This window comes from Heptranchias perlo, unplaced genomic scaffold, assembly GCF_035084215.1.
Source record: "Heptranchias perlo isolate sHepPer1 unplaced genomic scaffold, sHepPer1.hap1 HAP1_SCAFFOLD_56, whole genome shotgun sequence".
NCBI lineage: Eukaryota > Metazoa > Chordata > Chondrichthyes > Hexanchiformes > Hexanchidae > Heptranchias > Heptranchias perlo.
In genome coordinates this window covers 6,614,498-6,686,586 of record NW_027139581.1, presented here as the reverse complement: position 1 = coordinate 6,686,586, position 72,089 = coordinate 6,614,498, and the positions used below count along the sequence as shown (strand labels likewise).

At 47.0% G+C, this 72,089-nt stretch overlaps 1 protein-coding gene and 2 non-coding genes across 3 annotated transcripts; all 3 read right to left on the bottom strand.

The window, feature by feature from the left end:
• Window positions 1-14,067: 14,067 nt before the first annotated feature.
• Window positions 14,068-14,150, bottom strand: trnal-uaa (transfer RNA leucine (anticodon UAA)). Its single transcript has one exon. It is a non-coding gene; the product is annotated as a tRNA-Leu (tRNA).
• Window positions 14,151-15,400: 1,250 nt separating this feature from the next.
• trnal-uaa (transfer RNA leucine (anticodon UAA)) lies at window positions 15,401-15,483 on the bottom strand. The gene has a single exon. It is a non-coding gene; the product is annotated as a tRNA-Leu (tRNA).
• A 9,570-nt stretch (window positions 15,484-25,053) lies between these two features.
• Window positions 25,054-28,466, bottom strand: LOC137315805 (probable G-protein coupled receptor 139). The gene is made up of 2 exons (XM_067980286.1): window positions 28,397-28,466; window positions 25,054-25,958 (listed from the first exon to the last, which is right to left on the bottom strand). Exons 1-2 carry the CDS (start codon window positions 28,464-28,466, stop codon window positions 25,054-25,056), a joined length of 975 nt encoding a protein of 324 aa, XP_067836387.1.
• Window positions 28,467-72,089: the final 43,623 nt, after the last annotated feature.

The window sequence follows — 72,089 nt, the reverse complement described above, 5'->3', positions numbered from 1 at the left end:
TCCATCTCTGGGTCACTGGGACTCTCCCCACTGCTGTGGGCTCGGAGTCTCCTGCGGACTCTGCTCGACACTAAAATGTGTCTGACGGTTAAAACATTGAGGAGCAGAATCAGAACAAATGGAACAAATGGGGTTACAATATAATGAAGGAATTCAATTACTGTCCACACCTGTGAATCATGAACATCCCATGATACAAAACAAAACCAGGGATTATTACTAATCCAATATACACCTCCATACATAAAGAACCAGAAAGTGTTCTTCACACAGAACAGCACACTCACTGTTGCCAGAACCACAGCCGCCGTTTTCTCGGTGCAATATTTTGTTTTCAGCTTCTGGCAACAAATGGCCACAAATCGATCAAAGGTGAAAGTGACCGTGAACCAGACAGAACAGTCTGTGGCTGCGTAAAGCAGGACGGCGTGGATATTACACACTTTAAAGTCCCACATGAACTGAAACTGAGTCCAATAAAGAATAGGAATTTGCCTGAATATCAGATCAGTGATAACGACCAGTAGATCCGCCGCTGCCATGGACACCAGGTAACGGGTGACACATTTGGAGAGACCGCATCTTCCTCCAGACAGGATCACAATCGTCACTAAGTTCACTGTAAGGAAGAGAAAAACAGGGAATTCTACTTCAGACTGGGAGTAAAAGCAGCAGCCTGGTCGCTCATCCCTGGGAACATTCTACTAAATCTACCCTGCACCCTCTCCAAGGCCTTGAAATCCTTCCTAAAGTGTGATGCCCAGAATTGGAGACAATTGGACAGCTGAGGCCTGACCAGTGATTTATAACCAGTGGTTAGTCCACTCTTGGAGTATTGTGCACAGTTGTGATCTCCATTAATAACAAGGGTTTAAAGGCACTGGACTGAGTTCAAAACAGATTTACAATGATGATACCAGAACTGAGAGGATATACTTATCAGGAGAGGCTGAACAGGCTGGGACTCTTTTCTCTCCTTTTTTTCACTTGTGGTGTAGTGGGGGGACAAATCTCGTGGTCATAAATATAAGATAATGACCAACAAATCCAATAAGCAGTTCAGGAGAAACTGAGTTACCCAGGGACTGGTTAGAATGTAGAGCTCGCAAACACAAGGAATAGTTGAGGCGAATAGAATAGATGCATTTAAGGGGAAGTTAACTAAGTACAAGAGGGAGAAAGGAATTGAAGAATATGCTGATCGGGTGAGATGAAGTAGAATGGGAGGAGGCTCGTGTGGAGCATAAACACCGGCATAGACCAGATGGGCCGAATGGCCTGTTTGTGAGCTGTAAATTCTATGTATTTCTATGTAACCCGAGTTTAGGAATTTTTAAATTGAGGCTTCGCTCGACCGGGGGCCAATGTCGGTCAGCAAGCAGAGGGGTGATGGGTGAACGGGACTCGGTGCGAGTTTGGATGCGGGCAGCTGAGTTTTGGATGAGCTCAAGTTTATGGAGGGTGGTGGGTGGGAGACCAGCCAGAAGAGCATTGGAATAGTCGAGGCTGGAGGGAACAAAAACACGGATCAGGATTTCAGCAGAAGATGGGCTGAGGCTGGGGCAGAGACGGGAGGTGGAAGTAGGCGGTCTTGGTGATGGAGAGGATATGGGGTCAGAAGCTCAGCTCAGGGTCAAATAGAACGCCTACTGGTCCGGTTCAGCCTCAGACTGTGACCAGGGAGGGGGATGGAATCAGTAGCGAATGAACGGAATTTGTGATAGGGACCGAAGACAATGGCTTCAGTCTTTCTAATGTTTAAATGGACGAAACTTCTGCTCATCCAGGACTGGACGTTGGATTCGCAGTGAAGGGGTCGAGAGAGGCGGTGGTGAGAAACAGCTGGGTGTCAGTTCCATGTGGAATCTGACTTTGTGTTTTCGATGTTGTCACCGAGGGGAAGCTTGAATATGTGAAATGGGAGGAGGTCAAGGATTGTTCCTTGTGGGACACCAGAGATAACGGTGTGTGGGCGGGAAGATGAATCATTGCAGGAGATTCCCTGGCTAATCCTGAATTGATAGGAATGGAAGCAGGCGAGGGCAGTCCCACCCAGTTGGACAACGGACGAGAGGCGTTGGAGGTGGCTGGTGCGGACACCCGTGTCAAAGGCTGCAGACAGGCCAAGAAGGAAGAGGAGGGATAGTTTTCCACGGTCAATCACATGGGATGTCTTTTGTGACTTTGATTCGGGCCGTTTCAGTGCTGTGCCAGCGGTGGAAACCTGATTGGAGAGGTTGCTGATGCATTTGCAGGAAAGATGGGCACAGATTTTGGAAACGACAACACGTTGAAGGAGAGGAAAGGGAGGTTGGAGATGGGGGCGGTAATTTACAAGGACCGAGGGGTCATGGATTTATTTTTGAGGATGGGGTGATGACGGCAGATTTGAAGAGGAGACGAGAGAGAACCGTGAATGAAAGGGTTAACTTTCCCCCTTTGGATATTACATTTGGACATTGTAAGTTTAAACTGCAAAGACAGCAATGTGCAGAAACTTTGAGAAGCTTCGGTTTTCAACAACAACTGATCTGAATGAAAGCAACGATGAGTAGAAGCTTCGAAAAGCTTCGAACTGGCTTTTGGTTCTCAAAACAACTGATAAGAACCTGAACAGATAACAACTTGGAAAAAACAATGCTGAAACAGTTAGAAACCCATGGGAAAGACAATTCCAGTTACTTGTTCACAGGTAACAGGAGTTTTAAGGTCTGCTGGTTATAGTTAATGACACTGATCTGTGGAAACCAGCGCTAACAGTCAGATCACCAATACACTCTGAAATATTGGACAATATCCAATAATGATTCAGCTCCAGGCAGCTGTCTTACTCTATGAACAAATATTTCTGATCCGATACTAGGGTTCAGTGCAGAGAGCAGACGGCAAACTGTTCAATAAAGAGAATCGTCCACCAACATTCCTTGTGTACGAGACTCAAATAACAGTCAAATCCTAAAAAATGACCATCAGTTGAAGAAAGTTATGAAAAGGAAATGGTGTTCATCGAACTGGGGCAGTGAATCGGCAACTGTTCACATGTTACATGAAGGAAACAAGGTGCATTACCAGACACTGAACAAGAGGATTACACTGAATACAATTAATAACCGGGTCAAAAGGACAAGGACAGTAAATACAGTTAAACATGGTTTACAGAATTAATTGCTGAAATAATGACTTACCAGGAACACCAACAGCAGCGAGGAGCGGATAGTAAATCTTTTGTACATCATGAAATGCCCACAGAATCCGAAGCTCAGTTGGAATATACCAGAACATGATATCATTATCTGTGCGATCCAATGATCACTGTTTGTACTGGAGGCCAAGCTGCATCAAACACTCTGCTGTGACGCCTTGAAAACAGTCCCTATTTATGGCCTGAGGGAACTCTCCAGTGAGACAATTAAACGACACATTGACATTAATTAAGGTCAGTAAACAAACAAGTCGGGTTAATCCCTTAACACCATCACTCCATATTGAAAATAACAGGTAAACAAGCATTTTACTGATGTGAAGTGAAGCTACCAAAAGGTCTGAATATTAGTTAAAGAAAATGATGTAAAAAAAGAAAATATGAATCCCGCAGTCTTACAGTGCTGATGTGAAGAGAGAGCAGCTTCAGATTATTTCTGTGAATTCAGCCGGCAATTTCAGAATTTTTCAAATACGTTTTCTGGGGTGGAGTTCACAAAAGTGCAAAAGACAACAAGGATAGATTAAAGCAGATAAAGTAATGGTCAGTGAGGATACATGGGGGCTGATAATATGGTGGTCAGTAAGGATACATTGGGACTGTTAATACAATGGTCAGTAAGGATACATGGGGGCTGATAATACAATGGTCAGTAAGGATACATGGGGACTGATAATACAATGGTCAGTAAGGATACATGGGGGCTGATAATACAATGGTCAGTAAGGATACATGGGGGCTGATAATACAATGGTCAGTAAGGATACATGGGGGCTGATAATTCAATGGTCAGTAAGGATACACGGGGTCTGATAATACAATGGTCAGTAAGAACACATTTGGTGTGATAATGCAATGTCCTTTACGGATACATGTGGGTGACAACTGAATGTTTTGTAAGGATTCTTGAATGCAGATAATGCAATGATCATTAAGGAAACACGGAGTTTGCTCATGCAACGGTCAGAAAGAACATATTTGTGTGATAATGTAATGGTCAGTAAGAACATAGCGGAATGATAATGCAGTAGTCAGTAAGAATACCTGGGGTTTATCCGACAATGGTCAGTAAGGATACGTGGGGTATGATACTGCCATGGTCAGCAACTGGAAATGGGGCAGATAATATACTGGTCACTAATAATGTGTAGGGGTGATAATACAATGGTGAGTACGGATACTTGAGATGTGATAATGCAATGGTCGATAAGGATACTTGGATGCAGATGGTGCAATGGTCAATTATGATACATGGGGGTTATAATACAATGGGCAGTAAGGATACATGGGGGCTGATAATGTAATGGTCAGTAAGGAGAGATGGGATTGATAATACAATGGTCAGTAATTATACACGGGGTGTGATAATGCAATGGCAGCATAGGTACATCGGTGGTAATAATGCAATGATCAGTAAAAATACACGGGGCTGATAATACAATATTCATTAAGGATACATGGGGCCGTTAATTCAATGGTCAGTAAGAATACATAGGATCTGCTATTTACATGCTCATTTAGGATATTTTACGCAAATAATGCAATGGTCAGTAAGGATACATGGGGGCTGATAATAGATTGTTCTGTAAGAACACATGGTGGTGGTAACACAATGTCCAGTAAAGATACTTGGACACAGATATTACAATTGACAGTGCGAATACATGTGAGTGATAATGCAATGGTCAGTAAGAATACATGACTGTTCATTATACGATGGTCAGTCAGGATACATGGGATTGATAATACAATGGTCAGTAAGTATAAATGGGGGTGATCAGAGAATGGTCAGCAAGGACACATATTGTGTGATAATGCAATGGTCAGTAGGAATACTTATGGTCGGATAATACAATGGTCAGTAAGAGTACCTGGGATGTGTCAGTGCAATGGTCAGTAAAGATACTTGCCTGCAGATAATACAGTTGTCAGTGAGAATATATGTGGGAGAAAATAAAATGGTCAGTAAGAATATAAACAATTGTCAGTAAGGATACATGTGGTGTGCTGATACAATGCTGAGTAAGGATACATGGGGAAGATAATGTAATGGTCAGTAAGAAGATATGACGGTGGTAATACAACAGTCAGTCAGAATACATGGGAGTGGTAATAGAATGGTCAGTAAGTAAAGATGGGGGCTGGTAATACAATGGCCAGTAAGTATAAATGGGTGCCGATAATATAGTGGTCAGTGAGTATACATGGGGGCTGATAATACAATGGTCAGCAATTATACATGGGGGCTGATAATACAATGGTCGGGAAGGAGACATGGGGGCTGATAATGCAATGGTCAGGAAGGAGACATGGGGGCTGATAATACAATGGCCAGTAAGTATAAATGGGTGCCGATAATATAGTGGTCAGTGAGTATACATGGGGGCTGATAATACAATGGTCAGCAATTATACATGGGGGCTGATAATACAATGGTCGGGAAGGAGACATGGGGGCTGATAATGCAATGGTCAGGAAGGAGACATGGGGGCTGATAATACAATGGCCAGGAAGGAGACATGGGGGCTGATGATACAATGATCAGTAAGGATACATGGGGAGTGATAATAGAATGGTCAGCAATATACATGGGGGCTGATAATGCAATGGCCAGTAAGTATACATGGGGGCTGATAATAGAATCGTCAGTAAGCAGACACGGAGGCTGTTAATACAATGGTCAGTAAGTATACACGGCGGCTGATAATAGAATGGTCACTAATATACATGGGGGCTGATAATATAATGGCCAGTAAGTATACACGGGGGCTTATAATACAATGGCCAGTAAATATATAGGGGGTATGATAATACAATGGCCAGTAAGTATACAGGGGCTGATAAGACAATGGACAGTAAGTATACAGGGGGTATGATAATACAATGGCCAGTAAGTATACAGGGGCTGATAAGACAATGGTCAGTAAGTATACACGGGGGCTGATAATACAATGGCCAGTAAGTATACAGGGGGTATGATAATACAATGGCCAGTAAGTATACAGGGGCTGATAATACAATGGACAGTAAGTATACAGGGGCTGATAATACAATGGTTAGTAAGTGTACATGGTGGTTGATAATACAATGGTCCGTAAGTATAAACGGTGCCTGATAATACAATGGTCAGTAAGGATAAATGGGGGCTGACAATACAATGGTCATTAAGCACACATGGGAGTGATAATATAATGGTCAGTAAGGATACATGACGGTTCATAATACAATCGTCAGTAAGTATACATGTGAGTGATAATAGAATGGTCAGTAAGTATACACGGCGGCGGATAATACAATGGTCTGTAAGTGTACATGTGGACTGATAATACAATGATCAGTAAGGACACATGGGCACTGATAATACAATGGTCAGTAAGGATACATGTGGACTGATAATATAATGGTCAGTAAGGATACATGGATGCTGATAATACAATGGTCAGTAAGGATACATGGGGGCTGATAATACAATGGTCAGTAAGGATACATGGGGGCTGATAATACAATGGTCAGTAAGGATACATGAGGGCTGATAATACAATGGTCAGTAAGTATAAATGGGGACTAATAATACAATGGTCAGTAAGGACACACGGCGGCTGATAATACAATGGTCAGTAAGGATACATGGGGGCTGATAATACAATGGTCAGTAAGGATACATGAGGGCTGATAATACAATGGTCAGTAAGTATAAATGGGGACTAATAATACAATGGTCAGTAAGGACACACGGCGGCTGATAATACAATGGTCAGTAAGGATACATGGGGACTGATAATACAATGGTCAGTCAGGATACATGGGGGCTGATAATACAATGGTCAGTAAGGACAGATGGGGGCTGATAATACAATGGTCAGTAAGGATACATGGGGACTGATAATACAATGGTCAGTAAGGACACATGGGGTCTGATATTACAATGGTCAGTAAGGACACACGGGGACTGATAATACAATGGTCAGTAAGTGTACATGGGGTCTGATATTACAATTGTCAGGAAGGATACATGAGGCAGATCTTGCCAGAAATCGCTCGGAGCGTCGAATCAACGGTCACCGCCGCTCCTTCGATTTAAATTAACGAAATTCCTTCCGGCGGGCTCTTCGGCGTCGAATTGTTTGAATTGGACCATGAATCCAATCCTGCTCAGTCCCCCGAGCCTCTGAGCAGCGTTGGTTGCCGCGGCTGGAAATGTCTGTGAGAGGAGAAGACACGCCCACAAAATCTGTCAGGAAGTGAAGTCACGCCCACAGCTCCAGCCTTCATTGCTCAAAGAGGTGAGCAGACTTCTCATTGAAAGTTAGTGTTCTTCATGCAATTGTGAATAAAAAAAATAATCTTTTTATAAAAAGCCGAATTTAAATGAACCGTTTATAAAAAGCAGTGGAATCTTAAATAAACAGTCTTTAAAAAGGAGTGTAAAATAAAATGAACTGTTTTTGAAAAGGCTGTTTTTACACTGAGAAAAATGATGGAACAGCAAAAGATGAATGAGAAGAGGTGAAACAAATGTTGTGATGAAGACCTCTCCACACTCCTCAATGAGGTTGAGGTGAGGCTTCGGCGGCTTCTGGGGAACGGAAGTCTCGGGCGGCACAGAAAGTTAGCGTGTTGGTGTGGAAGGAGGTGGCACAGGTTCTGAGCACTAACAGCACCGTGTCACGGAGAGCGGAACAGGGCCGCAAAAAATCAATGATTTAATGCAGTCGGCCAGGATGTGTGGAGAGTTTTTGAAATTCAAAAGTTCAGATTTAAATGAGCTGAGTTTTCCGAATGCATAAACTCAGGTTGTTTCTGGGTGGTGTGGTCAAGGTTCAATCTCATGGCAACTGGTCGGAAAACTCAGTTGCCATTGTGGACGGGCCTCACTAAATGCTTTTGGAGATCTATTATCCCAACTCCAGAGATTTGAGGTGTTAAATTACAATTAGTGAATTAGACCCTGTCTCCAAACCCCCAACTTATCTCTCTCACAAACAAGCACAATCAGATTTTTATTGTTAAATATCCTGTAGTGTAAAATGGCTATTAACAACCGTGAGAGGTCGAAGACCGGCGGCGGTTCAGCCTTTATGAGGGAGATGACCGAGCATGAAGAAAGGGCCACTCAGCTGCAGGGCAACACTTCCAGTTTAGTGCCTGGTGACCGATCAGACACTGGAGCGAGGAAAGGTGAGTTTCACATTCCTCTATTGGCCAGCTGCATGTTTAAAACCTGCGTGTTGTCTGAAGGATGGGAAAAGGAGATTCGAGTCTGACCATGGTCGTGCAGCGTGTGGGCGTCTGTGATGTGACCGATGAACATGCTTCACCAGTGGAACATTTTGTTCTTCCTTCCCACAGGTGCACAGCCGTCTGAGGACACTCGGGCTGCAGCAGGTGGTGAGTCGGCGGCTGCAGAGGGTGATGGTGTTTGTGCTGCAGAGGGTCATGGTGTTTGTGCTGCAGAGGGTGATGGTGTTTGTGCTGCAGAGAGTGATGGTGTTTGTGCTGCAGAGGGTCATGGTGATTGTGCTGCAGAGGGTGATGGTGTTTGGGCTGCAGAGAGTGATGGTGTTTGGGCTGCAGAGAGTGATGGTGTTTGGGCTGCAGAGGGTGATGGTGTTTGTGCTGCAGAAGATGATGGTGTTTGGGCTGCAGAGGGTAATGGTGTTGTTGCTGCAGAGGGTGAAGGTGTTTGTGCTGCAGAGAGTGATGGTGTTTGGGCTGCAGAGGGTGATGGTGTTTGTGCTGCAGAGGGTGATGGTTTTTGTGCTGCAGAGAGTGATGGTGTTTGTGCTGCAGAGAGTGATGGTGTTTGTGCTGCAGAGAGTGATGGTGTTGTTGCTGCAGAGGGTGAAGGTGTTTGTGCTGCAGAGGGTGGTGGTGTTTGGGCTGCAGAAGGTGATGGTGTTTGGGCTGCAGAGGGTGATGGTGTTTGGGCTGCAGAAGGTGATGGTGTTTGAGTTGCAGAGGGTGGTGGTGATGGTGCTGCAGAGGGTGTTGGTGTTTGTGCTGCAGAGAGTGATGGTGTTTGGGCTGCAGAGAGTGATGGTGTTTGGGCTGCAGAGAGTGATGGTGTTTGGGCTGCAGAGAGTGATGGTGTTTGGGCTGCAGAGAGTGATGGTGTTTGGGCTGCAGAGAGTGATGGTGTTTGGGCTGCAGAGAGTGATGGTGTTTGTGCTGCAGAGGGTGATGGTGTTTGGGCTGCAGAGAGTGATGGTGTTTGAGTTGCAGAGGGTGGTGGTGATGGTGCTGCAGAGGGTGTTGGTGTTTGTGCTGCAGAGAGTGATGGTGTTTGGGCTGCAGAGAGTGATGGTGTTTGGGCTGCAGAGAGTGATGGTGTTTGGGCTGCAGAGAGTGATGGTGTTTGTGCTGCAGAGAGTGATGGTGTTTGGGCTGCAGAGGGTGATGGTGTTTGGGCTGCAGAGGGTGATGGTGTTTGTGCTGCAGAGGGTGATGGTGTTTGGGCTGCAGAGGGTGATGGTGTTTGTGCTGCAGAGAGTGATGGTGTTTGAGCTGCAGAGGGTGATGGTGTTTGTGCTGCAGAGAGTGATGGTGTTTGAGCTGCAGAGGGTGATGGTGTTTGGGCTGCAGAGAGTGATGGTGTTTGGGCTGCAGAGAGTGATGGTGTTTGGGCTGCAGAGAGTGATGGTGTTTGTGCTGCAGAGAGTGATGGTGTTTGGGCTGCAGAGGGTGATGGTGTTTGGGCTGCAGAGGGTGATGGTGTTTGTGCTGCAGAGGGTGATGGTGTTTGGGCTGCAGAGGGTGATGGTGTTTGTGCTGCAGAGAGTGATGGTGTTTGAGCTGCAGAGGGTGATGGTGTTTGTGCTGCAGAGCGTGATGGTGTTTGATCTGCAGAGAGTTGTGACGTTTCGTGAGCGGGAGGAGGAAGAATGTTGACGGTTTCTGAAGGATGCGGACGGTGCGGACCCAGTGGGGGAGGGGAAGGTGAAGTGGCGTCGTCACTCTTGACCCCACCTGCCACTCTCAGGGTATTGATATGGCGGGAGCTCTTGACCATGAGGAGCCTCACCTCACCGCCTCTCCAACTCCCGGCCCCTCTGGCTCGGTGTGAGACACACACAATCCCCCTCCCAAGCTGAGTCAGACTTGTCGGTGGTTGAGGGACCTGTGCGAGTTGGGGTAGATGCGTCCCAGTCCCCCGTGAGACGGTGGACACGTCAGCCCCCTACCCCCCCACCACCCCCACCCCCCACCCCATGTGGATGATGACTTGTGAGAGGACATCAACGGTCAACAGGTGAGACGATTGATGGCTGACGAGTGCAAAAATACCGTGACTGTTTCACCTCCATGAGACAGGAGATCAAGGTCGCTGGACAGAGCATTCGTTCTCAGCTGGCCCATACTGGACAGAACATTGTCGAGCTGGCCCATACTGGACAGAACATTGTCGAGCTGGCCCATACTGGACAGAACATTATCGAGCTGGCCCATACTGGACAGAACATTGTCGAGCTGGCCCATACTGGACAGAACATTGTCGAGCTGGCCCATACTGGACAGAACATTATCGAGCTGGCCCATACTGGACAGAACATTGTCGAGCTGGCCCATACTGGACAGAACATTATCGAGCTGGCCCATACTGGACAGAACATTGTCGAGCTGGCCCATACTGGACAGAACATTGTCGAGCTGGCCCATACTGGACAGAACATTGCCCAGCTGCCCCATACTGGACAAAGGGAGGGATGTGGGCCAGGAGGAAATAGGATGCTCCTCTCGGACAGAGTTCACCTTCTCTTGTTCAGAGTGTCACAGCGACCCTCGAGCATGCCGCAAGGGGGCGTCTGTAAATCTTATTGGTGTTTGTTCGGTTGGTGTTTTGGTTGTTTGTTTTTATTCGCTTGTTGATATTTTATTATGCAATGAATCTCTCCTGTCTGTTTGTGTGATAATTTTTGTTGCTGCTGCTGCTGCCCTTCAAACTTAATCAGAAATCATTTGTAATTCTTCGAAGATTTTCTGAATATAAACCACGTTAACATCACAACTGCTTTCAAACAAGAAAATTAATAAGTGAACGTAATTTTTATTTGAAGTTTTTCACTACACACCTCAATGTTCACAATAAAGTTTTGCAATCACTAACTGTCTCAAAATGTTAATGTAAAGTTTTGCACTAATTTTTTGATGCTGCAATTAAAGCTCACTGTTTCACTTTCAATCTTGCTTGTCCTGTTATCTGCTTTCCTGGGAGGGGGCGAGGAGGCAATTACCCATTTTCATCGATGTCTTAAAGCATCAGACACTGGGTGCTCTCCCGCTGCCCTGTCCCCTGCAGCCACGGCTTCCTCGGGGGTGGGGGTGGGGGGACCAACAATGGCCCCAGCAACATCCGGATTGTCATTCTTCATCTCATCCATTCCCAGAGGCATCTCGTCTTCCTGGTCAAAGGTCAGTCCTTCCCGCAGGGTAAAGTTGTGCAATGCGCATCAGACAACCACAACCCTGGACACCTTGACAGGTGAGTACGGCAAAGATCCCCCGACCTGTCCAAGTATCGAAAGCGTGATTTCAGCTCCCCGATTCTCCTCTCCACAACTTGGCGTGAGCACACGTGGGCACGGTTGCTCCTCTCCTGAGCTGGACTATTGGTCCTGTGGTAGGTTGTCATCAGCCACGGCTTCAGCGGGTCGCCCTTGTCACCTGATATCCATCCAGATCCTTGCTGCTCTCCGGTGAAGGTATCATTGCAAGTCTGAGTGGCGAAGGACGAAGGCATCATGGGCACTTCCCTTGTGATCTGTATTTACACTCATGATCCACAGGTCGGCATCGCAAAGGATCCTCACATTTAACCAATTAAACCTCTTCCTGTTGTTGGTAGTGAAAGGTGCCTCATTGGGTGCCTTGAACGTCACATGGAATCCGTCGACAGCCCCCTGTAATCTGGGAATCCAGCGATCCTGCGGAACACGGTAGATCTCTCCCTTTAGGGAATCCAGCGATCCTGTAGAACGCCGTAGACCTCTCCCTTTGGGGAAATCAGCGATCCTGTGGAACACGGTAGATCTCTCCCTTTGGGGAATCCAGCGATCCTGTGGATCACGGTAGATCTCTCCCTTTGGGGAATCCAGCGATCCTGTGGATCACGGTAGATCTCTCCCTTTGGGGAATCCAGCGATCGTGTGGAACGCGGTAGACATCTCCCATTGGGGAATCCAGCGATCCTGTGGAACACGGTCGACCTCTCCCTTTACCGCGCTGGGGACATGTCAAGTTTGATCAACTGGGAAACCGCGCGGAATATCGCGCCCGTGACCTCATGAATCCACTCTCGCAGGGCTCTGGGTGATTGTGTATCTGTGACCTGATGAATACAGACTCCCGCAGGGCTCTGGCTAATGGTGTATCTGTGACCTGATGAATACAGACTCCCGCAGGGCTCTGGCTAATGGTGTATCTGTGACCTGATGAATTCAGACTCTCACATGGCTCTGGGTGATGTTGCACATGTCACCAGGGCGTGACTGAATTGACCCACATGCCACTGACGAGGCCCTGCAGGAAGTAGAAGGTGGCTGAAGCTCCTCTTGTAACATCTCACAGAGGCGGCCGATTGCCTCCTTGCAAAAACGAAGTCTCCACACAGATATCTCTTCCCATACCAATGCAGTTGGTGTGGTGTGTAGGGACTTTCAAAAGGCTTTTGATAAATTGCCGGTAGGCTTATCATCAAGATTGCGGCCCCTGGAATGAAGAGGGCAGTAGCAACATGGATACAGAATTGACGAAGGGACAGCAAAGAGAGATAACTGGTGAACGGTTGTTTTTCACACTGGAAGGAGGTGTACAGTGGTGTTCCCCAGGGGTCGGTGCTGGGACCACTGCTTTTCTTGATATATATTAATGACTTGGACTTGGATTTCCAGGGCACAATTTCTAAATTAGCAGATAACACAAAACTTGAAGGAGTCGTAAAGAGTGAGGAGGATAGTGATAGACTTCAAGGGAATATGGACTGGCTGGTGGAATGGGCGGATACATGGCAGGTGAAATTTAACGCAAAATAATACGAAGTCATACATTTTGGGAGGAAGAATGAGATGAGGCAATATAAACTAGAGGGCAAAAGTCTAAAGGGGTGCAGGAGCAGAGAGATCTGGGGGTGTATGCGCACAAATCGTTGAAGGTGGCAGGGCAGGTTGAGAAAGTGGTTAGAAAAGCATCCTGGGTCTTTGGCTTTAAAATAGAGGCATGGAGAACAAAAGTATGGAAGTCATGATAAAGCTTTTTTAAACACTGGTTCGGCCTCAACTGGAGTAATGTTTCCAGTTCTGGGCACCGCACTTTAGGAAAGATGTGAAGGCCTTAGAGAGGGTGCAGAAGAGATTTATTGGAATGATTCCAGGGATCAGGGACTTTAGTTATATGGATAGACTGGGGGAGTTGGGATTGCTCTCCTTGGAACAGAGACGGTTGAGAGGAGATTCGATAGAGGAATTCAAAATAATGAAGGGTCCAGTCAGAGTCGATAGAGAGAAAGTGTTCCCATTGGCGAAGGGTCAAGAATCTGAGGACATAGATTTAAGGTGATTGGCAAAATAACCAAAGGTGACACGAGGAAAAACTTTTTTGCACAGAGTGGTTGTGATCTGGAGTGCACTGCCCGAGGGGGTGGTGGAGGCAGATTCAATCATGGCTTTCAAAAGGGAACTGGATAAGTACTTGAAAGGAAAAAGATTGGAGGGCTGCAGGGATAGGACGGGGGAGTGGGAATAACTGGAATGCTCTTGCATGGAGCCGGCACGGACCGAATGGCCGAATCGCCTCCTTCCGTGCTGTCACCTTTCCATGTTTCTCTCATTCAAATGGAAGAGTGAAAATGAGCAGTATCAAAATGGAACAACTACCAGGAGTGGGGTTCGAACCCACGCGGGTATAAACCCATTGGAGCTTAAGTCCAACGCCTTAACCACTCGGCCATCCTGGTCTTTTTGCGTTTTGGTTTGGTGTGTAATGTACTTGAGTCTCACTGCTTCATTTTCATTGTCAGTCAAAGTCCAGGATGAAATGATGTGTGGAGCGGGGAAAGTGTGACAGAGAGAAACTCTGAGAAGCGTTGAAGAAGTGACACACACGCTCAGACACATGACACACACACACACACACACAGCCACGGACACCTCTATGTGTGAGTGTGTGATGTGTCTGTCCGTGCGATCCCCGTCCGTGCCGGCTTCAATTTTTCATGAAATGACCTATTTGACAACAGTTTGTTGAACTTTCCACGGGCCACTGTTGAAAGACGACTCACTGTTCACATTTCCATCTCTCTGTTCGTTAAGATCCAGAATAAAGTGAAGTGGGGTGCGAGGAAAAGAGTGATAAAGAGAGACACTCAGAAAGAGAGAGAGACACTGGGACAGAAAGAGACTCTCTCGGTCTGTCTGAGTCTGTGTCAGTCTCTCTCCCTCCATCTGTCCAATACCCGCAGATTTGAGACTCACAGGGTCAAAGAAGGAAACAGATTGGAACAAATTGAGCCTGTGTCCTGTTTCAAAACCGACTCCCAGGAAAACGGCTCCGGTAGAATCGTTAAATGGTCAAAGTTTTTCCGGTGATTTTGACCTCCTCCCTGAGATGGCGAGACACGGGGACGTGGGGCGATTGAAAAGGCTTCGGAAAAATCATTTCCAATTGGATATTCTCCATCGTGGTGAGATATCCCCCCTCAGCCAGGGATTTAATTCCCCGACGGGGAGGAAGCATTTTTAAGACGTCAACTACAAATTTTACTTCTTTGCCTCGCTTCTTCTTCAAAAACGAGAGAGAAAAATAGAACAGAAAAAGAATGAAACAGGTGATTGTCACTTTCAGAATATTATTGAGCGGAGACTGTTTGGGGACTGAATTCTTGGGGCCCGTCTGTTGCAGAGCACAAATGTGTTCCGATCTGTTTCCTTCTTTGACCCTGAGATTCTCAGCTCTGCGGGTATTAGAGAGAGGGAGGGGGAGAGACAAACAGACAGAGAGAGAGAGAGAGAGAGACAGAGGTTGAGACGGAGAGAGAGGCAGAGGGAGGGAGAGAGGGAGAGACAGAGGGAGAGAGAGGCAAAGACTGATCCTGAGAGACTCGATGTGCCGCAAGGCCTCCTTCCGGGCTGCAACCTTTCCATGATTCTGTGATGCAAATGGAAGGAGAGTCAACGAGCAGCAAAAAAATGTCACGGGAAAAACAGCTACCAGGAGTGGTGTTTGAACCCACGCGGGTATAAACCCATTGGATTTTAAATCCAACGCCTTAACCAATCGGCCATCCTGGTCCCTCCAGACGTGCGTCTTATGTGTAATGTACTTGAGTGTCACTTCTACTACGCTTTTCTTTGTCATCAAATAAATGCTGAAAACAGATTCACTGAAATTCGAAGAATGTCCAACGCCACCTGTGGAGTGTGTTCATCACCAGACGACACCAGCTCCTCGTTTGTATCGTGGTGAGTCTCCTCGCCTGTTATTCGGACACCCGTCGTGTAGTGTTGAGGGACAGAGAGAGTCAGGCATCGGAAAGGGCGCAGAGGAGGTTTATCAGAAAGATCTCACATGCAGCAATGAAAAGGATGACCAGTTCATCTGCTTTTTGGTGGTGTTGATTATCGTCCAGGTTTCGAAATTTGAGGAAAGCAAGTTCACACAAACAGCAATGACAGAGTGACAGGTGCATGAGGCAGATGGAACAAGAGTGTCAATGAGCTGTATCAAAATGTGACGAAAATAACATTTACCAGAAATGGGATTTGAAACCTTCCCGTTACAGAACCAGATGGATTTTGAATCCAATGCCTTGACCACGCGGCCATTCTATCCGTTGAGTTGACGGAATCGTGAGTGTCCCCGAGTGGTTCAGGCGATGGACTAAAAATCTATTGGGATCTCTCCGCGCAGGTTCGGAACCTGCCGACTGCGGATCCCATTATCTGCGTTTCAACATGCAGCAAACTTCTTGTAGAATTACTCATTCTTTCGTGAATTAAAAATGCCCGGCTTTTAACACCTCGAGATTTATACTCATTGGAATTGATCTGCAAGATTTCACGCAATCTACGATAGAAATAGAAAAAAAAGTGCCAAATGATCGATCGTCTGTCTCTCTCTGTCTGTTTGAGTCACTCGATGTGTGTCTGTCCGTGTGTGTGTGGGCCTCACATTTTCTCCGTTTTTCTGAATGGGTTTCTGTCTCTTTCTTTCTCTCCCTCACTCTCTCCCGCGTTCCTCACATAATTTTACTCTGGACATGATCCAACAAAGAGATGGAAAAGTGGTCGCTCAGTTTTCTTTCACCAGTGGCCCGTGGAAAGTTTAATAAAATGTCATGAAACACCAGATCGAGTGGTTAAGGACTTCAGATCCAATTGGTTCACAGCAGGGTGAACCCCACCCCCGGTAGCTCTTTAATTTAATCCCGATACACGTTCATACTGCTCAGTTCCACTCGTTTTCCATTTGCATTCTGTACCTGTTATTTTGTCATTGTTGTTTGTGGGATCTTGCTGTGCGCATATTTGGAAACCTGGACGATAATCCTCCCTCAATCAACACCAGCAAAAAACAGATTAACTTGCCATCCTTTTCATTGCTGTATGCGGTATCTTTGTTCTCAGAACGACAATAATAAGCAAGAAATTAAACTCTTTAATTTAATCCCGTTACACTTTCATACTGCTCAGTTCCACGCGTTTACCATCTGCATTATGTATCTGTTACTTTGTCATTGCGGTTTGTGGGACCTTGCTGTGCGCATGCTTGGAAACCTGGACGATAATCTTTCCTCAAACAATACCACCAAAAAACAGATTAACTGTTGGTTCTGATATCGAGGTGAAGGGTGAGGCAGAGAGCAGCTTTTAAAATCGCTGGAATATCAGTGAAATTAAATTGTGGAAAGTGGGATGGTCCGAGTTTGTCTTTCAGTGTATTTTCCGCATCCAATATTGCAGATAAATTGCAAGAGAAATGAAAGTGAAACTTTTAAAGGCAGCAAAAGCGTAACCTCCCCGTCGGGGAATTGAATCCCGGTGTCCCACGTGGATTTCTCTCTCTGAATAAACAGATTTCAATGCTGAAAAGGTAACAGAACCATTCTCTCCAACTCGAATTAAAGATAAGACACTTGGAAATCCATGAACACACATTGATAGCCTCATGGTAGCACTGGGGCTGGATATGGAATGGCCGGTTCAAATCACTGGAGAATGACAAGAATCCCATTGTTTTAATTCTGTTTGGGAAATAACACCCTTCTTTAACATTTGAAAAATAGAGTATCGAACAACATAGGAACATAAGAAACAGGAGCAGGAGTAAGCCATCCGGCACCTCGAGCCTGCTCCGCCATTCAATAATATCATGGCTGACATTCGACCTCAACGCCACTTTCCCGCCCGATCCCCATATCCCTTGATTCCCCGAGAGTCCAAAAATCTATCGATCTCAGTCTTGAATATATTGAATGAATCAGCATCCAGAAAGACTTCTAGGGTAAAGAATTCCAAAGGTTCACAACCCTCTGAGTGAAGAAATTCCTCCTGATCTCAGTCTTGAATGGCCAACCCCTTACCCTGAGACTATGCTCCCTCGTTCCAGACTCTCCAGTGGGGAAAACAGCCTCTCAGCATCAACCCTGTCTAGCAACCTCAGAATGTTATATGTTTCAATGAAATCACCTCACATTCTTATAAAATCCAGAGTATAGTCCCATTCTACTGAATCTCTCCTCACAGGAGAATCCTCTCATCCCAGAAATTAATCTGGTGAACCTTCATACACCGCCTCTAAGGCAAGTATATCCTTCCTTAGATAAGGAGACCAAAACTTTCGCAGTACTCCAGGTGAGGTCTCACCAATGTCCCGTACAACTGTAGTAAGACTTCTTTACTCATGCACTCGAACCCCCTTGCAATAAACGGCAACATACAATTTGCCTTCCGAATTGCTTGCTGCACCTGCACACTCACTTTTTTGTGTTTCTTGTTCCAGGACACCCAATTTTCTCTGAACACCAACATTTCATAGTTTCTCACCATATGAAAACATTCTGATTTTCTATTCTTCCTACCGAAGTGAATAACCTCACCTTTCCCCACATTATAGTCCACCTGCCACCTTCTTGACCATTCACTTAGCCTGTCTATATCCCTTTGCAGACTCTTTGTATCCTCTTCACAGCTTACTTTCCCACGCAGCTTTGTATCATCAGCAAAGTCGATACAATACACTCAGTCCCTTCATCGAAGTCATTGATATAGATTATAAATAGCTGAGGCCCAATCACCGATTCATCAGGGACCTCATTCGTTGCAGCCTGCCAACCTGAAAATGACCCGTTTATCCTTATTCTATTTTCTGTCCGTTAACCGATCCTCTATCCATTATAATATGTTACCCCTACGCCATGAATCCTTATATTGTGTAACAACCTTTTCGGTAGCACCTTATTGAATGCCTTTTGAAAATCCAAATATACGACATCCACTCCTTCCCCTTTATCTACCCTTCTCGTTGCATCCTCAAAAAACTCTGATAAATTTGTCAAACACGACTTCCCTTTCATAAAACCATGTTGACTCTGCCTAATCACATTATGATGTTCGAAGTGCCCTGTCGCCACTTCCTTAACAATGGATTCCAGCATTTTCCCGACGACCGAGGTCAGGGAACTGGCCTGTAGTTCCCTGTTTTCTCTCTCCCTCCCTTCTTGAATAACGGGATAACATTTGCTGCCTTCCAATCCACTGGGACCGTTTCGGAAGCTGGAGAATTTTGGAAGACCATAACCAATGCATCCACAATCTCTGCAGCTACCTCTTTTAGATCCTTCGGATTTAGGCCATCAGGCCCAGGGGATTTGGCGGCTTTTAGTCCCATTAGTTTGTCCAGTACCTTTTCTCTAGTGATATTACTTGTTTTAAATTCGTCCTTCTCATTTACCCATTGGAACCCCCTTATTTTTGGGATGCTTTTTATGTCTTCTACTGTGAGGACAGAGAAAAAATACTTGTTTAACGCATCTGCCATTTCCTGATTCCCGATGGGAATTTCTCCTGTTGCAGCCTCCAAGGGACCAACGTTTACTTTTGCTGCTCTCTTCCTTTTTACATAGAAACATATAAACATAGAAAATAGGAGCAGGAGTAGGCCATTCGGCCCTTCGAGCCTGCTCTACCATTCAATATGATCATGGCTGATCCTCAGTCTCAATACCATATTCCCGCTCTTTCCCCATACCCCTCGATGACTTCTTTGTCTAGAAATCTGTCTATCTCCTTCTTCAATATATTCAGTGACTTGGCCTCCACAGCCTTCTGTGGTAGAGAATTCCACAGGTTCCCCACCCTCTGAGTGAAGAAATTTCTCCTCATTTCAGTCCTAAATGTCTTACCCTGTATCCTGAGACTGTGACCCCTCGTTATGGACCCCCAACCGTGAAAAACATCCTCCCTGCATCCAGTCTGTCTCGCCCTGTCAGGATTTTATACGTTTCAATGAGATTCCCTCTCATTCTTCGAAACTCTCGTAAATACAGGCCGAGTCGGCCCAATCTCTCCTCATGCCACAGTCCTGCCATCCCAGGAGTCGGTCTGGTGAACCTTCGCTGCACTCACTCTGTGGAAAGTATATCCTTTCTTCTGTAAGGTGACCAAAACGGCACACAATACTCCAGGTGTGGTCTCATCAAGCACCTAATTAACTGCAGTAAGACTTCCTTGCTCCTGTACTCAAACCCTCTTGCAATGAAGGCCAACATTCCATTAACCTTCGAAAGACTTGATGCACCTGCATTCTTGCTTTCAGTGACTGGCGTACAAGGACATTCAGGTCCCTTTGTACATCAACATTTCCTAATCTATCACCATTTAATTAATACTCTGCCTTTCTGTTTTTCCTTCCGAAGTGGATAACTTCACATTTATCCACGTTATACTGCGTCTGACATGTATGTTCCCACTCATTCAACTTGCCTAAATCGCCTTGAAGCCTCTTTGCATCCTCCACACAACTCACAATCCCAACTAATTTTGTATCGTCAGCAAACTTGGAAAAATTACATTTGGTTGCCTCATCCAAATCATTGATATATATTGTGAATAGCTGGGGCCCAAGCACTGATCCCTGCGGTACCCCACTAGTCACCGCCTGCCACCCAGAAAAAGACCCATTTATTCCTGCCCTCTGTTTCCTGACTGTTAACCAATTTTCAATCCATGCCAGTGTATTGTCCCCAATCCCATGTGCTTTTATTTTTCACACGAACCTCTTTTGTGGGTCTTTATCAAAGGCCTTCTGAAAATCCAAATGTACCACATCCACTGGTTCTCCCTTATCTATTCTACCAGATACATCCTCAAAAAACTCCAGTAGGTTTGTCAAACACGATTTCCCTTTCATAAATCCATGTTGACTTTGTCTAATCCCGTTGATATTTTCTATGTGTCCTGTTATCACATCCATTATAATGGTCTCTCGCATTTTCCCTACTACTGATGTTAGGCTAACCGGTCTGTAGTTCCGTGTTTTCTCTCTCCCTCCTTTTATAAATAGTGGGGTTACATTTCAAAGCCTCCAATCTGCAGGGACTGTTCCATAATCTATAGTGTTTTGGAAGATGACAACCAATGCATCCGCTATATCCATGGCCACCTCTGGGATGCAGATTATCAGGCCCTGGGGATTTATCGACTTTCAGTCCCATTAATTTCTCCAGTACTACTTTTTTAACTAATACTAATTACGATTTTCATCTCCTTCTCACTGGACCCTTGGTTCCCTCCCATTTCTGGGAAGTTATTTGTGTCCTCTTCCGTGACGTCAGAACCAAAGTATTTGTTTAATTGCTCTGCCATTTCCCTGTTCCCCATTATAAATTCTCCCGTTTCTGACTGTAAGGGACCTTCTTTTGTCTTCACTAATCTTTGCCTTTTTACATAGAAGCTTTAACAGTTCGCTTTGATATTCCTTGCAAGTTTACTCTCATACTCTATTTTTCCCCTCTTAATCAATCTCTTAGTCCTTTTTCTATCAATTCTAAACTGTTCCCAATCCTCAGGCTTGCTGCTTCTTCTGGCAACTTTTTTTGACTTCTCTTTGGATCTAATACTATCCTTAATTTCTTTTGTTAGCCATGGTTGGGCCGCTTTTCCTTTTGTGTTTTTGCGCCAGAAAGGAATGTATAACTGTTGCAATTCATGCATTCGTTCCTTAAATGTTAACCATTGCCTATCCACCGTCATGCCTTTTCATGAAGCTCACCAATCTATCATAGCCAACTCACTCCTCATACCTTCGTAGTTTCCTTTATTTAGATTTAGGACCCAAGTGTCGGATTGGACTACTTCACTTTCCATCTGAATGAAGAATTCTATCATGTTATGGTCATTCTTCCCTAAAGGACCCGCACAATAAGATTATTAATTAACCCCTTCTCATTGTACCATATCAATCTAGGATAATCTGTTCCCTCGTTGGCTCCTCAACGTGCTGGTTTTAAAAAATCCATCTCGTACACACACCAGGAATTCATCCTCCACAATATCATTGCAAGTTTGGTTTGGCCAGTCTATATGTAGATTAAAGTCACCCATGATTACTGTAGCATCCTTGTTACACGCATCTCCAAATTGCTGTGTGTTGCCGTCCCCTACATTACAACTAGTCGCATTGATTCATGTTATTAAGAAGGATCTCTTTTTTGATTTTATTCCGTTTAGCTTCTTTCTGTGGACACTGTACAATTGGCGGATGAAAATAAAATCAGCAATCATTTTGAGAGAAATGTTGGAACCTGGAGTCCAGGTTGCACAAGCTGGTGTCTGATTTCTGGAGCCTTAAATTTAATATATGGATTGGTAAACTTTATTTAACCAAGTCATGGTCCTTGCCTGGGCACAGTTTACACTCCAGGGATTTGAGCTGAAAATCTAGGCTGACACTCCAGTGCTGTACTGAGGGAGTGCTGCACTGTCGGAGGTGCCGTCTTTCGGATGAGACATTAAACTGAGGACCTCACAGGGGGATGTAAAAGATCCCATGGTACTATTCGAAGATGAGCAGTGGCGTTCTCTCCCATGTCCTGGCCAATATTTATCACTCAACCAAGACCTGAAACACATTATCTCATCATTTTCTTCATTGCTGTTTATGGGAGCTTGCTGTACTCAAATTGGCTCCCTGCATTACAACAGTGAGTACAGTTAAAAATATTTCATTGATTATAAAGAGCTTTGCGACGACCTGACACTGTGAAAGGTGCTTTCGACATGCAAGATTTTCTATCCTTCTTATTCTGCATGCGGTCATTTGAATGAGATAATCTGATACACCTCTCTATCCATGATTCCTCTCTTGCTTTGTGTTTTTCAAACAAAAATACAGATTTTTTATATGTATAGATACGTGCAGATATCCCACGCCTTTTTTTCTGATTGGATGATTTTTTCGCTGAACACAATTCTCCATGCCCGGAGCGATAAGCTTTGTTCTTTCAAATTTAGAATATTTTGCTTTTTGTTACAGTGCTGTGGGACCCTGACCAGTTTACTAACACAACAGAAGGGGTAAGAGTACAGGCTGATTTATTACAGAACACAGCAGGTCAGTGGGAAAGTTGCACACTCTACAGAGCAGCTGGTAAAACTCCTGCTGTAACTAAAGGGCAGGGTCAGTTACACAAGACTGAGAGACTTTATTGTGCAGCCTCCAGGCATCATATTTACAACTGTCAAAATTAAACCCGAAATCTGTTCCCCCAGAACAGCCATTAACTGGCTCGCCTGCTTCATCTGCTGCTGTTCTGCTTCTGCACTCACTCACTCCAAGCTGATTACAATGAGTTGTTTTATGATAATTTCGTGCTCTCTGTGTGTTCATCACATTCCTGTCTCTACCTTGCTGTTTTTTTTGTATCTGCCTGTCTTTCATTGGTTCTGTCTCTGTCAATATATTTATCTTTCTCAGTCTCCTTTCTGGCATCTTTCTGTCTTGTTGCTTCACCCTCTTTTAATTTCTGTCTCTGTATCGCTGTTCCATCTGTATATTTTTTCTCTATCACCCGTTGCTTCTCTCTTTATATCTCTATGTTTCTGTCTTTCATCTTTCTATCTTCTTCCCATTTGCCTCGCTGTCCCTCTCGCTCGTTCTCTCCCCACTCTCTCTGTCTGTCTCTGTCTTTTTTCATTCTCAGCACCTATTCAACTCTTTCTCTCTGCCTTTCACGCTCTTTGTTCTGTCTCTCCTTTTCTCCATTTCTCTCTTCACTTTCTCCGCCTCTTTCTTTTTTATGAATTCACAAACAACTTTAATTTCGTTGTACGCAGACTCCGTAAATGCATCATTAATTCTTGCACATTAGTCCAACATTATCTTTTATGCAAATGAAGAAAATTAACAGGACAATTGGATGTTTGGATAGCAACATAAACACACCCGCTTCTTCTGTTCAGACATATATATAGTAATTATATTCATTTACACGTGTGTTTACATAGCTGTCTCCGCAGTTCAGAAGTAATTCATTGCGTGAAGTGTTTTGAGATGTGTTAATATAAAGGGCACTGTACTAATTCCGTTTTGATGAATTACATTGTCCATTTGTAGACCAGAAAATATCCGCCTCTTTCTTTTGTTGTCTCACTTTGTCTCCTTTGCTGTCTGTCTCTCTCCCGCACTGATTCTTTCTGTGTCTCCAATTACCCTTGTTTCACTTCTTTTGTCTCTTTCGCCCTGTTTCAATCTCTCTTTGTAATTTTCCCTGTGTGCCTCTCACTTTCTGTCGACTTTCCATCTGAGTCTCTTTCTCCATTTGTCTACCTGTTTCTCTCAACTTTCTCTCACTGGTAAACTCCCTCTCTTTCTCTTAATCTGTGTTATTCACTTCCTGTCTCTGTTTTCTAATTTATACTTGCTCCTTTCCTGTTTGTACTTTTTCTCCGTGTATTTCTTTCTCATTATATTTTTCTCCTTCCATTTTATCCATCTCTCTTCTATTTTCTATTTATCTTCCTGTCCCATCTATGTTTCTGCACTTCATTCTTTCTCTCTCTCTTGCTCTCTTTTCTGTTTATTTGTTTTTTTATTGTCTCTAGCTGTTTCTCCATCTAAATCTCTTACTCTGTTTATTTACACCTTTCTTTAACTTGTTAGCTGTTCTTTTCTCTCTGCCCCTTTCGGCTCTTCAGTCACTTTCACTTTTTTTTTCTCGAAGTCTTCCTTTCTTTCACTTTTTTCACGATTTCTTTCTCAATTATCTGCTTTTCTCTCAGTTTATGGCTCTAACTATCTCTCATTTCCCCTTTCTATCTGCCTCTATATGTAAGTTTATCTCGATGTGTCATCATGTCTCTTCCTCTCCTTGCATCTATCTATCTATCTATCTATCTATCTATCTATCTATCTATCTATCTATCTATCTATCTATCTATCTATCTATCTATCTATCTATCTATCTTTCTTTCTATCTCTCTATCTATCTCTCTGTTTGTTGATCTGTCTGTCTGTCTATCTATCTCTGTCATTCTATCTCTCCATTTATGTGGAGTGCACCCATTCTGATCAGGCCCACAGCAGCTCATTTGATTGACAGGTTTGCCCATTTTGCAGGGCGGCCATTTAGTTAAAGTCCAGCTGAGCTCTTCGGTGCCGCCTGTTTGAGCAACAATTCATGTGCTGTCTGCAGAGCGAATCACGCCTCAATAGGTCAGATTATCAATTAAATGCAATATTGGAATCAGATTTAAGATTATTTCAGCTGATATAACATGTACTTTCCACCCGGTGGGAAGTGCAGGGGGTGGAGTATGAAATGGCTAGAAATAGTTCTAGTGCTTGAAACCCTTCAGCTCTTTCTATGATTTCACTAATTTAACAATTAGATTGAGTGGGTATTTCACCGCGTTCTTCAGCTCCTCTCTGAATTTAGCCTGGGTCAGGACATAAATACACGTGTTTGTGCAGGAACTGAGAAGCTGCAGCATTCCTGATGTGGCTTGTGTGATAAAACGAGGGTCAGTGTAGGAATTATAATACCGAGTGTCTGAAATTCGCCGATAAATGTTATTTACAACCTGGGTCACCCATAATAGGATAAAACTGCCCGATATACTGAAGAGTAAAATGATGGATTTCTTTCGGTTCTCCATCTCTGGATCCTTCTGATTCTCTCCATTGCTGCGGCCCCGGAGTCCCCTGCGGACTTGACTGGCCACCAAAATGCGTCTGACCGTCATAACATTGAGCAGCAAAATCAGAAAGAACGGGACACAAGGGGTTAAAATGAGGTGAAATAACTCAAATCCAGCCCATACTGGGGAAGTGCGGAAGTTCAGTTTAAAGATACAATGCCGGGGAACATTATCAATTATAAGGTAAGGTTGATATATAAAGTACCAGGGAACACTCTCTAAACAGCCCAACACACTCACTGTTCCTATAACTACAGCCGCCATTTTCTCGGTGCAATATTTTGTTTTAAGATTCTCACAACAAATTGCCACAAATCGATCAAAGGTGAAAGCGACTGTGAGCCAGACAGAAACCACCGTGGCTGCATAACCCAAGAACATAATGGGACGACACACGGGAGTAATGAACACGAATGAATCTGGGAAATAAATTTTACCAACCCGTGTCAATATTGGATCTGTGATAACGACCAGGAGATCGGCCACTGCCATTCCCACCAGGTAGCGACTGATACATTTGGAGAGCCCGCACTTTCCTCGGGACAGGATCACAATCGCCACCAAGTTAACTGTGAGAGAGAGAAAAGGAAGCAGAGAAATTACTGATCAGACCTGGAGCCAAAGCAGCAATTTGACAGGATCTGGGGTTAAATTTCCAGCTTTGTTGCTGCATCGAACGGTGGAAACTGATTCATTCACCTGGACAGCGCTTTCAGGCAGAGAAATGTTTATAAACTCAATTATCAATAATGAATTGTGAAATCGCTCAAGAAAGTGAATAAATGAGCACTGGATCCACTGGAAGGGCCGAGTGAGAGCGCAGTGCCAGTGGGGAAGGGAGATGGAGTTTTACCGAGCGCGAATCCAACGTGCTGAAGCCGGATTTGTCTCCAGACTGACGGGAAAGAGAGCGACGGCCGGGAAGGTGAGGGGACTCGGGGAGGTGCAGCTGGTTTGTTGCTCTGGATGAAGAGAGCCTACAGGGGCTGACACAAAACGGGGAAAGGCCGAGAGTCGCACCGGCAAGTTTGAGATTTTGTATCGGATTGGAAGAGGCAGCTGGGGGCCGAGCCAGTGAGTGAGATTGGGAGGTAGACAAGGAAAAGGACATGTCGGAGCAGGAGGGGAGTCAGGAGCAGATAGTTTGAGAAAGCGGATAAACTGAAGCAATGGATGAGGAGACAGAGGTTTCAATGTGGTGGTTGGAGAGGCTGGGATTCACAGGGAGAGACTGCAGCAGAGTGTGAGAGGAAATCTAATCTATCGGTCCCACTAACACAATCCAACTCATACATTGAACGGTTCATTTCAGTGATTATTGGTGCAGAGCTCGTTGGGTATAAAATGTGTTCATTAAATTTACTTTTCACATTCAATTAAAATTAAATTAAAATGTATTCATTAAATCAACCTCGATCTTCATTGAATTCCGCTGATACCGAGTTTTCAGAATACAGTATCCTAATGATTCATTAGGATCAAGAAATCATTCATTCTATGCTTTAAATACATTCGAATTATGTTTATTTATTCAGTCAGTGAATAAGGAAAAGTAACAATCACCAAAACAGACTGAGGCCCTGATAACGATAAACACACCCAGCTCTCACAATCTGACAACTTCCTATTAACATCTTCAAGTCACATTTCCTCTGCATAATTGTACTGGAAGTTTCAACAGTTCATTCCGATGAATTATTCACCCTGCTGTCGCTCTCTCACGCATTCTCTCTCTCTCTCTCGCTAACTCTCTCTCCCTCCCTGTCTCTCCCGTTTTCTATCTCTTTCTCTTCTCGCACTACTCCTCCCCCCTCCTCTCATTTTCCCTTTCCGTCTCTGTTTCTGTTTCTATCGCTCCTCTATCTATTATTCTCCACTCTCTACTCTCTTTCTCAATGTCCCTATTTCACATCCGATTCAATCCTAACATCCTGCCGTGCATTCCGTTCACCAGCCCCGTGTTCCACAGATTCCATTCTCAGTGTCAATTTGTTAAATAGTGAAGCTTCTGTGGAATAGTTTAATGTTACTACAGATTTCCAAGTCTCCACCTGTTCGCCTACACTGTTTGCTTCATCTGCAAATCATGGAAGAAACAGAATCAAATGCCTCTTCCAGACAAACTTCACAATAATTGAAATTCCTTCTCCTGTAATTATAAAGTACATCATTATATGGCGGTGTTGTTCAATTAACAAAACGCCAACGTCACCGCTGCAACTTCGAATCGACAGACAAATAGAAGGGCTCAGGATCCCAACAGACTCAGTGCAAACTGACACAGCACAACACCAAAACATTGTATTTTAGAATGAACCCATCCACAGTGAAGCAGAGAAGGAGATGTGAAAGATTCAGCAGCAAACTCAGTTCAATAACCAGACCTCTGGAGCCGTGTCAGATGAACATTATGAAATAATGTTTCATAAGTGATAATCAATAAATACACTGAATCCCCTGTTAAACTGAACCATGTTATTGGGGAGGGGGGACATTGCTCTGCCTCCTTGTAACATTGAGACCGTGAGCTGTTTCATTATCAATCACTGAAAACACATTCATGAAAACATATTCCAGGACACGTTGGTTCCACAACATGAAACTGTTAACAGCTCCTGATGGTCTGATACCAGCTCTTAGCCCAGACACCTGATTCCAATACATTCAGTACAGAGATTTATCCAGTAACAATGCCAGTTTGTGATATTCAAAGGTCACTACAGATATAATGGAATTGCGACAAGTCTGAACGTTTAGAAGTGACGGAGATACCATTATTGAACAGTACATTCAGTACAGAGAATTGTCCAGTAACAATGCCAGGTTTGGATTCACAAAGATCATTACAGACCAGCTCCTACAAGACCAACTTAACACATTCCATCATTCAACTGATAGAACAGAACAGGACACTGTGTAAAACATGCAGGGAGAAAAAATATTTTGCAAAGTACAGCAGCACAGTAAACACCGATTTACACCATTAACCGCCGAAATAACTGCTAACCTGGCACTCCAACGGCTGCAAGAGCAGGATAATAAATATCTTCTATCTGAAACATTACTGGATATCCCATTGCTGTGAGAAGCAGTCACTTCTGTTGGTCTGGGAACCATAAATCCAGAAGACACTCTGAACTGATCAATTCCAATGAACCCTGATTTATACAGGAGACAAGTTTCCACTGACACGGTTATACTCCTGATCATTGCTATTAGTTACAGTCACTTGAACAAACACATTACATCAGCAGCTTTGACTCCGATATAAATCATATGGTGGATGTAACACAAACATCTCAAAGTCCAGGACATTATCTTAATGAGACCTCTCTCAGGAATAAAGTTAGAATCTGTGCTCATACAGGACTGATCCAACAATAATGAGCGGCTTCATTTACAGTTTTCATATAATTGTATTGGCCATGTTCACTCTTGGCGATTCATTTATAATGTATACCGATTTATCCGCAGTGCACATTGAATCCAGGGACTCAACCAGACCGTTTCACTCTGTTCCTGCAGTTTCCCAATCAAAATCTGAATTTTGATTCCTTAACACGCGGAGAGCTAAAGGGCAGGTTGAGGATTGCAGCCTAGAAATGACTGTTAGGGGACGGAGACTGAAAGTGCCCCATTGAGATTCCACTCTCCGCTATTTTACTTCAGATGTTTACCCGTTTATTCTGCATTGGTTAACGTGTCCAGTAAAGTTAGCCCCGTGTAACGCCGAGCTGAGCTCATGACCTGATTTGACCTCCATCACAAAGGCCCCCTGTTTCCCTCACCCGCCTCCTTTCCTTCCTCTGCCCATTGCCATTGAAACCCTCATCCATGCCTCTGTCCCTTCCAGACTCCATTCCTCCAATACAGTCCTGTCCGGCCACCGATCCTCCACCTTCCATAAACCTGAGCTCGTCCAAAACTCTGTTGCCTGTGACCAACCAGCACCAGGTCCCGCTCGGCCTCACTGACCCTCACTGGCTCCCACTCCCATATCCCTGAAATTTAGAATCCTCATCCTTGAATTTAAATCCGTCCATGACCCACCCCTCTGCATCCCCCTCGTCTCCTCCACAAATAAAATCATAGAATTTGATGGAGGCCATTCGACCCATCGTGCTTGTGCCGGCTCTTTGAAAGAACTATCCAATTCGTCCCACCCGCCTGCTCTTTCCCCATAGCCCTGCACATTTCCCTATGCACCGACAGCAAATCCACTCATGACCTCCTCGCTCATCAGACATTGGCCCCTTTGGTGGGACTACCCTCGCTTGTTTCCACTCACCTATCTGATCGTAACCAGGAGAAGCTTCTCTTCCTACCCGATCACCGTTACCTCTGACGTCTCTAAAGGTTCAATCCTTGGCTCCCTCCTTGTCCTCATCTACATGCTGCCCTTTGGTGACTTCGTCCTCAAACATGGACCTCCTTTCAGATGAACACTGACAAAACAACCTCCTCCCTCGACCTTTGCAATGTCTTTTGTTTTCAGATCGACATCCTGTTTTAAATTTCCTCCAATTTCCTTGAAATGTCATGATCTTTGGTCGCACAATCTCCACATCCTCGGCACTGATTCCATCCCCATGCCTGGCTTTAGTCTGAGGCTGAATCTGAATGTTCGTAACATTTACGTCCCATTCGACCCCGTGCTGAGCTTCTGACCCCATATCCTCTCCATCACAAAGACCGCCTACTTCCAGGTCCTTAATAACGCCCGTTCCACTCACCCTGCTAAGCTTCTACAACCGTTAGCCATGCCTTTCTACCCTCTATGGCCTTTCTTCTCCTCTCCGGCATCTCCAAAATCTTCAACTCATCCAAAGCTTTGCTCCCTGTAACGTATCCCTCATTAACTCCTTCACCAATCTTCCAAGCCCCGACTCATCTGCATTGGCTTCCAGTCTCCTAAGTCTTTATTTTTTTTCTTTCTTACGCTGAAATACATAAGAGCCTCACCCCTCCCTATCACTGCAATCTCCTCCATCTTTACAGCCCCTCGCCCTTCTCGTCCACCTCTGGCTGCTTGTGTATCCACACTCTCTTTGCCCGACTTTTGGCAGCTGATCCTTAAGCCACATCCACGCCCCAGAATGTGCTCCCTAAGCCCCTCCATCTAAATTACTCCCTTTCAATGTCAGCTGTGATTCAGTGGGTGGCACTCTTGCCTATGAGTTAGAAGTTGAGAAGGTTGTGGGTTCATAGACCCACTCTAGAGACTTGAACACAATATCTTCATTTCAGTGCTGTACTGAGGTAATGCTGCACTGTCAGAGGTGCTGTCCTTCAGATGAGACGTTAAACCGAGGGCCAGTCTGCCCCCTCAAGTCGATGTACAAGATCCCATGCCACTATTCGAAGAAGAGCAGGGAAGTTCTCCACGGTGGTCTGGGCCAATATTTATGCCTCAACCAACATCACTAAAACCAGATGATCTTCTCAATTTCATATTACGGTTTGTGGGATCTTGCTGTGTGCAGTTTGGCCGCTGTGTTTCTTACATTATGACAGTATTTATTTGGCTGCAAAGCACTTTGGGACAGACTGAGATTGTGAAATGCGCTGCATAAATGCAACTTTCTTTCTTTCTTTCTACCCATCTCTTGCTCCAAACTTTTGTCCCTCGACGAATATCCCCATCTTTGGCTGGGGTCCATTTTTGTCTGATTATCTCTCTGTGAAGCACCTTTAATTTTTATCCATGTTGAAGGCGCTTTATCAATCCAGGGAGTTATTGTTATTCTTTACCATCCTCCTCTGTCTTCATCCCACCATTGGTGGCCATTCCTTCACACAACTAAAACCAACCTTATCCCCTCCGTCTCTCGTTTTACACCCCCCTTAAACCCTCCTTGCCGAAGGATTTCATCATCCCTCCTGATTCCGTTTGTGCCTGTTTTACTTCCAGCACCTGTGAATCCCCTTGGGAATGTTTATTACATTAAAGGCGGTCTGTGAATGCAAGTTGTTGTTGATTTTCATTGGAATGTGTTCATTAGTTGTCCACAGTATGAGCAAAAGTAATTTCTGGGCTAATATTCTTGTATCAGAAAGAGATTTATATAATAGGCGGATTTGATGAGATACATTAACATCGGCAGCTACTCGGGGAAATCTTTTTGTTCGAACAACATAAGTTGGTTTGTCCACAGACAGCACATTAAAAAAGGTTTGTCCCACTGTGCGGCAACATTTAGGGAGTCTGCTATCTCAGATGAAACCAGCTACAGTTGCTAAGATGAAGATTTATCAATTATTAGTCTTTTTTCTCTTTGGTTATAACTCATTTTACTGCACCCTGGCTGATGACTCGGATGAAGCTTTAATAGTTAGTCTGTTCGGTTAGGGGCTGTTTCACTTTTTGCCATCCAATCTACGATATCACTGCACCCTGGGGCTGATTGAGAAAGGCCCCGTATGTTCTGACATTGTGTTGTCTTGGTATGAAATTAGATTGTTGTTTTTGGTACGGGAGGGAGAGAGAAATCCATTGGATACGTGTAGACCAAAGGTTCCAATCTTGTTTGTGGAGAAACTCTTAGAATCCATCATCAGATCTAAAACTGTGGAGCAGGTAGCAGTGCTCGGGTTAATCAAGGAATGTCCATGTGCCAAACCCCACTAACTCCCACTGTTTCTAGAGATGATTTGGACTTAGACAATCTCTAATTTTGCTGAGAAACAAAAGCAGGGTTTGGCAAAATATGAGGAAGACTATAACAACATTAAAGAACGATGCAGGCAGCTTGGCTGGATTGAGCAGACACGAGGCAGTTGTATGTTAATGTAAAGTGATAGATATTGGAAGCAAATCAATGAATTTGTGTATACAGTTAATGAAAAGACGCCGAATGATGTTGAGTAAAAGTGAGAATTAAGTACTTAAATATATAATTCCATGGAATTGTGACGGCAGCTCCATAAATCATAAACAAATGCAAACAATATTTTGAATTTTATAAGTAGGGTCACACAGTACAAAAATAAAGAAGCAATGACAAATTTGTACAAAACATGGGTTGGCCCACAATTCCAGAGTATTGTGTGCAGCTTTGTGCATCCCATCATAGAAACTACATGAAAGCCATAGAGAGCACAGTGTAGATTCAATCGAATGAAGCCCAGGAAGGGAAACTGTCTTCGGGTTAGATATTGGAACTATTTCCACAGAAACAGAGAAGACTGGGGGGAACAACATCGTAAAGGGCAAGGAGGGTGAAACATTCCTAAAATGGGTTTTGTAGAACTTTCTTAATCAGTATGTTTCTAGCCCAAAGAGGAAGGAGGCGGTGCTGCTTCCAGTGTTATGGAATGAAGTAAGGCAAGTGGACTGAGTTTCATTGGGAGAACATCTGGGTAATAGTGATCATAATATAATTTGGATTAAAGTAGTTATAGAAAGGGGCAAACGAAATTCAGCGGTGAAAATACCTAACGGGAAGAGAGACAAGATCAGTGCTTTGAAAAGGGATAGAACCATAGAACCATAGAAAAGATTCAGCACAGAAGATGGCCATTCGGCCCATCGTGTCCGCGCCAGCTCGAAGAACAACCATGTGCCCATTCTAATCCCACCTCCCAGCACCTGGTCCGTCGCCCTGCAGCTTACAGCACTTTAGGTGCAGATGCAGGTACTTTTTAAAAGAGTTGAGGGTCCCTGCTTCTACCACCAATTCGGGCACCGAATTCCATACACCCACCGCCCTCTGGGTAAAAAAAGCTTTTCCTCATGTCCCCTCTAATCCTTCCGCCAATCAGTTTAAATCTTTTTCCTCTTGTTCTTGAACTCTCCGCTAGGGGAAACAGTTACTTCCTGCCGACTCAACCTGGGCCCCTCATGATTTTGTACACCTCAATCAAGTCTCCCCTCAGTCTCCTCTGCTCCAAGGAAAACAACCCCAGCCTATCCAATCTCTCCTTGTAGCTGCAATTTTCAAGCCCTGGCAACATTCTTGTAAATCTTCTCTGCACTCTCTCCAGAGCAATTACGTCCTTCCTGTAATGTGGTGACCAGAACTGCGCACAATACTCCAGCTGTGGCATTACCAGCGTTTTATATAGTTCCATCATTACATCCCTGCTTTTGTATTCTATACCTCGGCTAATAACGGAGAGCATTCCGTGTGCCTTCTTCACAACCTTATCTAACTGTACTGCCACCTTCAGGGACCTGTGCACATGCACTCCAAGGTCTCTCACTTCCTCGACCCCTCTCAATATATTCCCGTTTATTGCGTATTCCCTTTTACTGGTTGCCTTCCCTAAGTGCATTACCTCACACTTCTCCGGGTTGAACTCCATTTGCCACTTTTCCGCCCACACCACCAACCCATTGATATCTTCTTGGAGTCTCCAGCTATCCTCTTCACTATCAACCACACATCCAATTTTTGTGTTGCTTGCAAATCTGCCAATTATGCCCCCGACATTCAAGTCCAAATCATTGATATATACCACAAACTGCAAGGGACCCAACACTGAGCCCCGTGGCACACCACCGGAAACGGATTTCCATTCGCAAAGACATCCATCGACTTTGACCCTTTGTTTCCTGTTACTGAGCCAATTTTTGGATCCAATTTGCCGCATTTCCCTGTATCCCATGGACTTTTACCTTTCTGACCAGTCTGCCATGTGGGACCTTGTCAAATTCCTCACCAAATTCCATGTAGACAACATCCACTGCACTACCCTCATCAATCCTCCTTGTCACTTCCTCAAAGAATTCAATCAGATTTGTCAGGCATGACCTTCCCTGAACAAATCCATGCTGACTATCCCTGATTAAACCATGTCTTTCCAAGTGACAGTTTATCCTATCTCTCAGTATTGATTCTAATAGTTTGCCCACCACCGAGGTGAGACTGACCAGCCTATAATTGTTCGGACTTTCCCTCGTACCCTATTCAAACAATGGTACTACGTTTGCAGTATTCCAGTCCTGCGGGAGCTCCGCTGTATCTAGTGAGGTTTGGAAAATGATCCTGAGAGCATCCGCTATTTCCTCCCTGGCTTGAGTCAAGAGCTTCGGAAACAATCCATTCGGCCCTGGTGACTTATCAACAATCAAGGATTCCAGCCCTTCCAGTACTTCCTCTCTCGTTATGTTCACCTTATCCAATATTTCACACCTCTCCTCTTTAAAGTTTACCGCAGGATCTAGCACAGGGGCAAATTGTTGTTGAAACAAGCTGTTGTGGGGGGCTGGGTCGACGCTATTAGACCCCACTTGTGGTGCTTGCCAGACCGCTAACATTAATCACTCATGAGCATAGGAACAGGAGGAGGCCATTAAGACCCTCCAGCTTGTTCCGCCATTCTATTAGATGGTGGCTGATCTGGACCTCAACTCCATTTCCTCGCCTTTGTTCCGTATCCTTTGATCCCCTCACCCAACAAAAACCTTATCAATCTCAGTCTTTAAAGCTTCAATTGACGCCCAGCATCCATAGCCTTTTGGGGGAGACGGTTCCAGATTTCTACTACACTTTTTGAGAAGAAATGCTTTCTGACATCTCCCTTGAACAGCCTAGTTATAATTTTAAGATTAGCCCCCTTGCTCTGGATTCCCCCACCAGAGGAAATAGTTTCTCCGTATCGACCCTATCTAATCCCCTTATCCTTTTAAATGGCAGATCAGAACTCCCCACAACCTTCTAAACTAAAGGGAATACAAGCAAATTTTATGCAACCTGTCCTTATAATGTAGCGATTTGAGCCCCTGTATCATTCTGGTGAATCTGCGCTGCTCCCCCTCCAAGGCCAATATATCCTTCCTGAGGTTCGGTGCCCACAACTGAAGACAGTCTCCTGATGGGGTCTAACCAGAGCTCCAAACAATTGAAGCATAATTTCCACCCCTTTGTATTCCAGCCCTCTTGAGATAAAGGCCAACAGCCCAATAGGCTTTTGAATAATTTTGGTGATTTGTGTACTTGAACCCCAAATCTCTCTGCTCATCCACGGTTCCTAATCTCTCCCCATTAAGACAATATTCTCCTTTGTTTTTCACTGACCCAAAGTAGATGGTCTCACACTTGCCCACATTAAATATAAATTCTGCCCCAGTTTTGCCCACTCACTTAGTCTGTCTGTTTCCCTGGTTTCTAGTTTCTGAACAGGATCAGATTCTGTTTTCAGTACAAAGTAATAAGTCATAAAACCTCCCCTTTTATTTGGTCTGGGGATCGAGGGATATGGAGCTAAGGCGGGGAAATGGAGTGAGATACAGATCGGCAAAGATTTAATAAAGTGGCGGGAAAGGCTCGAGGGGTAGAATGGCCTCCTCCTGTTCCTTTGTAACAGGCTTGAAAGGCAGAATGGACTCCTCCAGTTCCTGTGTAATGGGCTTGAGAGGCAGAATGGACTCCTCCAGTTCCTGTGTAATGGGCTTGAGAGGCTGAATGGACTCCTCCAGTTCCTGTGTAATGGACTTGAGAGGCTGAATGGACTCCTCCAGTTCCTGTGTAACAAGCTTGAGAGGCTGAATGGACTCCTCCAGTTCCTGTGTAATGGACTTGAGAGGCTGAATGGACTCCTCCAGTTCCTGTGTAACAAGCTTGAGAGGCTGAATGGACTCCTCCAGTTCCTGTGTAATGGACTTGAGAGGCAGAATGGACTCCTCCAGTTCCTGTGTAATGGGCTTGAGAGGCAGAATGGACTCCTCCTGTTCCTGTGTAACAGGCTCGAGGGGATTAATGGGCATCCTCCTGTTCCAATGTAACAGGGAGGGGATCTGACGAGGCTTCCTACTGTTCCCGTGTTACAGATTTGAGGGGCTGAATCATGGAATCATAGAAAGTTACGGCACAGATGGAGGGCATTTGGCCCATCGTGCCCGTGCCGGCCTAAAAAGAGTTATCCAGCTTAACCCCACTTTCCAGCACTTGGTCTATAGCCGTGTAGGTTACGGGACTTCGAGTGCAAATCCAAGTACTTTTTCAATGAGTTGAGGATTTCTGCCTCTCCCACCCTTTCAGGCATTGAGTTCCAGACCCCACCAACCTCTGGGTGAAAAAGATTCTTCTCAGCTCCCCTCTAATCCTTCTACCAATCACTTGAAATCTATGCCCCCTGGTCAATTGCACTTCCGCTAAGGGAAATAGATCCTCCCGATCCACTCTGTTTCGTCCAGTCATAATTTTATACACCTCAATTAAATCTCCCCTCAGCCTCCTTTGTTCCAAAGAAAACAACCCAGCCTATCCAATCTTTCCTCACAGCTAAAATTCTCCAGAAGTGGCAACATCCTCGTAAATCTCCTCTGTAATCTTTCGAGTGCAATCACGTCGTTCCTGTAACGTGGTGGGCAGAACTGTCCGGAGCACTCAAGCTGTGGCCTGACCAATGTTTTATACAGTTCTGGCATAAACTCCCTGTTCTTCTATTCTATGCCTTGGCGAATGAAGGAATGTATTCCACATGCCTTTTTAACCTTTTTATCTACCTATCCTGCTACCTTCAGGGGTCTGTGGTCATGCACTCCAAGGTCCCTTTGTTCCCCTAAACCTCTCAGTATCCTCCCATTTATTGTGTACTCCCTTGCCTTGTCTGTCCCGAAATACATTACCTCACAATTATGTGGATTGAATTCCATTTGCCACTTTTCTCCCCATCTGACCAGTCCATTGATATCTTCCAGCAGTCTACAGCTTTCCTCCTCACTGTCAACCACACGGTCAATTTTTATATCATCTGCAAACTTCTTGATCAAGACTTTCATGTAGAAAAACGACCCAAGGCGCTTCACAGATGCATAATCAGATATAAATGGACACTGAACTACAGAATGAGGTATTATGAGGATCGGCCGGAAGCTTGGGCGAAGAGGTGGGTTCCAAGGTGGGTCTTGAAGGAGGTGGAGCGGTTTAGGGAGGGAATTCCAGAGCTTGGGCCCGAGACGGCTGGAGGCACGGCCGCCAATGGTTGGAAGAAAAGTGTGGGGGTGGATAAGACGCCAGAATTGGAGGAGTGCAGAGATCTCGGAGGGTTGTAGGGCTGGAGGAGGTTACAGAGATAGGGAAAAGTGAGGCCATGGAGGGTTTTAAAGACGAGGATGAGAATTTTAAATTGGAGGCGTTGGGGAACTGGAAAACAATGTGGGACAGCGAGGACAGTGGTGATGGGTGAGCGGGACTTCCTCTGTGTATTCCAGAGCAAATGTAAGGAATCTTACAACACCAGGTTATAGTCCAACAAATTTATTTTAAAGTCACAAGCTTTCGGAGATTATCCCCTTCGTCAGGTGAATGAGTGAAAAGGTTCTCAAATCGCATATCTGAAACTGGGCTGGGACAGCATCACACCAATCAAAAGGTGTCGTTGTTGTTCAAACAGGCCAGTCACGGAGAACAGCACGTCCCACTACACTGGATATGCATTGTGTCAATTTAACAGACAGACAGAAAGAAACCCAAATGGCAGAGAGAGAGAGAGAGAATATTAAAAACATAACTTTTTTTCCCCTTTTTGCTGGTGGGGTTACGTGTCGCGTGACATGAACCCAAGATCCCGGTTGAGGCCGTCCTCATGGGTACGGAACTTGGCTATCAACTTCTGCTCGACGATTTTGCGTTGTCGTGTGTCTCGAAGGCCGCCTTGGAGAACGCTTACCCGAAGATCGGTGGCTGAATATTCCAAAGCAGACCTGTTCATTGTGATTTTTCAATGTTTTTTTTTTACTTACATGGTTAAACACCTCCTTCAAGACCCTCCTTGGAACCCACCTGTTCGCCCAAGCATTCGGCCGATCCTCATAATACATCATTCTGTAGTTCAGTGTCCATTTATATCTGATTATGCATCTGTGAAGCGCCTTGGGTCGTTTTTCTACATGAAAGTCTTGATCAAGAAGTTTGCAGATGATATAAAAATTGACCGTGTGGTTGATAGTGAGGAGGAAAACTGTCGATTTACAGGTTGCATGTTAATATGCACAGAATCATCAAATTTGAGCCGAAGAATATCATTAACAATGTCATTGTACCACATTTAGAATGGGAAACGCCAATGCAACTTGGCATGATGCAGTTGCATTCTCTTGCCAGTGAAGGCGCTGCAGTGCCACTGCTGGTGGGAGGGTGTAATTGCAGCGTGACAAGTTACAGACGCGGTTCCCATTTCAAAAGCGGACTTGTGCTTTTTGGAGCATAGGAATTCCAAAAGGAAAGAAAGACCAAGGTCCATCTAGTTGATCTTCTACCATCCTGGGTAGTCACATGATATAATGATAATGGAGTTGTTGATTAATCATGACAATCAATCTCTATCAATTAATCTACATCAGACCCAGGCATGAGGGGAGGGAAACCCCAGTGGTGGAGAGCTTCAGGAACCATAGGTCCAAAGTTACCTGTTCCTCCCAACCATGTTACACTAACCACATGTCATGTCTCATATCACTCTTATACTGGATCCTATATTTTCTGAAAGAAATCGATCCAACTGCTTCCACTGTCTCCCTAAGGGAATCTGTTCCACACATTGGCCACTCGCTCACTGAAATATTATTTCTGCAGATTAGTTTTGAATTTATCCCCTTCAAGTGCAGACCGTGCCCGCTGGTCCTACTGTTTTGGACAAGGTAGAATAGCTTGCCATGGGAATTTAATTGTAAACAATTTTACAACACCAAGTTATAGTCCAACGATTTTATTTGAAATCTACAAGCTTTCGGAGGCTTCATCCTTCCTCTGGTAAATGTCAGGAACTCCTCGAAGCCTACGCATTTATAAATCACAGAACAATACATGGTGATTACAGACAGCCTTTGCAACTGCCCGTTGCCAAGGCAATCACCGTGTTCAGCCAGAGAGGTGTTACCAACAGAACCCCCGAATATACATTCAACAAAAAAAACAAACAGGAAAAAAAAACAGAGAGAGGCAGAAACATCCGGAAGGCACAGAAAGACAGCAAATGACCCGTTATATTAAAAACAGATAGATATTGTTCGCTGGTGGGCTTACGTGTCGCGTAACATGAACCCAAGATCCCGGTTGAGGCCGTCCTCATGGGTGCGGAACTTGGCTATCAATTTCTGCTCGACGATTTTGCGTTGTCGTGTGTCTCGAAGGCCGCCTTGGAGTACGCTTACCCGAAGGTCGGTGGCTGAATGTCCCTGACTGCTGAAGTGTTCCCCGACTGGGAGGGAACCCTCCTGTTTGGCGATTGTTGCGCGGTGTCCGTTCATCCGTTGTCGCAGTGTCTGCATGGTCTCGCCAATGTACCATGCTCTGGGGCATCCTTTCCTGCAACGTATGAGGTAGACAACGTTGGCCGAGTCACAAGAGTATGAACCATGCACCTGGTGGGTGGTGTCCTCTCGTGTGATGGTGGTATCTGTGTCGATGATCTGGCATGTCTTGCAGAGGTTACCATGGCAGGGTTGTGTGGCGTCGTGGACGCTGTTCTCCTGAAAGCTGGGTAATTTGCTGCGAACGATGGTCTGTTTGAGGTTGGGTGGCTGTTTAAAGGCGAGTAGTGGCGGTGTGGGGATGGCCATAGCGAGGTGTTCGTCGTCATTGATGACATGTTGAAGGCTGCGGAGAACATGGCGTAGTTTCTCCGCTCCGGGGAAGTACTGGACGACGAAGGGTACTCTGTTGGCTGCGTCCCGTGTTGGTCTTCTGAGGACGTCTATGCGATTTTTCGCTGTGGCCCGTCGGAACTGTCGATAGATGAGTCGAGCGTCATATCCCGTTCTTACCAGGGCGTCTTTCAGAGTCTGTAGGTGTCCATCGCGTTCCTCCTCGTCTGAGCAGACCCTGTGAATTCGCAGGGCCTGTCCACAGGGGATGGCCTCTTTGACGTGGTTAGGGTGGAAGCTGGAAAAGTGGAGCATCGTGAAGTTGTCCGTGGGCTTGCGGTAGAGTGAGGTGCTGAGGTGCCCGTCTTTGATGGAGATTCGTGTGTCCAAGAAAGAAACTGATTCTGAGGAGTAGTCCATGGTGAGCTTGATGGTGGGATGGAACTTGTTGATGTTGTCGTGTCGTCTCTTTAGTGATTCCTCACCGTGGGTCCATAGAAAGAAAATGTCGTCGATGTATCTGGTGTATAGCTTGAACTTGTAGTTCGGGCTAAAATGCATCCACGATTGGAGCCAGAGGAACTTAAACAGTGGAAGAGAGGAGATTGGGGGAGAAAGGGCAAAGGATGGCAACGGATGGTCAAGGATAGAGATGCAGAGCAAAGGAGCTCCCCAGGGAGCAGCCAAACCTGGGCAGGATCTTAGCCTCAAGAATGTCCGGGTAATAGAGGAATAGGTGATCAATGTATCTTTACTATACCCCAGGTGATTGGTGAATGGGACAGAAATCCAGGCACCACAGTCACAAGGATGTATCTGCAGTTTTAGACTTACTTCCCATTGGTTTGAACTTCTCATCGAGGCGACTGCACGGAGTCACAGACAATGCCTCGCGCCTCTTTGTGGAAGGCGGCAGACACTTGTATTCCTGGTAAATTTGGAGGAAGATCATTTAAAATGGGATTAATCTGTCTGTCAGACTCATCTTCATGGACACAGAGGGCGGCTGGTGGGCGGTGACCAATGATGGGAGAATAATGGGCGGTCAGTGTGTGTCCCATTTCAAAGACAATCGTTCGTTCAAGAGGAAAACCATTCGCCAGGGTTAAAATAAGTTTCCATTGTTGGAAAATAACTGTGGTTCTATATGGGTTTTAGCATTAAACAATGATAATATGGCTATTACAGGCATCATGGGTAAGTGGAGTTAGCTTCGGAACATGGGAACATGAGGAGGCCATTCAGCCCCTCGAGCCTCTATTTTTTTTCTTTTCCAGTATTTATCCAATTCCCTTTTGAGAGTTACTATTCAATCTGCTTTCACCATCCTTTCAGGCCGTGCATTCCACATCATTACAAAGATCTGCATTAAAACAATGTTTCTTCATGTCGCCTCTGGCTCTTTTGCCAATCACCTTAAATCTGTGCCCTCTCGTTACCGACCCATCTGCCAATGGAAACAGTTTCTCCTTGTTTATTCTCTCAAAATTGTTCATGATTTTCAATACCTCAATCAAATCTCCTCTTCACCTTCTCGGCTCGAAGGAGAACAATCCCACCTTCTCCAGTCTGTCCACATAACTGAAGTCCCTCATCCCTGGTACCATTTTCGTAAATCTCTTCTGCACCCTCTCTCAGGCCTTCACCTCCTTCCTCCTGTGTGGTGCACATAACTGAACACAATTGTCCAGCTGAGGCCGAACCAGTGTTTTATAAAGGTTTAGCTTAACTTCCTTGCGTTTGTACTCTATGCCTCTGTTAATAAAGCCCAGGATCCCATGTGCTTTTTCAACAGCCTTCTCAACTTGTCCTGCCATCGTCAAGGATTTGTGTACATAATCCCCAGGTCTCTCTGTTCCTGTACCCCCTTTAAAATTGTACCATTTCGATTATATTACCTCTCCTCATTCTTCCGAACAAAATGGATCACTTCACATTCTCTGCATTAAATTTTATCTGCCATGTGTCTGCCCATTTTACCAGTCTGACTCTGTCCTCCTGAAGTCTGTTACTATTCTCCACATTGCTTATTGCATTCCTGAGTTACGTATCATCCGCAAACTTTGAAATTATACCCTGTATACCTAAGTCCAGGCCATTAATGTAGATCACATAGAGCAATGGTCCTAACACCATCCCCTGGGGAACACCACTGCAAGCTCCCCTCCGTCCTGCAAAACAAGCGTTCACCACTACTCTCCGCTTTCTGACCATAAGCCAATATTGTATCCACAATGCCACTGTCCCTTTAATTCCATATGCTTCAATTTTGTCTATTAAGTGGTGCTTCATGAAAAGCCTTTTGAAAGTCCATATTTACAACATCTACCACACTGCCCTTATCAACCCTCTCCATTACTTCATCAAAGAACTCAATCAAGTTAGTGAAACGTGATTTTCCGTTGACAAATCCGTGCTGACATTCACTTATTAGCCCATACTTTTCCAAGTGCAAATTAATTTTGTCCAGGATTATTGTCTCTAAAAGTTTCCCCACCACTGACGTTAGGATGATTGGCCTGTAATTGCCGGGTTTATCCCTCTCCCCTTTATTGAACAGGGTTATAGCAATTGTGTTCCTCCAATACTCTGGCATTGCCGCATATCTAAGGAAGATTGGAAGATTGTGGCCAGAGCCTCTGCAATTTCTACCCTGACTTCCCTCAGTCACATAGGATGGATCTGGTTAGAATCGGTGATATTTCTATTTTGAGAGCTGCCAACCTTTCAAGTACCTCCTCTTTATCTATTTTTGCCCTATCTGATATCGCTACTACCTCCTCCTTTACTGTGACAGTGGCAGCATCCTCTTCTTTCTTGAAGACTGATGCAAAGCATTCATTTAGTACCTCAGCCATGCCCACTGACTCCACAAGAAGATCTCCTTTTTGTCCCAAATCAGTCCCACGCTTCCTTTGACTGCCCTTTTACTCATTGTTTTATCAGCCCCAGGTATCCTTATTGACCATTGTATTATCAGCCCCAGGTATCCTTACTGACCATTGTATTATCAGCCCTTATGTATCGTGACTGACCATTGTATGATCAGCCCCCATGTATCCTCTCTGACCATTGTATTATCAGCCCCCATGTATCCGTCCTGACCACTTTATTATCAGACCCCATCTATTCTCACTTACAATTGTATTATCAGCATCAATGTATCCTTAATGACCATTGTATAATCAGCCCCCATTATCCGTACTTACCATTGTATTATCAGTCCCATTTACCCTCATTGACCATTGTCTTATCAGACACCATATGCCCTTATTTATCATTGTATTATTAGCACCCGTGTACCCACACAGACCACTGTATTATCAGTCCACAGGTAGCATTACTGACCATTGTATTATCAGTCCCATTTGAACTGAATGCCCATTGTATTATCAGCCCCATGGATCAACATTGGCCATTGTATGATGAGCCCCAAATATCCTTAATGTAGATTGTTTTATCAGACCCCGTTTATCCTTACTGACGAATGTATTATCAGCCCCATATATCCTTCCTGACCATTGTATTATCAGCTTACTGTATCTTTACTGACCAGAGTATTATCAGCCCCCATGTATCCTTACTGACCATTATATATTCAGCCCCACCTATCCTTCAGGACCATTGCATTATCAGCCCCATGTATCCTCACTGAACATTGTATTATCAGCCCAATGTATCCTCACTGAACATTGTATTATCAGCCCCATCTATCCTTAATGACCATTGTATTATCATCCTTCGGTATCCTTAGTTCCCATTGTATTGTCATCCTCTTGTATCCTTACTCACTATTCTATCATCAGAGTCATGTATCCTTGAATTATCAGCCCCCATGTATCTTTACTGACCATTGTATTATCATCCTCCGGTATCCTTACTGACCGTTGTATTATCAGCCCCCATGTATCCTTACTGACCATTGTATTATCAGCCCCCATGTATCCTTACTGACCATTGTATTATCAGCCACCATATATCCTTACTGACCATTGTATTATCAGACCCCGTGTATCCTTACTGACCATTGTATTATCAGCCCCCGTGTATCCTTACTGACCATTGTATTATCAGTCCCCATGTATCCTTACTGACCACTGGATTATCATCCTCCGGTATCCTGACTGACCATTGTATTTTCATCCTTCGGTATCCTTTGTTACCATTGTATTATCATCCTCTTGTATCCTTACTCACTATTCCATTATCAGAGTCATGTATCCTTGAAGACCATTGCATTATCATCCACCTGCATCCTTTCTGACCATTGTATAATCAGCCCCGTGTATGCTAACTGACCATTGTATTATCATTCTCCTGTATCCATACTGACAATTGTATTATCAGACCCCGTGTTTCCTTAATGACCATTGTATTATTATCGCTCATTTATCCGTACCTACCATTGTATTATCAGCCCCATTTATGCTTACTGACCATTGAATTATCAGCCCCGTGTATCTTTACTGACCATTGTATTATCAGCCCTCATGTATCCTTACTGACCATTGTATTATCAGCCCCCATGTATCCTTACTGACCATTGTATTATCAGCCCCCATGTATCTTTACTGACCATTGTATTATCAGCCCCCATGTATCTTTACTGACCATTGTATTATCAGACCCCATGTATCCTTACTGACCATTGTATTATCAGCCCCCATATACCCTTACTGACCATTGTATTATCCGCCCTCATATCCTTACTGACCATGACTTGATCTGCTTCTATCCATCCTTTTTTGTCTTTCGCACATTTGTTCAGTCCAACCCAGAAACTGATTTGAAAAATCCTGAAATTGCAGGCTGAATTCATATCACAGAAGTAATCTGAACTCTGTCAGTAAAGCTGCTCTCTCTTCACATCAGTACTGTAAGACTGCGGGATTCATATTTTCTTCCTTCACGATGTTTTTTGAAGTAATATTTCGAATTATCGATACCATCACTTCATGTCAGTAAACTACTTGTTTACCCATAATAGAGTGATGGTGTTAAGGGATTAATCTAACCTGTTTGTTCAGTGACTGTAATTAATGTCAGTCATTGTGTCGTTTAATTGTCTCACTGGAGAGTTCCCCCAAGATATAAATAGGGACTGTTTTCAAGGCGTCACATCAGAGTGTTTGATGCGGCTCTGCCTCCAGGTCAAACAGTGATCATTGGATCTCAGAGATGATGAAAGAATGTTCTGGTATGTTCCAACTGAACTTCGGATTTTGTGGGCAATTATTGATGTACAAAAGATTTACTATCCGCTCCTCGCTGCTGTTGGTGTTCCTGGTAAGTCATTATTTCAGCAAATCATTCTGTAAACCATGATTAACTGTATTTACTGTCCTTGTCCTTTAGACGCGGTTATTAATTGTATTCAGTGTAATCCTCTTGTTCAGTGTCTGGTGATGCACCTTGTTTCCTTCATGTAACATGTGAACAGTTGCCGATTCCCTGCTCCCAGACCAATGAACAGTCTGTCCTTTTCATTACTTTTCATCACTTTCTTAAACTGATAGTCATTTTTATCGGATTCAATGCTAATTTGACTGTTGGCTGTAAACAAGGAAGGTTGTTAGAGGATTCTCTTTATTGAACAGTTTGCCCTCTGCTCTCTGCACTGAACCCTAGTGTCGGATCAGAAATATGTGTTCACAGGCAACAGGAGTTTTAAGGTCTGCTGGTTATAGTTAATGACACTGATCTGTGGAAACCAGCGCTGACAGTCAGATCACCAATACACTCTGAAATATTGGACAATATCCAATAATGATTCAGCTCCAGGCAGCTGTCTTACTTTCAACCGTCTCTCGCTCTACCTTATGGTCACTGGTGGTGGATGGTCAGGACAGGCTTTAAACTATAATATATATTCCAGTAAATTATTTATTCAGTTATGTTTGAGTTGATTTATTTCCACTGTTTTCATTTCGTCCCGTTCCCGTGCGCCACATTACAGGAGATCTCAGTGAGTTCCACATGGACTATCTAACATCTACTGTTGATGCGCATTGGGATATTTTACGATGTTAAAGGCGCTATATAAATGCAAATTGTTGTTGTTTGTTCCGTTATGTTTGAATTGATTTATTTCCTTTGGTTTTGATTTAATCCCATTCCTTCAGATCACTTTGAAATTCCCAACTGTTTCACCTTTGACCCTCCATTCGCCACGGTACTTCTGCAGCTCAATCTCACCCTCACCTCCACCTTTGATACCCTTGACCCCAGTAAACCCCTTACTCTCTCTCACCCTGTTCGTTCTCCTTGACACGACTTCCATCGTTGCTCCTTCAGGTCCAACGGACGCAGATTTGAACACTTATGGCGCACATCTGGATAAGCCATTAATCGCCAGATCTCGCTGGACCTCATCAAGCACTATCGGAACCTGCTCTCCTCTGTTAAAACTCCTCACTATTCCAGGATCACCCTGGAATGCGAAGATGACCCGGCTTCTCTTCACTACAAACCGTCTTCTTAAACCCCTCTCCCCTGTCCCCTCCACCCTCACTTCCTTCAAGTGCGAGGAGCTCATGGATTTCTTTGTCACTAAGATTGAGACCATTCATTCAGCTGCCTCTGCCGCTTCTCTACCTTCCTCCAGTCCACGGAGCCAAACTTCCCGAAGGTCCCCGCCGCCCAGCCCTAGCCCTGAATCCACATCTTTCTCTTGTTTCTCTTCTATCTCCCCTCATGCCCTCTCCGAGCTCATCTTGACCATGAAACCAATCTGCTGCTCCCTCGGCCCTTTTCCCACTGAACTGCTGACCACACAACTTCCCTTCCTGATCCCCATGCTAGCTGATATTGTAAACGATTATAGGGCCTGGACAATAGTCAGTCAAAGATGTATGTTGTCGGTTCGTTAATCAAAGTGATTATTTAATGATTTACATAATTCTTACACGCATCAAACAAATCAAACAATACATACAAACTTAAAACCAAGGATTTCAGCACCAAGGCAGAAGAGCGATCAGCTCGCTCTCTCTCTCTTGAAGTTTTCTTCTTTTGTTGTTGGACGTCCTTCCTCCAGGCGAAGCTTCTTAAGGTTCCTCCAACGACATTAAAGAGTCTGCCACGATGTCACATCTTTATATGATTTTGCCAGTTGGGGTGTGAGTAAAAGTTAAGAGAAGTCCCATTTTGGCCACTCACCCACTATTGCATTGATAATGGACTGTTGGCTGGGCCAATAAAAACCATGTGACCCCAGGTGCGGCCTTTCCACCGTGTGAAACCACCGAGTGAACCCACCATGTGAAACCACCGTGTGAAATCACCGTGTGAAACCACCGTGTGAAATCTCCAACAGCCTTTTCCCCGTGTGAAAACAGGTGTAAGTAACTTGAATTGTCTCTCCCAAAGATTTCAAACTCTCTCAGCACTGTTTTTCCAAGTTGCTGTTTGTTGAGGTTCCTATCAGTTGTTTTGAGAACCAAAAGCCTGTTCGTAGCTTCTCGAAGTTTCTGCACATTGCTGCCTTTGCAGTTTAAACTTACCATGTCCGAATGTAATATCTAAAGGGGCAAAGTTAACTCTTTCCTTCCCGGTTCTCTTTTGTCTGATTCTGTCACCTTCCTTTCAAATCTGCCGTCATCACCCCATCCTCAAAAAAACCATCCATGACCTCTCTGTCCTTGCAAATTACCGCCCCCGTCTCCAACCTCCCTTTCCTCTCCTGAAACTTGTTGTCACCTCCCAAATACATGCCCTTCTTGCCTGAAACTGCACCAGTAACCTCTCCAATCAGGTTCCCGCCCCTGCAACAGCGCGGAATCGGGCCGAATCAAAGTCACAAATCACATCCTATGTGACTGACCGTGGTAAACTATCCCTCTTCATCCTTTGACACGGGTGACCACACCATCCACCTCAAACGCCTCTCGTCCGTTGTCCAACAGGGTGGGACTGCCCTCGCCTGGTTCCATTCCTATTCATCCAGGCTTCTTCAGAGAATCTCGGAGATCGGCATATCTTCCCGCCCCCGCACCGTTATCTCTGGTGTCCCCCAAGGAACAATCCTCCTATTTCACATCTGCAAGCTTCCCCTCGGCGACATCCTCCGAAAGCACACTGTCAGATTCCACGTGTACACTCACACCCAGCAGTACCACAGCACCGCCTCTCCCGGCCCCTTCACTGCCTCTGGTTTGTCAGACTGCTTGTCTGGCGTCCAGTCCTGGATCAGCAGAAATTTCGTCCATTTAACCATTGCGAAGACTGAAGCCATTGTCTTCGGCCCCGATTACAAATTCCGTTCCCTCGTTACTGAATCCATCCCCCTCCCTGGCCAGGATCTTAGGTTAAATCGGACCAGTAGGCGTTCTACTTCATCTCCTAACCCAAGGTCACTGAGGTCATTGTAACTTCCAACTGCCGACCCATGACAGGCCCTGGATTGGAGCTGGGGCCTGCTGGTAGTTTTGGTTTCCTTCTACACCGGGGCGGTCATTTACAACAAACCCTCTCCGCAGCAGAAAGTTCTGTCACAAGGAAAGTACATACGAACGTAAGAAATAGGGGCAGGAGTCGACCATCCGGCCCCTCGAGCCTGCTCCGCCATTCAATAAGATCATGGCTGATCTTCGAACTCAACTCCACCAGTAATTAGATTCTGTCCCTGGATTCAATAATAACGCTAAACATTTCACCCTCAATTCGACCAGGCTGCTGCTTTTACTCCCAGTCTGAAGTATAATTCCCTGTTTTTCTCTTCCTTACAGTGAACTTAGTGACGATTGTGATCCTGTCTCGAGGAAGGTGCGGTCTCTCCAAATGTGTCACCCGTTACCTGGTGTCCATGGCAGCGGCGGATCTACTGGTCGTTATCACTGATCTGATATTCAGGCAAATTCCTATTCTTTATCGGGCTCAGTTTCAGTTCATGTGGGCCTTTAAAGTGTGTAATATTCACGCCGTCCTGCTTTACGCAGTCACAGACTGTTCTGTCTGGTTCACAGTCACTTTCACCTTTGATCGATTTGTGGCCATTTGTTGCCAGAAGCTGAAAACAAAATATTGCACCGAGAAAACGGCGGCTGTGGTTCTGGCAACAGTGAGTGTGCTGTTCTGTGTGAAGAACACTTTCTGGTACTTTATGTATGGAGATCAATATTGGATTAGTAATTCTCCCTGGTTTTGTTTTGTATCAGATGCTGTTGTTTACTCTGAGGTGTGGGCAGTAATTGAATTCCTTCATTATGTTGTAACCCCATTTGTTCCATTTGTTCTGATTCTGCTGCTCAATGCTTTAACGGTCAGACACATTTTAGTGTCGAGCAGAGTCCGCAGGCGACTCCGGGCCCACAGCAATGGGGAGAGTCCCAGTGACGCTGAGATGGAGAAGAGAAGGAAATCTATCATTTTACTGTTTGTTATATCGGCGAATTTTATCCTGTTGTGGGTGGTGTTTCTGTTGTATTTTGTATGGTACCGATTGTATGTGTTAGACTTTATTCCTGTATATCCACCGCAATACGTACAAGAACTGGGATTTATGCTCCAGCTCCTGAGTTGCTGCACCAACACGTGTATTTATGCCGTGACCCAGACTAAATTCAGAGAGGAGTTGAAGAATGTGGTGAAATATCCCTTCACTGGAATTGTTAAATTCATTAAATAATGAGAAGACTTTCCATCATCACAAGGTGTTGGTCTGGTTTTCTGCCCAATCCCCTTATCTCTGTGATACAAACACAGTGAGGCCGGTTTACATCTTTCACAGCCCTGATTTAGTGACTAACAGGGACGGTAGAGGTGGGGAAGTCCGCGGAGATCAGTCCCGCTTGATTCCTGCTGGTTTTTAGCCCCGTTAAGTCCTCTGGTGCGTCCTGGGGCGGGTGGATGAAGCTCCCGTCCGCCAGGCTCTTGTTTCATGTGTTTACACAAAGCGGGCGGGCGGGGCACACATGCAGCCCGTGGTGTGAGGACGAGAGAATCATATTTTAATAATCATTTAACGTCTCCTTAGGAACAGAGGAACAGGAGTCGGCCAATCAGCCCCTCGAGCCGATTCCTCCGTTCAATTAGATCATGGCTGATCTGTATCTTAACTCCATTTACCCCCTGGTTTTGCAACCCTTGATACCCTCGCCCAACAAAAATCTATCAATCTCAGTTTTGTAATTTTCTATTGACCCCCGGCATCAACAGCTTTTCGGGGAGAGGGTTCCAGATTTCCACTCCCTTTGTGTGAAGAAATGCTTCCTGACATCACCCCTGAACCTCTCATTTTAAGATTATGCTCCCTTGTCATGGACTAGCCCACCAGAAGAAATAGTTTCTCTCCATCTACCCTATCAAATCCTTTAATCATCTTAAACATCAATTAGATCACCCCTTAATCTTCTATATTCAAGGGAATACAAGCCTAGTCTATGCAACCTGTCCTCATCATTTAACCGTTTCAGCCCCGATAACATTCTGGTGAATCTGCGCTGCACCCCCTCCGAGGCCATTAATCCTTCCTGAGATGCGGTGCCCAGAACTGAACGCAGTCTCCAGCTGGGGTCTGACCAGAGCTCTGTACAACTGGAACATAACTTCCACCCTTTTGTATTCCAGCCTTTTGTGATCAGGCCCAACGTTCCATTCGTCTTTTCAATTAGTTTTTGGACCTGTCATTCAGCTTTTAATGATTTCTGTACTTGGACCCCAAAATCTCGCGGCACTTCCACAGTTCCCAGCTTCTCGCCATTTAGAAATTACCCTGGTCTTTCTTCGGACCAAAGCGGATGACCTCACACTTTCCAACTTTGAACTCCATCTGCCATAGTTTTGCCCATTCACTTAATCTATCAATGTCCCTTTGCAACTATCTGCTCCCATCTACAATATTTATTGTGCTACCTGACTTGTTGTCGTCAGTAAACTAAGATATACGCTTCTATATTCCTTCATCCAAGTCATTTATAAATACAGTGAAAAGCTGCGGTCCCAGTACAGTTCACTGGGGACACCACGAGTCACATCCTGCTGATTGGATGACAGACTCATTAAACCGACTCGCTGTCTTCTAACTCCGAACCTGTCCAAGCCAATAGATTGCCTCCAATTCCATGCACTCTCGATTTTATTAACAAACTCCTTTGTGGAACCTTATCGAACGTCTTCTGAAAGTCCATATAAATAACATCCAGAGACACGCCATTGCCGACCACATTAATAACCTCCTCAAAAAATTTAACGAGGGGTTCATTCGACATAACTTACCCTTTACAAATCCATGCTGCTCTCTCTGATCAGCTCCAATTTTTCCAGATGCTCAGTCACTCTGTCCCGAATAACAGATTCGACTAACTTCCCCACAATTGATGACAGACGAATGGGTTCATAATTTTCTGCTTCATCTCGACTTAATTGAAAACTATTTGAACAATGCATTGACACACAGGGAATAAAGTGGTGATGTATCGGGTATCAGGTGGAGATGTACCGGGTATAATGTGGTGATGTACAGGGTATAAAGTGGTGATGTACAGGGTATAAAGTGGTGATGTACAGGGTATAAAGTAGTGATGTACCGGGTATAAAGTGGTGATGTACAGGGTATAAAGTGGTGATGTACAGGGTATAAAGTGGTGATGTACAGGGTATAATGTGGTGATGTACAGGGTATAAAGTGGCGATGTACCGGGTATAAAGTGGTGATGTACAGGGTATAAAGTGGTGATGTACAGGGTATAAAGTGGTGATGTACCGGGTATAAAGTGGTGATGTACAGGGTAAAAAGTGGTGATGTGCAGGGTATAAAGTGGAGATGTACAGGGTATAAAGTGGTGATGTACAGGGTATAAAGTGGTGATGTACAGGGTATAAAGTGGTGATGTACAGGGTATAAAGTGGTGATGTACAGGGTAAAAAGTGGTGATGTGCAGGGTATAAAGTGGAGATGTACAGTGTATAAAGTGGAGATGTACAGGGTATAAAATGGTGATGTACCAGGTATAAAGTGGTGATGTAACGGGTATAAAGTGGTGATGTACAGGGTATAAAGTGGAGATGTACAGGGTATAAAATGGTGATGTACCAGGTATAAAGTGGTGATGTGCAGGGTATAAAGTGGAGATGTACAGTGTATAAAGTGGAGATGTACAGGGTATAAAATGGTGATGTACCAGGTATAAAGTGGTGATGTACCGGGTATAAAGTGGTGATGTACAGGGTATAAAGTGGTGATGTGCAGGGTATAAAGTGGTGATGTACAGGGTAAAAAGTGGTGATGTGCAGGGTATAAAGTGGTGATGTACAGGGTATAAAGTGGTGATGTACAGGGTATAAAGTGGTGATGTACAGGGTATAAAGTGGTGATGTACAGGGTATAAAGTGGTGATGTACAGGGTAAAAAGTGGTGATGTGCAGGGTATAAAGTGGAGATGTACAGTGTATAAAGTGGAGATGTACAGGGTATAAAGTGGAGATGTACAGGGTATAAAATGGTGATGTACCAGGTATAAAGTGGTGATGTACAGGGTATAAAGTGGAGATGTACAGTGTATAAAGTGGTGATGTACAGGGTATAAAGTGGTGATGTACAGGGTATAAAGTGGTGATGTACAGGGTATAAAGTGGTGATGTACAGGGTATAAAGTGATGATGGACAGGGTATAAAGTGATTATGTACAGGACATAAAGTGGTGATAAGATCATAAGGGACAGGAGCAGGAGTAGGCCATTCGGCCCCTCGAGCCTGCTCCGCCATTCAATGAGATCATGGCTGATCGGATTTTTCCCTCAACTCCACTTTCCCGCCCTTTCCCCATATCCTTTGTCTCCCTTGCTGATCAAAAAATTGTCTAACTCAGCCTTGAATTGATTCAATGACTCAGCCTCCACAGCTTTTTGGGGTAAAGAATTCCAAAGATTCAAGACCCTCTGGGAGAAGAAATTCCTCCTCATTTCCGTCTTAAACGGACGAACCCTTATTCTGAGAATATGCCCCCAGTTTTAGATTCCCCCATGAGGGGTAACATCCTCTCAGCATCTACCCTATCGAGTCCCTCAGACTCTTATATGTTCCAATAAGATCTCCTCTCATTCTTCTAAACTTCAATGAGTATAGACCCAACCTGTTCAATCTTTCCTCATAAGGCAACCCTTCCATACCCGGAATCAACCGAGTGAACCTTCTCTGAACTGCCTCAAATGCAGGTATGTCCTTCCTTAAATAAGGGCACCAGAACTGTACGCTGTGCTCTAGGACTGGTCTCACCAGCACCCTGTGAGGTTGTCGAATGACTTCCCTGCTTTTATACTCCATCCCCCTAGAAATAAAGGCCAATATTCCATTTGCCTTCCAGATTGCCTGCTGCACCTGTATGTTGACTTATTGTGTTTAATGTACGAGGACACCCAGATCCCTCTGTATGCAGCAATTTGTAGTATTTCTCCATTCAAATAATATTTTGCTTTTTTAATTTTTCCTCCCAAAGTGGATGAATTCACATTTTTCCACGTTATATTCCATCTGCCTAATTTTTGCCTATTCGCTTAACCCGTCAATATCCCTTGGCTGACACGTTGTGACCTGATCCCAACTTGCTTTTCCACCTATCTTTGTATCATCAGCAAATTTGGACACAAGACACTCTGTTCCTTCATCCAAGTCATTGATATATATTGTAAATAGTTGAGGCCCCAGCACAGATCCCTGCGGCACCCCACTAGTTACAGATTGCCATTTTGAAAATGACCCTTTTATCCCGACTCTTTGTTTTCTGTTAATTAGCCAATCCTCCATCCATGCCAGTATATTACCCCCAACACCATGAGCTTATCTTGTGCAGTCACCTTTTATATGGCACCTTATCGAATGCTTTTTGGAAATCCAAATATACTGCATCCATTGGTTCCCCTTTATCCACCCTACCCGTTACTTCCTCAAAGAACTCTAATAAATTTGTCAGACATGACTTCCCCTTCATAAGACCGTGATGACTCTCCTTGATTGTATTATGATTCTCCAAATGTCCTGCTACTACTTCCTTAATAATGGATTCTAGCATTTTCCCAAAAACAGATGTTAGGCTAACTGGTCTGTACTTATCTGCTTTCTGTCTCACTCCCTTCTTGAATAGGGGTGTTACGTTTGCGGTTTTCCAATCCGCTGGGACCTTTCCAGAATCTAGTGAATTCTGGAAAATTACGAACAATTGATCCACTATCTCTGTATCCACTTCCTTTCAGACACTCGGATGAAAGCCGTCAGGTCCAGGGGACTTGTCAGCATTTAGACCCATTAGTTTACCTCGCACTTTTTCTCCGGTGATAGTGATTGTTTTAGGTTCCTCCCTCCCCTTTGCCCCTTGATTTTCTACTATTATTGGTCGGTTATCAGTGTCTTCTACTGTGAAGACTGATACAAAATATATGTTCAATTTCTCTGCCATTTCCTTGTTTTCCATTATTATTCTCCCAGTCTCATCCTCTAAGGGATCAATGTTTACTTTAGCTACCCTCTTCCTTTTTATATACTTGTAGAAGCTTTTACTGTCAGTTTTTATATTTCTTGCTAGTTTACTCTCATCCTTTATTTTCTCCCTCTGTATTATTATTTTCGTCATCCTTTGCTGGTTTTTAAATTTTTCCCAGTCTTCATGCTTACCAGTAATCTTTGCCATGTTGTATGCTTTTTCTTTTAACCTGATACCATCCTTTACTTCCTTATTTAGCCATGGTTGGTTCACCCTTTTTGTGGAGTCTTTCCTCCTCACAGGGACATATGTTGTTGCGAGTTATAAAATATCTCTTTCAATGTTTGCCACTGCTTATGCACCATCATTCCATCGAACCTGTTCACCCAGTCGACTTCAGTCGGTTCCACCCTCATTCCTCTATAATTGCCCTTAATTACGTTTAATACAGTAGTTTCAGACCCAAGATCCTCGCTCTCAAACTGGATGTGAAATTCTGTCATGTTATGATCGCTGCTTCCCAAGGGTTCCTTTACTTTCAGATAACGAATTAATCCTGTTTTGTTACCCATTACCAGATCCAAAATGGCCTGTTCCCTGGTTGGTTCCCCGACGTATTGATCGAAGAAACAGTCACTAAAACACTCTATGCACTCCTCCTCAGGGCTATTTTTTTCCAATATGTTTTGTCCAATCTAAGTGAAAGTTAAAATCGCTCATGATTATTGCATTACCTTTTTTACAAGCCCCCCTGATTTCCTGATTTATATTTTCCCCTACAGTGTAGCTACTGTTAGGGGGCCTATATATTACTCCCACCAGTGATTTATTTCCCTTGCTATTTCTTACCTCCACCCAAATTGATTCGACATCTTGATCTTCTGAGCCAAGATCATTTCTCACTATTAAACCAATTTCATCCTTTATGAACAGAGCTACCCCACCACCTTAACCTTTTTTCCTATCCTTCCGAAATGTTAAATTACCCTGAATATTGAGCTCCCAACCTTGGTCATCTTGCAACCACGTCACTGTAACGGCCACGAGATCATACCCATTTGTTTCTCTTTGTGTCGTCAATTCATCGATCTTATTATGAATGCTGCGCGCATTCAGAAAAAGAAACTTTAATTTTGTCTTTTTACCATTCTTTCCTACCCCGGTCCCATTTGCTCGTGCACTCTGATGTTTGTACGGTCTGTCCCTTCCTGACACACTCTGTTTGTCATTACCCCCATCACTTTCCTGTACAACTTCCTTGTCTTTTCTCTTTATCAATCTAAACTTCGCCCCACCTGCGTCCTCCGCCCCTCTATTTAGTTTAAAGCCTTCTCTACCGCCCTAATTATTCGTTTTGCCAGGACACTGGTCTCAGCATGGTTCAGGTGAAGACCATCCCAACGGAACAGCTCCCTCTTTCCCCAGTACTGGTGACAGTGCCCCATGAATCGAAACCCACTTCTCCCACATCAATCATTGAACCACACATTCATCTCTCTGATCTGATTTACCCTGTGTTAATTTGCTCGTGGCTCAGGTAATAATCCGGAGATTATCACCTCTATGGTTCTGCTTTTTAATTTGGTCCCTCGCTGCTCAAACTCCCTCAGCAGAACCTCTTTCTTAGTCCTACCTATGTCGTTGGTACCTACGTGGACCACGACAACTTGATCCACCCCCTCCCACTCCAAGTTTCTCTCCAGCCCTGAGGAGATGTCCTTAACCCTGGCACCGGGTAGGCAACACAGCCTTCGGGACTCTCGCTCTTGGCTGCAGAGAACAGTGTCTATCCCTCTAACTATACTGTCGCCTACGACAACCACATTCCATTTTACTCCCCCCACTTGAATGGCCCCCTGAACCACGGTGCCGTGGCCAGTTTGCTCATCCTCCCTCCAGTCCCTGCACTCGTCCTTCAAGAACCTCGTATCTATTGGACAAGCGCAGAGGCTGAGGCTCCTGCAATGCTACCTCCTGGATCCCCGTACCGGGCTCACTCGCAGTCACACCCTCCTGTCCCTGACCACGTGCCAATTCTACAGTATTAAGACTAAGGGGCGTGACTGCCTCCTGGATCAAAGTGTCCAGGTAACGTTCTCCCTCCCTGATGCATCGCAATGTCTGCATCTCGGACTCCAGCTCCTCAACTCGGAGCCGAAGATCCTCGAGCTGCAGATACTTACCGCAGATGTAGTCGCCCTGGACAAAACTGTCCAGTAGCTCCAACATATTGCAGCTGCAACACATCTCCTGCCCTGTCATAACTATTTTATTTATTTAATTGATTACGACACTGCCCATCAAATTATTTTTAGGTTGAACCAAGTACTGGCCTTGTTTAATTTATTAAATTAAGTTTATTTTTTTTAAATGTAGTTTTATGCTGTAAGTTCCTGAGCCCACAGTCCTACGAAAGAAGAAAACAGAAGAGATACTCACCACCAACCACCGAACTGTCTTACCTGGGACATCACACGACAGTTTGGTTTTGTTGTTGCTGTGACCCGCTCTCGGTCCGCTCCGCTCCGCTCTCCTCTCCGCTCCGCTCTCCTTTCCGCTCTCGGTCCGCTCCTCTCCGCTCTCCTCTCCGCTCCTCTCTACTCTCCGCTGTCGGTCCGCTCCTCTCTGCTCTCGGTCCGCTCCTCTCCCCTCTCGGTCCGCTCCTCTCCCCTCTCGGTCCGCTCCTCTCCGCTCTCGGTCCACTCCTCTCCGCACTCGGTCCGCTCCTCTCCCCTCTCGGTCCGCTCCTCTCCCCTCTCGGTCCGCTCCTCTCCGCTCTCGGTCCACTCCTCTCCGCACTCGGTCCGCTCCTCTCCCCTCTCGGTCCACTCCTCTCCCCTCTCGGTCCGCCCCTCTCCGCTCTCTGTCCGCTCCTCTCCGCACTCGGTCCGCTCCTCTCCCCTCTCGGTCCGCTCCTCTCCGCTCTCGGTCCGCTCCTCTCCGCACTCGGTCCGCTCCTCTCCGCTCTCGGTCCGCTCCTCTCCGCTCTCGGTCCGCTCCTCTCCGCTCTCGGTCCGCTCCTCTCCGCACTCGGTCCGCTCCTCTCCCCTCTCGGTCCGCTCCTCTCCGCTCTCGGTCCGCTCCTCTCCGCACTCGGTCCGCTCCTCTCCGCTCTCGGTCCGCTCCTCTCCCCTCTCTGTCCGCTCCTCTCTGCTCTCGGTCCGCTCCTCTCCGCTCTCGGTCCGCTCCTCTCCGCTCTCGGTCCGCTCCTCTCCCCTCTCTGTCCGCTCCTCTCTGCTCTCGGTCCGCTCCTCTCTGCTCTCGGTCCACTCCTCTCCCCTCTCGGTCCGCTCCTCTCCGCACTCGGTCCGCTCCTCTCCGCTCTCGGTCCGCTCCTCTCCCCTCTCTGTCCGCTCCTCTCTGCTCTCGGTCCGCTCCTCTCCGCTCTCGGTCCGCTCCTCTCCGCTCTCGGTCCGCTCCTCTCCCCTCTCTGTCCGCTCCTCTCTGCTCTCGGTCCGCTCCTCTCTGCTCTCGGTCCACTCCTCTCCCCTCTCGGTCCGCTCCTCTCCGCTCTCGGTCCGCTCCTCTCCCCTCTCTGTCCGCTCCTCTCTGCTCTCGGTCCGCTCCTCTCCGCTCTCGGTCCGCTCCTCTCCGCTCTCGGTCCGCTCCTCTCCGCTCTCGGTCCGCTCCTCTCCGCTCTCGGTCCGCTCCTCTCCCCTCTCTGTCCGCTCCTCTCTGCTCTCGGTCCGCTCCTCTCTGCTCTCGGTCCGCTCCTCTCCGCTCTCGGTCCGCTCCTCTCCGCACTCGATCCGCTCCTCTCCCCTCTCGGTCCGCTCCTCTCCCCTCTCTGTCCGCTCCTCTCCGCTCTCGGTCCGCTCCTCTCCGCACTCGGTCCGCTCCTCTCCGCTCTCTGTCCGCTCCTCTCTGCTCTCGGTCCGCTCCTCTCCCCTCTCGGTCCGCTCCTCTCCGCTCTCGGTCCGCTCCTCTCCGCTCTCGGTCCGCTCCTCTCCGCACTCGATCCGCTTCTCTCCGCTCTCGATCCGCTCCTCCCCGCTATCGGTCCGCTCCTCTCTGCTCTCGATCCGCTCCTCTCCGCACTCGGTCCGCTCCTCTCCCCTCTCGGTCCGCTCCTCTCCCCTCTCGGTCCGCTCCTCTCCGCTCTCGGTCCGCTCCTCTCCGCACTCGATCCGCTTCTCTCCGCTCTCGATCCGCTCCTCCCCGCTATCGGTCCGCTCCTCTCTGCTCTCGATCCGCTTCTCTCCGCTCTCGGTCAGCTCTTCTCCGCTCTCGGTCCGCTCCTCTCCCCTCTCGGTCCGCTCCTCTCCGTTCTCGGTCCGCTCCTCTCCCCTCTCGGTCCGCTCCTCTCCGTTCTCGGTCCGCTCCTCTCCGCTCTCGGTCCGCTCTTCTCCGCTCTCGGTCCACTCCTCTCCCCTCTCGGTCCGCTCCTCTCCCCTCTCGGTCCGCTCCTCTCCGCTCTCGGTCCGCTCCTCTCCCCTCTCGGTCCACTCCTCTCCCCTCTCCGCTCTCTGTCCGCTCTCTGTCCGCTCCTCTCCGCTCTCGGTACGCTCCTCTCCGCTCTCTGTCCGCTCCCCTCCGCTCTCTGTCTGCTCCCCTCCGCTCTCGGTCCGCTCCTCTCCCCTCTCGGTCCGCTCCTCTCCGCTCTCGGTCCGCTCTTCTCCGCTCTCGGTCCACTCCTCTCCCCTCTCGGTCCACTCCTCTCCGCTCTCGGTCCGCTCCTCTCCCCTCTCGGTCCACTCCTCTCCCCTCTCCGCTCTCGGTCCGCTCTCTGTCCACTCCTCTCCGCTCTCGGTCCGCTCCTCTCCGCTCTACTCTCCGCTCCGCTCTACTCTCCGCTGTCGGTCCGCTCCTCTCCGCTCTCGGTCCGCTCCTCTCCGCTCTCGGTCCGCTCCTCTCCGCTCTCCTCTCCGCTCCGCTCTACTCTCCGCTCTCGGTCCACTCCTCTCCCCTCTCCGCTCTCTGTCCGCTCCTCTCCGCTCTCGGTCCGCTCCTCTCCGCTCTCGGTCCGCTCTTCTCCGCTCTCGGTCCACTCCTCTCCCCTCTCGGTCCACTCCTCTCCCCTCTCCGCTCTCTGTCAGCTCTATGTCCGCTCCTCTCCGCTCTCTGTCCGCTCCTCTCCCCTCTCGGTCCGCTCTTCTACGCTCTCGGTCCGCTCCTCTCCCCTCTCGGTCCGCTCCTCTCCGCTCTCGGTCCACTCCTCTCCCCTCTCGGTCCGCTCCTCTCCCCTCTCGGTCCGCTCTTCTACGCTCTCGGTCCACTCCTCTCCGCTCTCTGTCTGCTCCTCTCCCCTCTCGGTCCGCTCCTCTCCGCTCTCGGTCCGCTCCTCTCCCCTCTCTGTCCGCTCCTCTCCCCTCTCGGTCCGCTCCTCTCCGCTCTCGGTCCGCTCCTCTCCCCTCTCGGTCCGCTCCTCTCCGCTCTCTGTCCGCTCCTCTCCCCTCTCGGTCCGCTCTTCTACGCTCTCTGTCCGCTCCTCTCCCCTCTCGGTCCGCTCTTCTACGCTCTCGGTCCACTCCTCTCCCCTCTCCGCTCTCTGTCCGCTCCTCTCCGCTCTCTGTCCGCTCCTCTCCGCTCTCTGTCCGCTCCTCTCCGCTCTCTGTCCGCCCCTCTCCGCTCTCTGTCCGCTCCTCCCCACTCTCGGTCCGCTCCTCTCCCCTCTCGGTCCGCTCCTCTCTGCTCTCGGTCCACTCCTCTCCCCTCTCGGTCCACTCCTCTCCCCTCTCCGCTCTCTGTCCGCTCCTCTCCGCTCTCTGTCCGCTCCTCTCCGCTCTCGGTCCACTCCTCTCCCCTCTCGGTCCACTCCTCTCCCCTCTCCCCTCTCTGTCCGCTCCTCTCCGCTCTCTGTCCGCTCCTCTCCGCTCTCTGTCCGCTCCTCTCCCCTCTCGGTCCGCTCTTCTCCGCTCTCGGTCCACTCCTCTCCCCTCTCGGTCCACTCCTCTCCCCTCTCGGTCCACTCCTCTCCCCTCTCCGCTCTCTGTCCGCTCCTCTCCCCTCTCGGTCCACTCCTCTCCCCTCTCGGTCCACTCCTCTCCCCTCTCCGCTCTCTGTCCGCTCCTCTCCGCTCTCGGTCCGCTCCTCTCCGCTCTCGGTCCGCTCCTCCCCGCTCTCGGTCCGCTCCTCTCCCCTCTCGGTCCGCTCCTCCCCGCTATCGGTCCGCCCCTCTCCGCTCTCGGTCAGCTCTTCTCCGCTCTCGGTCCGCTCCTCTCCCCTCTCGGTCCGCTCCTCTCCGTTCTCGGTCCGCTCCTCTCCCCTCTCGGTCCGCTCCTCTCCGTTCTCGGTCCGCTCCTCTCTGCTCTCGGTACGCTCCCCTCCGCTCTCGGTCCGCTCTTCTCCGCTCTCGGTCCGCTCCCCTCCGCTCTCTGTCTGCTCCCCTCCGCTCTCGGTCCGCTCCTCTCCCCTCTCGGTCCGCTCCTCTCCGCTCTCGGTCCGCTCTTCTCCGCTCTCGGTCCACTCCTCTCCCCTCTCGGTCCACTCCTCTCCCCTCTCCGCTCTCTGTCCGCTCTCTGTCCGCTCCTCTCCGCTCTCGGTACGCTCCTCTCCGCTCTCTGTCCGCTCCCCTCCGCTCTCTGTCTGCTCCCCTCCGCTCTCGGTCCGCTCCTCTCCCCTCTCGGTCCGCTCCTCTCCGCTCTCGGTCCACTCCTCTCCCCTCTCGGTCCACTCCTCTCCCCTCTCCGCTCTCGGTCCGCTCTCTGTCCACTCCTCTCCGCTCTCGGTCCGCTCCTCTCCGCTCTACTCTCCGCTCCGCTCTACTCTCCGCTGTCGGTCCGCTCCTCTCCGCTCTCGGTCCGCTCCTCTCCGCTCTCGGTCCGCTCCTCTCCGCTCTCCTCTCCGCTCCGCTCTACTCTCCGCTCTCGGTCCACTCCTCTCCCCTCTCCGCTCTCTGTCCGCTCCTCTCCGCTCTCGGTCCGCTCCTCTCCGCTCTCGGTCCGCTCTTCTCCGCTCTCGGTCCACTCCTCTCCCCTCTCGGTCCACTCCTCTCCCCTCTCCGCTCTCTGTCAGCTCTATGTCCGCTCCTCTCCGCTCTCGGTCCGCTCCTCTCCGCTCTCGGTCCGCTCTTCTACGCTCTCGGTCCACTCCTCTCCGCTCTCTGTCTGCTCCTCTCCCCTCTCGGTCCGCTCCTCTCCGCTCTCGGTCCGCTCCTCTCCCCTCTCGGTCCGCTCCTCTCCGCTCTCTGTCCGCTCCTCTCCCCTCTCGGTCCGCTCCTCTCCGCTCTCGGTCCGCTCCTCTCCCCTCTCGGTCCGCTCCTCTCCCCTCTCGGTCCGCTCCTCTCCGCTCTCTGTCCGCTCCTCTCCCCTCTCGGTCCGCTCTTCTACGCTCTCTGTCCGCTCCTCTCCCCTCTCGGTCCGCTCTTCTACGCTCTCGGTCCACTCCTCTCCCCTCTCCGCTCTCTGTCCGCTCCTCTCCGCTCTCTGTCCGCTCCTCTCCGCTCTCTGTCCGCTCCTCTCCGCTCTCTGTCCGCTCCTCTCCCCTCTCGGTGCGCCCCTCTCCGCTCTCTGTCCGCTCCTCCCCACTCTCGGTCCGCTCCTCTCCCCTCTCGGTCCGCTCCTCTCCGCTCTCGGTCCACTCCTCTCCCCTCTCGGTCCACTCCTCTCCCCTCTCCGCTCTCTGTCCGCTCCTCTCCGCTCTCTGTCCGCTCCTCTCCGCTCTCGGTCCACTCCTCTCCCCTCTCGGTCCACTCCTCTCCCCTCTCCCCTCTCTGTCCGCTCCTCTCCGCTCTCTGTCCGCTCCTCTCCGCTCTCTGTCCGCTCCTCTCCCCTCTCGGTCCGCTCTTCTCCGCTCTCGGTCCACTCCTCTCCCCTCTCGGTCCACTCCTCTCCCCTCTCGGTCCACTCCTCTCCCCTCTCCGCTCTCTGTCCGCTCCTCTCCGCTCTCGGTCCGCTCCTCTCCGCTCTCTGTCCGCTCATCCCCGCTCTCGGTCCGCTCCTCTCCCCTCTCGGTCCGCTCTTCTCCACTCTCGGTCCACTCCTCTCCCCTCTCGGTCCACTCCTCTCCCCTCTCCCCTCTCGGTCCGCTCCTCTCCGCACTCGGTCCGCTCCTCTCCGCTCTCTGTCCGCTCATCCCCGCTCTCGGTCCGCTCCTCTCCCCTCTCGGTCCGCTCTTCTCCACTCTCGGTCCACTCCTCTCCCCTCTCGGTCCACTCCTCTCCCCTCTCCCCTCTCGGTCCGCTCCTCTCCGCACTCGGTCCGCTCCTCTCCGCTCTCTGTCCGCTCCTCTCCGCTCTCGGTCCGCTCCTCTCCCCTCTCGGTCCGCTCCTCTCCGCTCTCGGTCCGCTCCTCCCCGCTCTCTGTCCGCTCCTCTCCGCTCTCGGTCCGCTCCTCTCCGCTCTCGGTCCGCTCCTCTCCGCACTCGGTCCGCTCCTCTCCGCTCTCTGTCCGCTCCTCTCCGCTCTCGGTCCGCTCCTCTCCCCTCTCGGTCCGCTCCTCTCCGCTCTCGGTCCGCTCCTCTCCGCTCTCGCTCCGCTCCTCTCCGCTCTCGGTCCGCTCCTCTCCGCTCTCGGTCCGCTCCTCTCCCCTGACTAATCAAATGCACCTCACTCCTTACTGCACCGAATCCCCTCACTCACCAAATTCCCAATTATAGACTCTGTCGAAACCAGACTCCGTCAATAGCTGCTACTCCGTGCTCCATCACTCTAACTTGTGGTCAGGATTGATGATTGGGGTCAGTGGTTCGGGCTGGTGGGCAGGATTGAGGATTGGCGTTAGTGATTCTGGCTGATGGTCAGGATTGAGGATTGGGGTTAGTGGTTCGGGCTGGTTGTTAGTATTTATGTGGCTGGTCCAGTTAAGTTTCTGGTCAATGGTTTCCCCCAGGATGTTGATGGTGGGGGATTCGGCGATGGTAATGCCGTTGAATGTGAAGGGGAGGTGGTTAGACTCTCTCTTGTTCGAGATTGTCATTGTCTGGCACATGTCTGGCGCGAATATTACTTGCCCCTTATCAACCCAAACCTGGATATTGCCCAGGTCTTGCTGCATGCGGGCTCGGATTGCTTCATTTATCTGAGGGGTTGCGAATGGAACTGAACACTGTGCAATCATCAGCGAACATCTCCACTTCTGACCTTATGATGGAGGGAAGATCATTGGAATAAAGAAGGATAAGGGGGATGATCCTGTCTCTTTCATTCTGGTTTACAGATGTGTTTTGTATTCAGCGTACTGTCTCTTTAAAAAGCCGGATGAACGTTACTGCCCCTTTTAAAAAGCCATGAGAAACATTACCGTGCTTTTAAAAAGCCAGTTGACTGTCACTGTCCCTTTAAAAAGCCTGATGAATGTTACCGTCTTTTTAAAAAGCCTGATGCATGTTACTGTCCCTTTAAAAAGCCTGATGAATGTTACCGTTTTTTAAAAAGCCTGATGCATGTTACTGTCCCTTTAAAAAGCCTGATGAATGTTACCGTCTTTTTAAAAAGCCTGATGCATGTTACTGTCCCTTCAAAAAGCCTGATGAATGTTTTCCCACCTGTTTGCACTCACGACATTGTGTTCTTTTTATTTTTATTTATTAACTACACTGTGTTATTCACCCATTACTCCCCCCTCTCTGTCCTGAATTGATCCATTTGTTTGAAGCCACAACAGAAAGGTCCAGTTTTCTCCTGGAGTTTGATTTCAATCAGGTTTAAAAATGTTGCAGAGTTTCAGCCAATGAGGGAGATCCGGGCTCAGCCCCGCCCACTCGGTGCCGCAAGTCCCGCCCCTCACTCACTCCCATTGGTTGGAGGACCCGGACCCGCTCGGTCCTCCAGCCCTGCCCCCGATCTTCCTATTGGTCGGGAGCTCCCGTCAATCACCCGGGCAGTGTGAGCTGAGCATGCGCTGCGGGCGGATGGCGACTGAGGGAGAGGCGGAGGGGAAAGAGCTGGAGAGAGCGGGTTAATAAAGGGCGGGGATCGCAGGGCCCAGAAACACCGAGTGCAGGGCCCAGGACCCGAGAGAAAACAGGTGGCATTATCCCCCCTCCACTACCCGCCCTCCATTATCCCCCCTCCATTATCCCCCCTCCACTACCCCCCCTCCATTATCCCCCCTCCATTATCCCCCCTTTCCCCCGTTAGTGACCCGTCGGTTCAAGCGGAAACGCAGCAAGCGGCCCGTGGGCCCCGCGCATGCGCCAAACTGCAGGACTGTCAGGGAGCGTCTGTAAACGATGAGAAACGGTGACCATGAAGGAGCGTCTGCAAATGAAGGAGAAAAAGTGATGGGGTCAGGGAGTGTCTGTAAATAAAGGAGAAATGGTGATGATCTGGGAGTGTCTGCAATTGAAGGTGAAATCATGATGCATCAGGCAGCGTCTGTAAATGAAAGAAAAATAACAATGTGTCAAGGAGCATTTGCATCGAAGGAGCAATCATGATGGGTCAGGGAGCGTCTTTAAATGATGGAGAAATCATGTTGGAGCAGGCAGCTTCCGTAAATGAAGGAGAAATCATGCGTCAGGGATCGTCTATAAACGAAGAGAAATGGAGACGAGTCAAGGGGTGTTAGAGAATCATACTTACCTATTTAACACGCAGGCTAAAAATCAACATAACAAAAATATAAAGACAAATCATCAGCAATATTACATCAGCGCTTTTCATCAGTTCACTTCAAGGCAGTTTGCAAAGCTCTGTTGCCAGTCTGATTAACCCTTTTCTTAAAGAGAGACAACTCCTGCTACTTCCCCCTCGACCATGTCCCCACCACTGAAGATCATCAATTCTCAGAACGTTACTGACCTCATCTCTTCAGGAGGAGAAACCAGTCATTACAGAAATTAACCCAGCCAGAGGATTCACTCAGTCATGCCACCTGCTGATTCACCAGCGAGTTCACACTGGGGAGAGGCCGTTCACCTGCGCAGAGTGTGGGAAGGGATTCATTCAGCCAGCCGCCCTGCTGATTCACCAGCGAGTTCACACTGGGGAGAGGCCGTTCACCTGCTCTGTGTGTGGGAAGGGATTCACTCAGTCATCCAACATGCAGTCACACCAGCGAGTTCACATGTTACCACAGGGGTTGGATTCTGCTGTTCATCACATCCAGGATTGAACAATGTTCATTCTGACAGTTGGGATTGGTTTCTGATGATAACCCCTATAACTGGGCTGGAGTTTAATGTTCTGTATCAGTCTCAAATAAATCAGCTTTCTTTTAAATACAGTGTACCATTGTTTAAAAAGGGGGAAAGGGATAGACTGAGTAATTACAGGCCAGTCAGCCTCACCTCGGTGGTGGGCAAATGATTGCAAACAATTCTGAGGGACAATATTAATTGTCATTTAGAAAGTCACGGATTAATCAAGGACAGTCAGCATGGATTTGTTAAGGGAATGTCGTGTCTGACTAATTTGATTGACTCTTTTGAGGAGGTAACGAGGAGGGTCGATGAGGGCAACGCGTTTGATGTCGTATCCATGGATTTTAGCAAGTCTTCTGACAAGGTCCCACATGGCAGACTGGTCAAAAAAGTAAAATCCCTTGGGATCAAAGGGAAAGTGGCCAGTCGGATCCAAAATTGGCTCAGTGGCAGGAAGCAAAGGGTGATGGTTGACGGATCTTTTTGCAACTGCAAGGCTGTTTCCAGTGGGGTTCCTCAAGGCTCAGTACCAGGTCCCTTGCTTTTTGTGGTATATATTAATGATTTGCACTTGAATGTGGAGGACTTGATCAAGAAGTTTGCAGACGATACATAAATTGGCCGTGTGGTTGGGAGTGAGGAGGAAAGCTGTAGACTGCAGGAAGATATCAATGGGCTGGTCAGGTGGGCAGAAAAGTGGCAAATGGAATTCAATCCAGAGAAGTGTGAGGTAATGCAATTGGGGAGGGCAAACAAGGCAAGCATCTGTCCATGACGGTATTGGTAGGAGTGACCACCGCACAGTCCTTGTGGAACCAAGTCCCGTCTTCACACTGAGGACACCATCCAACGTGTTGTGTGGCACTGCCATCGTGCGAAATGGAATAGATTCAGAACAGATCGAGCAGCTCAAAACTGGGCATCCATGAGGCGCTGTGAGCCATCAGCAGCAGCAGAATTGTAATCCAACACAATCTGTAACCTCATGGCGCGGCATATTCCTCACTCGTGTGCACATACGAATTAAGAGCAGGAATAGGCCATTCGGCCCCTCGAGCCTCCTCTGTCATTTGATAAGATCATGGCTGATCTGATTGTGACATCAACCCTACTTTCCCGTCTACCTTCTGTAACATTTGACTCCCTTCATAATCAGGAATCTATCTAACACAGCCTTTAAAATATTCAATGACCCTGCCTCCCCCGCTCTCTGCGGAAGGGAGTTCCACAGACTCACGACCTGCAGGGAAATAAATTCTCCTCATCTCCATCTTAAATGGGAGACCCCTTATTTTTAAACTGTGGCCCCTAGTTCTAGTCTCTCCCACAAGGGGAAACATCCTTTCAGCATCTATCCCTTCTAGTCCCCTCAGGATCTTATATGTTTCAATAAGATTACCTCTCATCCTTCTAATCTCCAAAGTATAAAGGCCCAACTTGTCCAACCTTTCCTCATAAGATAACCCCCTCATCCCAGGAATCAGTCGAGTGAACCTTCTCTGAACCGCCTCCAAAGCAATTATGTCCTTTCTTAAATAAGGAGACCAAAACTGCACACAGTATTCTAGATGTGGTCTCACCAATGCCCTGAACAACTGTAGTAAAACATTTCCACTTTTATATTCCATTCCCCTTGTAGTAAATGACAACATTCCATTTGCCTTCCTAATCACTTCTTGTACCTGCATACCAAATTTCTGTGATTCATGTATTACGATACCCAGATCCCTCTGTATTTCAGAGTTCTGCAATCTCCCTCCATTTAAATAATATACTGCTTTTCTATTCCTCTTGCCAAAGTGGACAAGTTCCCCTTTTTCCACATTATACTCCATCTGCCAAATTTTTGCTCACTCACTTAACCTATCTATATCCCGATATAAACTCCATATGTCCTCTTCACAACTTACTTTCCTTCCTACCTTTGTCTCATAAGCAAATTTAGCAACAATACATTTGGTCCCTTCATCCAAGTCATTGATATAGATTGTAAATAGTTGAGGCCCAAGCACTGATCCCTGTGGCACTCCACTTGTTACAGCTTGCCAACCTGAAAATGACCCATTTATGCCTACTCTCTGTTTCCTGTTAGCTAACCAATCCTTTATCCATGCAAATATGTTACCCCCTACACCATGAGTTCTTATTTTGTGTAGTCACCTTTGATGTGGCACCTTGTCAAAAGCCTTCTGGATATCCAAGTACACCTCATCCACAGGGTCCCCTTTATCCACGTTGCTTGTTACTTCCTCCAAGAACTCTAATAAATTAGTCAAACACAATTTCCCTTTCACAAAGCCGTGTTGACTCTGCCTGATTGCATTGAGATTCTCTCAGTGCCCTGCTAGAACCTCCTTAATAATAGATTCTCGCATTTTCCCCATGACAGATGTTAAGCTAACTGGCCTGTCGTTTCCGGCTTTCTGTGTCATTCCTTTCTTGAATAGAGAGGAGTATTTGCTATTTTCCAATCTGATGGGACCCTTCCAGAACCTAGGGAATTTTGGAAAATTAATACCAATGCACCTACTATCTCTGCAGCCACTTCTTTAAATACCCTCGGATAAAGTCCGTCAGGACCTGGGAACTTGTCAGCATATAGATCTAATATTTTTTTTAAAACCCTTTCCCTGGTGATTATAAATGTTTTAAGTTCCTCCCTCCCTTTCACCTCTTGATCCACAATTATTTCTGGCATGTTATTTGAATCGTCTACAGTGAAGACGGATGCAAAATATCTGTTCAATTCATCCACCATTTCCTTATTCTCCATTATTAATTCCCCAGACACTCTCTCCAGGACCAACACTCACTTCACTTACTCTTTTTAAATACCTGTAGAAACTCTTACTATCTGTTATTATATTTCTAGCTCGCTTTCTCTCGTACTCAAATCTCTCCCTCATTATTCTTTTAGTCATTCTTTGCTGTTTTTTATATTTTGACCAATCTTCTGACCTGTCACTAATCTTTGCGGAATTGTATGCTTTTTCTTTCAATTTGATACTATCTTTAACTTCCTTCGTTGGACAAGGATGGTACGTCCTTCCCCTGGAGTCTTTCTTTCTCACTGGAATGTATCTTTGCTGAGTGTTATGAAATATCCCATTAAATGTCTGCCACTGCATCTCTACTGACATAACCCTTAACCTCAGTTCCCAGTTCACAAGTCAGGAGTGTGATGGAATACTCTCCACTTGCCTGGACGAGTGCAGCTCCAACAACACTCAAGAAGCTCGACACCATCCAGGACAAAGCAGCCCGCTTGATTGTCACCCCATCCACCACCCTGAACATTCACTCCCTTCACCACCGGCGCATTGTGGCTTCAGTGTGTACCATCCACAGAATGCACTGCAGCAACTCGCCAAGGCTTCTTCGACAGCACCTCCCAAACCCATGACCTCTACGACCTGGAAGGACAAGAGCAGCAGGCACATGGGAACAACACCAGCTGCACGTTCCCCTCCAAGTCACACACCATTCCGACTTGGAAATATATCGCTGTTCCTTCATCGTCGCTGCGTCAAAATCCAAGAACTCCCTTCCTAGCTGCACTGTAGGAGAACCTTCACCACATGGACTGCATGGTTCAAGAAGGCGGCTCACCACCACCTTCTCAAGGGCAGTTAGGGATGGGCAATAAATGCTGGCCCTCCAGCGACACCCACATCCCATGAACGAATGAAAAATACCTAACTCACACATACAAACAACACACATGCTACAAACGGTCAGAAATTACACACATACAAACAACACAGGCAGATTACACACAGACACAAACTGTAAACAAACAAACACAGACACAAACTACACACACAAATACGACACACAATACACAGACACATATTAGACACACAAACTACACATAGTACACACACACGACACACAGACACAAATTACGCACTCAAACTACACACAAACAACACACATTCGACACACAGAAGGAAATTACAAGCATGCTACACACAGATGCAACCGACTGAAGACAATTTACACACGCAGGCAGACATTTTCCGACTGCACCCTCTGCACTATATAAAGAGATTCTAAACTTGGGACTGTACACGGGGATTCTAACCCTGGGACTGTACATGGGGATTCTAACCCTGGGAGTGTAGATGGGGATTCTCACCCTGGGATTGTACACGGGGATTCTAACCCTGGGAGTGTAGGTGGGGATTCTAACCCTGGGAGTGTAGATGGGGATTCTAACCCTGGGAATGCAGATGGGGATTCTAACCCTGGCACTTTTAAATGGAAGTCAACCCTGGGGTTGTTACTTCAGAAATCACTGGGAATCAGACTCACCCCAGCGCGTGTCAGCAGCTTGAGGGGAGGAGCTAAGAGAACGGTGAGAAACCCCTGTGTGCAGCGTGAGAACACATTAAATGAGTCAATGATTTTGTCTCCTGGTGACTGGAACCAGGTTGGGAACAGAGACCCTGAAACCCCGCCAACTGCCACAGGTAAGGAGGTGCACTGTAACTTTAACTATAAATAGACACAGAAAGTGGAGTCACTGTCCCTTTAAATATTTGCACCACTCCAACAGGTAAGAAGTGGCACTGTACCTTTAACAATAAACACGCACAGAAAGGGGTTAAAAGATGCAGGGAGGAGGGTCGTGTGGAGCATTATCACCGGCTTCGACCAGTTGGGTCGAATGGCCTGTTTCTCTGCTGTAATCTCGAAGTAATTCTATGTCAAAGAAGGGAACCACTGTCCCTTTAAAGATCCGCCTCAGCCCCACGGTTGAGGAGAAGCACTGTGCGTTTCACTACCACAAAAACACAACCTGGAGTCGAAGAGAGCACTTTAACTGCCAACGGCAGAGACAGTGCGCTCACTGTCCCTTTAAGAATGGCGACAGTCTCCTGTTGCTGACGGTTAATGGCGGCCCAGCGAGCCTGGCGCGGGGCGGAGAACGCACCATGTGGCGGCCGAGCCCCGGGCTCCAATGTTCCGATCAAGTTCCATTTATTTTCGCTGATCCCCCCGTTTCCCCCCACCGGCCCCCGCCGATCACAGCAATCGCCAATAAAATGGTTTCAATGGTGGTTCGAGTTACCCAGAGTGCAGCGCGCAGGCGCGAGAGTGACTTCTGTCCGGAGCCGCGGGTCCGAAGCAGGTAAAAGACGCGGGGGGCTGGAGATCAATAAACCGGGCAAGCCCACGCCGCAGGGTTTATAAAGATAGAGCGCGGCCGCAGAGCTGTGTTCACCCGGATTGAAGCCGTGAGCCTTATTCCCCGAGAACAGGCGCGGGTCTCCGACCGCCATTTTTGTAGAGGAAGGTCAGGACGTTTGTCAGCAGAACTGCGCAGGCGCAGCCTTCATGGTACAGGAACAAACAGTGGGCGGGGCTTCAGGGTCCCCGTGACGAGGAACAAAGAGTGGGCGGGGCTTCAGGGTCCCAGTGACCGGGAACAAAGAGTGGGCGGGACTTCAGGGTCCCCGTGACGAGGAACAAAGAGTGGGCGGGGCTTCAGGATCCCAGTGACGGTGAACAAAGAGTGGGCGGGGCTTCAGGGTCCCAGTGACGGTGAACGAAGAGTGGGCGGGGCTTCAGGGTCCCAGTGACCGGGAACAAAGAGTGGGCGGGGCTTCAGTGTCCCAGTGACTGTGAACAAAGAGTGGGCGGGGCTTCAGGGTCCCAGTGACCGGGAACAAAGAGTGGGCGGGGCTTCAGGGTCCCTGTGACGGTGAACAAAGAGTGGGAGGGGCTTCAGGGTCCCAGTGCCTCATTTATTTTATTCTCACTCTGCTCACAGGGGGTTTCTCACCATTTTCTCCTCTCCTCTCCTGAAGGTCCCGACTCCCACTGGGGTCACAGATCCATAGGCTGCGGTCAAGCTCCAAGACCAGTTAAGTGGCAACTCTTCACCCGTCAGTCGGGGCAGTGAGTGGCAGCAGGATATTTGACTGCAGAAGCATCACACATTGGTTGGGAGGGGATCACACTCACCTGTTACAGCCCTCACCCCTACAGTGGAGTAATTAACAGACTGGGTTTAGTGTTTATTGATCCCGAGCCTGTTACCGATACCTTCCCTGGATACTGAGGTTAGGAGAAGGAATCTGGGAGGTATGGGGAGCTGGGACTTGTCCATGAGAGTAACTGAAGGTATGAGAACTGAAATAATCCAGAGTTAGAAAGGAGAAAGATCCAAAAATGGAACAGTGGGTAACAGGACGTCAAATAGTCTCCTCGTACGTTGGAGAACTCAAGGACTTGACACACTGTGTGTTTGAAGCAAAGCTGATTTATTTCACATGTATTAAATATTAAATTGCAGCGTGTTACCGATCCCTTCCCTGGATACCACGGCTACATGTCATTAACATCAGCAGAAACAATCCCCAACTGCAAAAATGAACATGGTTCAGTCCTGGATGTGATTAACAGCGGCAATAACAGCAGAATCCAACCCCTGCAGTCACTTGTGGACTCGCTGGTGTGACAGGAGGTGGGATGACTGAGTGAATCCCATCCCACACATGGAGCAGGTGAACGGCCTCTCCCCAGTGTGAAGTCGCTGGTGTCTCAGCAGGTGGGATGACTGAGTGAATCCCTTCCCACATGCGGAGCAGGTGAACGGCCTCTCCCCAGTGTGAGTACGTTGGTGTTTCAGCAGATGCTTAGTGCTTTTAAAGCTCTTCTCACAGTCAGAACATTTAAAGGGTCTCTTATTGGTGTGAACAAGTTGGTGTTCACTGAGGCTGGCTGAA

Coding starts and splice junctions, on each gene's coding strand:
- LOC137315805 (XM_067980286.1), bottom strand. CDS start 28,466: ATGGGATATCCAGTAATGTTTCAGATAGAAGATATTTATTATCCTGCT. Junction 25,959..28,396: donor TGCAGCCGTTGGAGTGCCAG/GTTAGCAGTTAT, acceptor TCTCTCTCACAG/TTAACTTGGTGGCGATTGTG.